The sequence below is a fragment of the Eriocheir sinensis genome, chromosome 62 (assembly GCF_024679095.1).
Source record: "Eriocheir sinensis breed Jianghai 21 chromosome 62, ASM2467909v1, whole genome shotgun sequence".
NCBI lineage: Eukaryota > Metazoa > Arthropoda > Malacostraca > Decapoda > Varunidae > Eriocheir > Eriocheir sinensis.
In genome coordinates this window covers 7,837,285-7,909,373 of record NC_066570.1, presented here as the reverse complement: position 1 = coordinate 7,909,373, position 72,089 = coordinate 7,837,285, and the positions used below count along the sequence as shown (strand labels likewise).

General features: G+C 41.1%; 1 protein-coding gene across 1 annotated transcript; it reads left to right on the top strand.

The window, feature by feature from the left end:
• Nucleotides 1-26,064: 26,064 nt before the first annotated feature.
• On the top strand, nt 26,065-61,923 carry LOC126986560 (ras-related protein Rab-34-like). The gene is made up of 8 exons (XM_050842827.1): nt 26,065-26,539; nt 40,548-40,648; nt 45,580-45,722; nt 47,146-47,247; nt 50,384-50,448; nt 51,759-51,895; nt 58,518-58,539; nt 60,066-61,923. Exons 2-8 carry the CDS (start codon nt 40,553-40,555, stop codon nt 60,134-60,136), a joined length of 636 nt encoding a protein of 211 aa, XP_050698784.1. The 5' UTR covers nt 26,065-26,539; nt 40,548-40,552; the 3' UTR covers nt 60,137-61,923.
• Nucleotides 61,924-72,089: the final 10,166 nt, after the last annotated feature.

Genomic DNA, 72,089 nt, shown 5'->3' with positions numbered 1-72,089 from the left:
TGCCGGGGCTATGGGCCATATTTTAAAACATTTCTGCGCCCAAGAACACGTAATTCACTGGTCTTTCGTGGGAGTTTAGGGCATTTCCAGGAGTACTTTTATGACCCTGGTGGTAGTCTGAGCCTTCTTCTGTACCGCGAACCTAAAAGAACACTCATTAGAACTCGATTAACCTCCTTTTTGGCCTTTGGAAATTGTTGATGTGAGAGGCAGGGTCGTCTAAGAATACCAACCTATAGACCAGACATAAAAAAAAGGTCTTGTTAGTTCAACTGGTGGGAATAAGTAACTCTACTAACTAATTAAGGCTGGCAGGTCGGGCGTCAGATGGGCGTATCATCGGACGACAGAGCGTGAAGAATGTCGTCACAGGAGTGTTTGCCTGTCACGCGCACCCTGATGTTGGCTGATAAAACGCTGACTATGACCTTATACATTTCCAAATAATTTGTTTAAAGACTTAAAAATTATAACAAGGAAAAAAAAACTGATCCATTCCATTTTTCCTCATTACAAACTTTAATTGTATTTACAAAATCAAAAGAAATTTAGTTCAAAATGTCAAACAAATAAAATTAGGCTATGTTCCACTAATCAAACTTTTGTCCTCGTTCCAAAAGTATTTTTCTAAATAATCAAAATTACAATATTGGCATAGTAAATATTTAATTGTCTTATTTTATTTCTCTTATTTTAGTTTTTTTTTTCATATTAACTTACTATTATTCTATTTTTACTATTCATGGATTGTGTGGATCATGAGCGTTAAAATGCAAAACAGCCTGAAGTCATGCAGACCAGCCCGCAGCGGCGCCCCAGTTGTCGGAAGACGCTCAAAACAGATCAACCCCGGATGGTTTAGAGGTAGGTAATCTGTCGCACGATTGGGTAGGTCACACGACCACCACGTGAAGGGTTCCAGTGAATACCATTGGTTTTTGAACGGCACAACAAAACAGCAGGACACAAGACCATTCGTGTTTTGCCATGCTGTTTTGTGTGCTGTTTTATTGTAATAATTCAGGATTTTTTTAAAGATAATTTTACTGGAATGGGTGTAAATGCTTCGTGGGACAGCGACAGACAAACTGCACCATAAAAAAAGAAAACGGTCACGTGAATTATCCGCTCGTGTGACGCGCCATGATTCAATTTAGATGTCAAACCGGGAAGATTTGGTTCAGGCTTAGAGCGTTCATCAAGCTCAACCTAAGTCACCTTTAGCTAAGCTGGTAGAATGATCAACGTTGTGAACATCATCATTAACATCATCAATCCTATCACTATTTATAGCGTCCACTTGACGACACCGTACTTGTGTTTGCACCAGTTAATGACTTTCTTTTTTTTTTTTTTTATTATTGGCATGATTTTCACTGAGATAGTTTACGTCGCGGACCGGTCAGACCAGGTGGTGGACGTGGCAAGACCTGCCTGACAAGCGACCCGAGATCTAAGATGTCATGGCGCTCTCATTTCCCTTTCTACCGTCGGGTGTAGAAAGAAAGGCGAAATTACTCAAGTTTCTTATTGCCTTCTTTGCATCTAAGGTCGGTCTTCAGACGCTTCCGCTTCTCACACCAATTATTTCCAAGGGTCGAAAAGGAGATTAACCGAGTTTTCAGGAGTGTTTTATTTATGTTCATGGTACAGAAACTTTCGGGGGCCTGTGAACACTACTATTAGCCTACTAATTATAATGATTATAATAATAACAATATTATTGCTACTACTACTACTACTACTACTACTACTAATAATAATAATAATAATAATAATAATAACAATAATAATAATAATAATAATAATAATAATAATAATAATAATATTAATAATAATAAAAGTAATAATAAACAACAAAACAAATAAAATAAATTGCGAACATTATCGTATGTGCATTTGAAAAAGAGAAAAAAAGCGCGCCAAGCGGCGACAGATGGATTTGGCTACTGTACTGTACTGTATATATATATATATATATATATATATACATATATATATATATAAAAATATATATAATATATATATATATATATATATATATATATATAGATAGATAGATAGATAGATAGATAGATACATAGATAGATAGATAGATAGATAGATAGATAGATAGATATAGGTAGATAGATAGATAGATAGATAGATACATGGATAGATGTAATATATATATATATATATATATATATATATATATATATATATATATATATATAATATGGTATGGTATGGCGCCCGTCTTGTATATTAGCCCCCTCCCCCCACCCCCCCCTCCACCTGGAGCTGGATCCGCCACTGTGTGCTTTCATACCCCATCTCAGTTATTCTAAGGCAGCTATATTTTCCTGATGTGATTAACTGCCAATCGGAATGATGTGTACAAACTGGCAAACATGCCCTTTTTGTTATCATAGATATTTTTATAAATGTTCATCTTGTTATCAAGCTAAGTCTGTAGATGTGTGAGACAAGTATTTGATGCGCAGTTACAATACTTCAATGCTCTTTTTATCATTATTACTATTCATTACTTTTCAATATGATTACATCATTAAGGAGGAGATTTAATCAAAGTTTTTTCGTGGTACAAATATAATTATAATGAGAAGTAATGGTTCCGAAGGCGGCTTGCTAACGTGGGAACATAATACAAGGAGGTCCGTTGGTCTACAAGGCAGTTCCTGTACACCTAACACCACGTCTCCTCCCTATCCTAGAATTATTAATTTAACATTTTCCTGCAGATTTCTATCGTATTTCCACTCGCAACATGATTGCCAGGTCTGATCCATCATACATTATTTCTGTTTTTTTTTTTTTTTTCGTTGGGGATATACCCCAAGGGAGGAAGGCGGTGCATGCCGCGCAACCCCCCAGACAGCTGATAGAGAGATGCCCAATTCTTTCAAGTGGAGGCGGCCCAACAACGGGGCTGGGGGTGTCGGAAAGAGCCCAGCTTTCCACTCCCAATGGCACCGGGCAGGACTCGTACCTATACGCTGTATTTGTAAACATATTCTTGCCAATCCCTTCCATTATTTGAATTTATATAATTTGCATTCATTTTTACAAATATTTTTTTAGAGTATATATTGCCGTAGTGATAGTTCGGCGGTACGAGAAGTAAAGGTAAAAAATGTTCTCATTGAGTCACTCTTCCAAATCCGCCAACTCATATTGAACTTTTCCTTTCTTCGTCTTCAGGCAGCCACCTTTTTGCCACATCGTATACCCATGCCCGAAGAAAAAACAAATACCGAGCAGGGAGTGGCGTGTGTGTGTGTGTGTGTGTGTGTGTAATTCCCCATGCTGTGATTACGCGCTGGACTCGCGATTGCCAGGCAATACTCTCCGAAAGAGCTTGGAGCGCACGGATCATTGGGTATGGCTAGAATCTCTCTCTCTCTCTCTCTCTCTCTCTCTCTCTCTCTCTCTCTCTCTCTCGTGCGCGCGCGCGAGTGTGTGTGTGTGTGTGTGTGTGTGTGTGTGTGTGTGTAGAAAGAGAGAAAAAAGGGTCGTGGCGTGGGGTGGGGGCAGGTTGCATAACCGGGCGGTGGCCGCGGTGAACAGAGGGAGGCAAGCAGAAAACACTGTATCGAGGAAAAACTGAACCAGCATCAAGCGGCCACACTCAACTTTCACTCTTTTTTAGAATAAATACTCGCTCTATCCACTCTCTCTCTCTCTCTCTCTCTCTCTCTCTCTCTCTCTCTCTCTCTCTCTCTCTCTCTCTCTCTCTCTCTCTTAAGGATAATGCTGGACTGTCGTGACGACAGTCTTCGTCTAATGAAGGACGTTTGTGACGACTGTCGGCTCAGAAATATTGGCTAACACGTTGTCAGGATGTTGGCAGGATACTGACTGCCGACTAGTTTGCAGCTTAATTGTCCCAAGACTAAATATTATTAGACGGCGACCGTCTGCCACTCGCTGCATGTGGAGTCCTTTTGCTCAATTTCGGCCATTAATTTATCAAAAACGCCATACTGCTAGGGTTGATACCTATTCCTTGTAATACGAAATGTTGTGTTCAGTTTAGAACCAATACGGAACGCCATTTCTTCCGTATTTGGCTTTCTGAATGGTCAGGCAGATGAAATTCAGTTTTAAAGAAGTTCAGTTTTCTATCTATGCATGGAAAGGACTTATCAAAGACATAATTGAAGCAGGCAGTGTCCATAAAATGAAGGAAATGCTGGACAAATATAGATTGAAAGACAGGACTGACCGAGCTTGAGCTCAGGCCCTGTATACTACAAACAGGCTAATAGGTAAAATACACACACACACACACACACACACACACACACACACACACACACACACACACACACACACACACACTCAACGTAACAGATAAAGTTACAGACATGAAACAAAAAAAAAATTGCCGAAGCTGAACCGACATTAAAAGCATTTCGCTTTCGGTTTTGTTTCTCTCTCCGAGCATAAAAACGAGAGATTTTCCTTTTTTTTTTTTCCAATACATGTAGTAAATTGGTAGAATACAGCATGTCTTCCCATACATGTTTGGTGTTACGTTGTAGTAGTAAATGGAAACACACACACACACACACACACACACACACACACACACACACACACACACATATATATATATATATATATATATATATATATATATATATATATATATATATATATATATATATATATATATATATATACTGCAGTACACCGCGTACCGCACTGGGAACGAAGAAAATGGGACCGCACTAGACACTATTGCAACTGCACTACTCCTGTATACTATATATATATATATATATATATATATATATATCTATCTCTCTATCTATATATATATATATATATATATATATATATATATATATATATATATATATATATATATATATATATATATATATATATACAGTACCCTCCCGAGTTTAGCGCTCGCTTCGTTCCGCAGGTATAGCGCTGAACTCACGGATCGCGAAACTCGGGGTATTGAAAACACTGAAAAAGCGCTTATTGGTTCCGGTGTGGTATTGTCAGACATCCCAATATCGTGAGACATCCCATCCTGTTTACATACATGAATTTCGACACGGTAACGTGTCTTTTGTCGACTGATTGTCGGGATGTGTCCTACTCAAGTTTATTTATATTATTATGAAAGCAAATGATGACGTATGTATGTATATAACTAGGATATCAACAATCACTCTTCTTCTTCTTGTGACCTGTTCCACTTTGCATCGCTTTTTAGGTCCTCCTTGGTACTTTTTTACACTTAGATGCTTCACTTAGTTACTCTGTGATAGGAAAGATTGGGTTCCGCGATGCGCAGATCAGGATGGGATGTGTCACGTTACGGGATGCTGGACGACACCACACCGGCCCATGGAGAAGCTGACTTTTTTTCTCGCTTTACTCCCTTGTTATCTCAAAATACGTACTGTGTAAAAGGTAGAAAATGTGAAGAGAGAACGGGTCGTTTTGAAGCCGCAGCTGAAGGCGACTGGCTGCCTAACGATTGGCTGACAGTTCTGAAAACATGCTTGTGATTGGACGAGTCCGATGACGTCATCGATGGCGCTCATCCAATCAGCAGCCTCTAACTATGACGAAACGAAAGCTTTGTGAATCTGTAGTCAACGTTGATAGTTAAATCATTAGTTCGTAGCTTTTACCGCGGGCCGTTAGCGCGCACCTCTGTGAATCTCGCCCCAGCACGTGTGAACACGTCATCCAACCACTAGTTTCTCGAGAATTTTGTTCAGAGATTCAAAGTCGGCTGCATTTCACGGGAAACTCATCGAAATTCTAGTCAGAAACAAGGTCACCAGCATGTCGGTTATTTTCTCGTGAGGTCGGTAAGTAGTGGTCACAAGAAGAAGAAGAGCGTATCAGCTGATCGGTTCAGTAGCTATCCGCGTGTTTATTCTAGTACCACAATGAGTTCCACGAAGCTAGATAGACTTAGAGTAACCAGGCTGAGCAGGTCTTGGACTTGAGTCTTGTCCAAGCGTAGCCTCATCGTGTCTGGGTCCTCGCTGCTAAGTTCTCGTGGCGCTTAACAGTAGCAAGCTGTAGCACACTCCACACTCTGTTATGATGTGCTGGTCCGCCAAATTGCTTTACTAGTGATTTTTTTATTTTGTTCATGATTTAAGAAAATAATAATCTGTCAAAGCATTTGTTTTTCTCAAATAAGTAGTTATAATGAAATAAAAATTAATTGAAATGTTTAGAGTATGGTGTAACACCCGACGGACAGACGAGGAAGAAAGAAAAAAAAGAAAAAGAAAGAAGAGAGAGAACGAGAGAAAAGAAGAAAGATAGAAGAAAGAAAGAGATGAGGAGCTAAAGCTAGCGAGAGGGAGATCGGATTTCTAATTTCATTTGTAAAATTTGAGATATTACGTTTTGGTGTATTGATAGACCTTGCAATAGATACATGAATCTATCACCATGATAGTCTTTTCCATGTCTACTGTATTACTAAATGCTGTAGTTAGTAGTATTTTTCCCTCATGGCGTCCATTTGAATAATTGAGCCTTTGTAATCACTTTACTTTGTATAATGTGAAACATTACATTACATGGTATTGTCCCACTGAATTTTAAATTGCTAAAAAAATAAAATATGTCAGTGTATGCTTGGATCTATGCCTATGGTACTGGTACGCAGATTTTTTTTCACTTGCTCGACTGGTCCGTGGCTTTGAAAAAGTTGGAAACCAGTGCAGTGCAGACTGTAGAGGATAACGTCTACAAAAACGAAATCCTGTATGCGTGGTGGAGACGTACGTATAGTGGATATTTCAGTGTGGCGGAGAGGATAGCGGTTATGTGGATGGAAGCTTGAATATAGTGGAGACGTGGATATGTGTGCTGCTATAATGTATAAAGAACATTCATGTGGACTGAAGTTCGTAAATCATGAGGCACGCCAGTCCTCGTCGACAGACCGACTTGGTCGGCGTCAGTCGACAGAGTCGGTCTGACCGAGATATTGGGTCTGACTTCTCCCTCTGACAAAAGTTCATGGTCCCTCCAAGGAGGAACAAAATCTTTAAACAACAACAAAAATCGTAAATAAGGCACGTGGAGGAGGCGGGGTGCAGCGATACACCAGACTGCATGCTGGCAGGCGTTCGTCAGCGGACGACTCCAGCTGCATCAGCTGCTGTACCGGGCCCACTCTGTTTGAATAATGACAGAGCTCGCCAGGGCTACCCCAGGATATCTAGGTAATGTGCGGGTAGAGAGCCCGAGAATAAGACCACCAACAAGGGGCTGAACGTGTCAGCCTTTGCAAGGGTCTTTCATAGCCAGTCAGTCCAGAGCTCTGATAAACTTAAACAACAAGGCGGGTTTGTGATGTGTGATGCAGAGAGATTAGGGAATATGTGGATATAAACTAATTGATTGTATGCATAGTCGAAACAATGTGGAGGTATAGATGGCGCTAAGGATATCAACTATGTGCACGGAAGTGAAGCAATGGTGTGATGCAAGTGAAGAGTAGTGGAGACGACAGCACCTACCTTTCCCATGGTGGTGGCGGAGGTTATGAACGCAAAAAGTAAAAGAACCCGCTTTATATGTGCGAGGTGACCAGCCTTGCAAAGCCCCTCCCTCCTGCTCACAGACTGGTTACTCCTGCTAGGCTTCTTCCTCCTTCTTCCTCTCTGCCTTCATCTTTCTCCTCCTCATCTTCGTATTATCTTCTTGGTGTCTCTCTCATCTCATCCAACGCCTCCTCCTCCTCCTTATCACCAGCATATCGTCGTGACTTTCATATCTACCATCACATCATGGTTTCCTCTTCATCCTCGACCCTCCTCCTCCTCCTCCTACTGTTTATCATGTTTCCATGCTTTTCATGATTCTCATTTTTCCTCCTCATCATCATCCACACCATCATTATCATCATCATCATCATCATCTGGATCCATCATCTTCACACCTCGTACGTGTACACATCACACGTTCCTCGTCCTCCTTCATCATCGTCATTTTCTTTGTCTTCTTCTTCTTCTTCTTCTTCTTCTTCTTCTTCTTCCTCTTCTTCTTCTTCTTCTTCTTCTTCTTCTTCTTCTTCTTCTTCTTCTTCTTCTTCTTCTTCTTCTTCTTCTTCTTCTTCTTCTTTTTCTTCTTCTTCTTCTTCCTCTTGTCGTTGTTGTTGTTGTTGTTGTTGTTGTTGTTGTTGTTGTAGTATTTACGCCTCCGTGGTCCAGTGGTTAGCGTGCCTAGCTACGAATCCGCGGGCCCGGGTTTTAATCCCAGGCCGGACAGTCGGCGTGCAGCTCACCCAGCTGTTCATCCTCCCCTTCAGCTGGATGATAAATGGGTACCTGGGGAAACCTGGGGAAGGTAAACTGTGGTAACCCGGATGCCACACTGGCTCAAGGACCAATGTGACTGAGATGAGCACCGTGGCCATGCGCACCTATATCGTAAGCCACGAGTTTTACCCCACCAATTGTTATTATTATTATTATTATTATTATTATTATTATTATTATTATTATTATTATTATGAATGTTACTATTAACATTATTATTACCATCGTCATTCTTATCCTCCTCCTCTTCCATCTCCTCCATTTAATTCTCCACATCTTTTCTTCTCCTCCTCTTCCGACCACCACTTCTACTACTACTACTACTACTTCAACTACTACTACTACTACTACTACTACTATACTTTTGCTACTATTACTATATACAACAACTACTACTACTACTACTACTACTACTACTACTACTATACTTTTGCTACTATTACTATATACAACTACTACTACTACTACTACTACTACTATTCCAGCTAGTCCTCCTTTTCCTTTTGAGTTGTCCTTTTTTTCTGGGCTGTGGTTCGAAAGTGCTTGGAAACTCGTTGCTTGTTTAGTTTATTTAGGCGAGTGTTTATAGTGACCTTTTTTTGTCTGAATTATATCAAAATTGCGTATTTCGGCTGCCGCTCCTTTTATTAATTTACCTATTTCGCCTATTGCTGCTGCTAGTGTTGTTGTTGTTGTTGTTGTTGTTGTGGTGGTGGTGGTGGTAAAAGAAGATCAACGACAAATTCCTCCTCCTCCTCCTCCTTCTTCTCCCTATTATCATCATCATCATCATCATCATCATCTATGAAATCTTAAACCGCTAAAGTATATCAGAAGGTCCAGGGTATTTTCGAGTGATCGTCATAAAAAGATGAGGCATGCATATTGTATTAGGGACGTGTGGACCCAGTGCCCTTGCACGCCAAACGGAACTGTTAAAGGGCGAACGAGTCAGTGACCCAGTGTTGCGCCCTGAGAGTGGGAGCGGCCTAGAACTGTTGATTGTTAAAGGGCACCAGTGTTACCAGAAGAGAAATTCATATCGATACGTGGGAAATGTCTGTAATTGGCACAGTACGTTTGTCCAGTTTATTTTAAGTCTTTTTCTTGAATTTCTATATAATTCTTATGGGAAAAACTGCGAATGAAAACAATGGAAGCCTGCCATTCCTCGAATATCAATGCGAGGTAGTAACTCTGAGTCCTCTGGGCGTCGACACACTGTTACCACATCCTCCCAAACGCCACAACCTCGTATCCTCGCACAGTGTCCCAATAAGTTTACTCTAGTTCTTGATTGATTGATAGTTTATTGTTGCAGGTAAACAACAAGGGAGAAGGGAGGAGCATGCCATCCCAACCCCCATGCAGGGCAGAATGTGATTATACAACTAGTAATACATGTGTAGATCTTTGTTTATTTATATTATCGTAATACCTTATTTTTTTACAAACAGCCTCGTTTAGCTTTTTATGTCCTTAGCTATGCATAATTTCGTTGTGCATTCACAATTCTGAACTGTCCAGCTGACCACGTTTATACCCTAATAGAATCCAATCCCAGTTATATTCTACATATTAGCAAGCTTATTCACTTAAAAGACAGTTTTGATGGGGTAACTTATCATCAACTTGATACTGACCGTTACGTGTGGCCTTATATACTCTTCTCTGCATTTGTATGTCGCCCGTCTTATGTTTAGAGGTAATGAGGTAATACCTGATGAAATACAAGTACTCTTTGCACAACACGAATTTCTCCTCAGGCCCCATGGCGTGTGTACAGACTCCTGATGTGAGATGTCATAGGGGACACGAGGAACCGCTCAGCTGAAGATGACAGACACCTGCGTGATGATCACTGATCATGTTGTCGCTTACAGTATTATCTCAGTAGGTTTCCATTAATCACTTCCTTTTTTAGGGGCTTCGTGGTGCAGTGGTTAGCACACTTGGCTCACAACCGAGAGGGCACGGGTTCGATTCCCGGGCGGAGTGAAAAAAATTGGGCGGCTTTTCCGATACCCTACGCCCCTGTCCACCCAGCAGTGAATGGGTACCAGGTATTAATCGGGGGTTGTGCCCCGTCTCCTGGGATCTGTTCCCTTCTCCTATAATTCCTTCCCCTTCTATCTCTCTCCGGCATTTGACCACAGATGTTGCGCCGACTAAACGAAACTTTCCTTTTCCTCCTTATTTATCTATCGATATGAATATCCCTTTTGGTACACTGGTGGACTTCAATTATCAACACTTCTGTACTGCCCCCTCTCTCAGGGCGCAACACCGGCAAGTAGGTTACTGTGCTCCCCGGAACACGCAATATATGTTACTTCGAGAAAATAACTCTTACATGTGACTAAAATAAACGTCCAAAAGGTCAGGGGAGCTCTTGATTCTTTCCGTAAAATGAACTCTGAAATGTTCAAAACTTTGTTGGGAAATTGCCAGACAACAAATAAAAAGTGTTCTGGTTAACGTTTGGGTTAACATATACTCAAGAAACTGTATAAGAAGTGATGACAGTTGAAATTAAGTAATAAGGGGAAACGGAAAATAATCTGGCAATATCGACATTTATTTGCAGAGATGGAAGGATACATAGATAGATATATATAGATAGGCAGACAGGTATATAGATAGATAGGTAAGTAGATAGAGAGGTAGATAGATAGATAGTAAATAAATATATAGAGACGTGGCTGATAAGAGAGACTAGTGATATGTCGCTATACACAAGAATTTAAACATGACAATCAAAGGAACTGTATAATGACATAATAAATAAAATGTTAGCAACTAATCAACAACAGAAAATAACATTGCCACCAATAATAATAATAATAATAATAATAATAATAATGATAAAAATAATAATAATAATAATAATAATAATAATAATAATAATAATAATAATAATAATAATAATAATAATAATAAAGATGACGAAGAAGAAGAGGATTACAAAGAAGTTTACAAAGAAGAAAAAGAAAATGACGTAGAAGAAGAAGAAGAAGAAGAAGAAGAAGAAGAAGAAGAAGATGATGACGAAGAAGATGACGAAGAAGATGATGACAAAGAAGATAACAAAGAAGATGACAAAGAAAAAGATGACGAAGAAGAAGATGGCAGAGAAGAAGATGACAGAGAAGATGACAGAGAAGAAGATGACAGAGAAGATGACAGAGAGGAAGATGAGAGAGAAGAAGATGATCGAGAAGAAGATGACAGAGAAGTATATGACAGAGAAGAAGATGATCGAGAAGAAGATGACAGAGAAGAAGATGATCGAGAAGAAGATGACAGAGAGGAAGATGACAAAAAAAGATGACAAAGAAGAAGATGACGAAAAAGATGACAGAGAGGAAGATGACAGAAAAAGAAGATGACAAAGAAGAAGATGACGAAGAAGAAGATGACAGAGAGGAAGATGACCGAGAAGAAGATGACAGAGAAGAAGATGACAGAGAAGAAGATGACAAAAAAGAAGATGACAAAGAAGAAGATGACAGAGAAGATGATCGAGAAGAAGATGACAGAGAAGAAGATGACAAAGAAGAAGATGACAGAGAAGAAGATGACAAAGAAGATGATGACAGAGAAGAAGATGACAAAGAAGAAAATGACAGAGAAGAAGATGATCGAGAAGAAGATGACAGAGAAGAAGATGACAAAGAAGAAGATGACAAAGAAGAAGATGACAGAGAAGAAGATGATCGAGAAGAAGATGACAGAGAAGAAGATGACAAAGAAGAAGATGACAGAGAAGAAGATGACAAAGAAGAAGATGACAGAGAAGAAGATGACAAAGAAGATGACAGATAAAAGATGACAGAGAAGAAGATGACAAAGAAGAAGATGACAGAGAAGAAGATGACAAAGAAGAAAATGACAGAGAAGAAGATGACAAAGAAGAAGATGACAGAGAAGAAGATGATAGAGAAGAAGATGACAAAGAAGAAGATGACAGAGAAGAAGATGACAAAGAAGAAGATGACAAAGAAGAAGATGACAAAGAAGAAGATGACAGAGAAGAAGATGACAGGGAAGAAGATGACAAAGAAGAAAATGACAGAGAAGAAGATGACAAAGAAGAAGACGACAAAGAAGAAGATGACAGAGAAGAAGATGACAGAGAAGAAGATGACAGAGAAGAAAATGACAGAGAAGAAGATGATCAAGAAGAAGATGACAGAGAAGAAAATGACAGAGAAGAAGATGATCGAAAAGAAGATGACAGAGAAGTAAATGACAGAGAAGAAGATGATCGAGAAGAAGATGACAGAGAAGAAAATGACAGAGAAGAAGATGACAAAAAAGAAGATGACAGAGAGGAAGATGACAAAAAAAGAAGATGACAAAGAAGGAGATGACGAAGAAGAAGATGACAGAGAGGAAGATGACCGAGAAGAAGATGACAGAGAAGAAGATGACAGAGAGGAAGATGATCGAGAAAAAGATGACAGAGAAGAAGATGACAAAGAAGAAGATGACAGAGAAGAAGATGACAAAGAAGAAGATGACAGAGAAGAAGATGACAAAGAAGAAAATGACAGAGAAGAAGATGACAAAAAAGAAGATGACAAAGAAGAAGATGACAGAGAAGAAGATGACAGAGAGGAAGATGATCGAGAAAAATATGACAGAGAAGAAGATGACAAAGAAGAAGATGATAGAGAAGAAGATGACAAAGTAGAAGATGACAGAGAAGAAGATGACAAAGAAGAAAATGACAGAGAAGAAGATGACAAAGAAAAAGATGACAGAGAAGAAGATGACAAAGAAGAAAATGACAGAGAAGAAGATGACAAAGAAGAAGATGACAAAGAAGAAGATGACAGAGAAGAAAATGACCGAGAAGAAGATGACCGAGAAGAAGATGACCGAGAAGAAGATGACCGAGAAGAAGATGACAGAGAAGAAGATAACCGAGAAGAAGAAGATGATAGAGAAGAAGATGGCAAAGAAGAAGATGACAGAGAGGAAGATGACAGAGAAGAAATTGACAGAGAAGAAGATGACCGAGAAGATGACCGAGAAGAAGATGACCGAGAAGAAGATGACCGAGAAGAAGATGACCGAGAAGAAGATGATAGAGAAGAAGATGATCGAGAAGAAGATGACCGAGAAGAAGATGACAGAGAAGAAGATGACCGAGAAGAAGATGACCGAGAAGAAGATGACAGAGAAGAAGATGACCGAGAAGAAGATGATAGAGAAGAAGATGGCAAAGAAGAATATGACAGAGAAGAAGATGATAGAGAAGATGAAAAAGAAGAAGACTACGAAGAAGAGGATGACAAAGAAGAAGACGACAAAATGAGACGAAGAAGAAAAAGAAAAAGATAGCAACAACGACGACGCCAAAGAAGAAGAATGACAGTTTCCTTCTTCATGTCTTTCTTACTACTGTTACCTCGGACGACCTTTCCTTGAATTTTACCGGTCCTCCTCTTCGTTACCTCTCCCACGTTCCCCTCCGTCATCCCTTTCACCTTCCTCTTGTAGTGCCCGAACCAGCTCGTCCTATCAGGGAACATTCTCTCTGTTTTTCCTCTGCTTTTTGTTCCTCTCATGTATTCTTGGCGGTTATAATTAATTCTGTAGGCTGCGAGAGTAGATGCTTAAACTTTCTCCTCAAATACAAGTCTAGTTGCGCTTATAAAATGAACACATTGATTCAAATACATTGTAATTAAATGAAAGTGAGAGTGTGTGTGTGGGGGTGTAATGTCACAGTTTTTTTTTTTTTTTGTGTGTGTGTGTGAACGTGTGTGTGTGTGTGTGTGTGTGTGTGTGTGTGTGTGTGTGTGTGAGAGAGAGAGAGAGAGAGAGAGAGAGAGAGAGAGAGAGAGAGAGAGAGAGAGAGAGAGATTCCCACTTTGATGCAAGCAAAATAAATTCAATTTTACTTTCCCTTCAATAGACATCAACACCGCCCCACTTTGTTACTTTTTACCCCACTTTTTTTACTCTTATCACCCGGTTCTCACTTAGCTGAGTCAGAGAGAGAGAGAGAGAGAGAGAGAGAGAGAGAGAGAGAGAGAGAGAGAGTTGCAGGATTACCAACGGTTCAATTTACTAATGAGGAGGCTAGAGGACAGGCCATGCCCTAGCTACCACCACAATAGTTTAATTATTAAATATATATATATATATATATATATATATATATATATATATATATATATATATATATATATATATATATATATATATATATATATATATATATATATATATATATATAGCTATGTAGAGAATTAAGACATCATGAGGATATTTTAGCCTTTATTTATCTGTTACTTTATTCATCTTAATTCCTTTTTTTGTATGATTTTTTTTCTTGACTTTCTTTGGCCCCCCCACTCTCTCTCTCTCTCTCTCTCTCTCTCTCTCTCTCTCTCTCTCTCTCTCTCTCTCTCTCTCTCAAAACTACCTCCCGCCTAATTTTTTGCTGCCTTTTCTTTCTTTTTTCGTCGAGAATGAGTGAAAGTTGTAAATGGAGTGCATTACAAAGGGCAGGAGAAGCAGGAAAGGAATTAAGAGAGAAAGTAAAGTTATAAATTGCTGATAATAAACACGTAACCTTGTCCCGTCCCCCCAGATCGAGAGCAACTTTCAAACTCGATCTGTCAGAATAAGTCATAAGTGACTTTCCAGTTTAGTTTACAAAATTCATACGATTCAATAGTATACCTAGGTTAAAATAGTTTACCATATTATTTTGTTCGTGTGCGTCGGGAGATAAAGGAAGATGAAGCTAAAATTTAGTGCATTCAGCAAGAACAAGGCATGTGTGTGTGTGTGTGTGTGTGTGTGTGTGTGTGTGTGTGTGTGTGTCATTCACCATGGTCTGATCACGCATTCGACGGGCAATCGAAAGCCAGTTTACTCTCACCGAATCAAGTCTCCACGGGCCTTGCCCCGAATGAGCTCGGCAGGTGACGGAGCTTATAGATAACGGGTGGAGCCTCACGCCCACACCCACCCGGGAGGCGGGGCAACCCATGACTGACACCTGGCACCCATTCACACTTGGGTGGACAGGGGGCACGGATTAAAGGAGACTCACCATCCATCACCACTCACACCCGGAAATCGAGCCCGCGGTGTGGCGTCGAGTCTCGTACCCTATAGTTTATTTTAGTCCGTCCGCTTTGTAATTAACATACACACAGGGTGGATGAATTTCGGCACGATGCTATGTCTAGTTTCGACTGCTCGTCATACAAGGCGTGCAGGTTGTCTCATTTATCACGTTTACCGACTTACAAGGCGTGCAGGTTGTCTCATTTATCACGTTTACCGACTTACAAGGCGTGCAGGTTGTCTCATTTATCACGTTTACCGACATACAAGGCGTGCAGGTTGTCTCATTTATCACGTTTACCGACATACAGGGCGTGCAGGTTGTCTCATTTATCACGTTTACCGACATATAAGGCGTGCAGGTTGTCTCATTTATCACGTTTACCGACATACAGGGCGTGCAGGTTGTCTCATCACGTTTACCGACATACAGGGCGTGCAGGTTGTCTCATCACGTTTACCGACATACAGGGCGTGCAGGTTGTCTCATCACGTTTACCGACATACAGGGCGTGCAGGTTGTCTCATTTATCACGTTTACCGACATACAAGGCGTGCAGGTTGTCTCATCACGTTTACCGACATACAAGGCGTGCAGGTTGTCTCATTTATCACGTTTACCGACATACAAGGGGTGCAGGTTGTCTCATTTATCACGTTTACCGACATACAAGGCGTGCAGGTTGTCTCATTTATCACGTTTACCGACATACAGGGCGTGCAGGTTGTCTCATTTATCACGTTTACCGACATACAAGGGGTGCAGGTTGTCTCATTTATCACGTTTACCGACATACAAGGCGTGCAGGTTGTCTCATTTATCACGTTTACCGACTTACAAGGCGTGCAGGTTGTCTCATTTATCACGTTTACCGACTTACAAGGCGTGCAGGTTGTCTCATTTATCACGTTTACCGACATACAGGGCGTGCAGGTTGTCTCATTTATCACGTTTACCGACATACAGGGCGTGCAGGTTGTCTCATTTATCACGTTTACCGACATACAGGGTGTGCAGGTTGTCTCATTTATCACGTTTACCGACATACATGGCGTGCAGGTTGTCTCATTTATCACGTTTACCGACATATAAGGGTGCAGGTTGTCTCATTTATCACGTTTACCGACATACAAGGCGTGCAGGTTGTCTCATTTATCACGTTTACCGACATACAAGGCGTGCAGGTTGTCTCATTTATCACGTTTACCGACATATAAGGGGTGCAGGTTGTCTCATTTATCACGTTTACCGACATATAAGGCGTGCAGGTTGTCTCATTTATCACGTTTACCGACATACAAGGCGTGCAGGTTGTCTCATTTATCACGTTTACCGACATATAGGGTGTGCAGGTTGTCTCATTTATCACGTTTACCGACATACAAGGCGTGCAGGTTGTCTCATTTATCACGTTTACCGACATATAAGGGGTGCAGGTTGTCTCATTTATCACGTTTACCGACATATAAGGGGTGCAGGTTGTCTCATTTATCACGTTTACCGACATACAAGGCGTGCAGGTTGTCTCATTTATCACGTTTACCGACATACAAGGCGTGCAGGTTGTCTCATCACGTTTACCGACATACAGGGCGTGCAGGTTGTCTCATTTATCACGTTTACCGACATATAGGGTGTGCAGGTTGTCTCATTTATCACGTTTACCGACATATAGGGTGTGCAGGTTGTCTCATTTATCACGTTTACCGACATACAAGGCGTGCAGGTTGTCTCATTTATCACGTTTACCGACATATAAGGCGTGCAGGTTGTCTCATTTATCACGTTTACCGACATATAAGGGGTGCAGGTTGTATCATTTATCACGTTTACCGACATACAAGGCGTGCAGGTTGTCTCATTTATCACGTTTACCGACATACAGGGCGTGCAGGTTGTCTCATTTATCACGTTTACCGACATACAGGGCGTGCAGGTTGTCTCATTTATCACGTTTACCGACATACACGGGGTGCAGGTTGTCTCATCACGTTTACCGACATACAAGACGTGCAGGTTGTCTCATTTATCACGTTTACCGACATACAAGGCGTGCAGGTTGTCTCATCACGTTTACCGACATACAAGACGTGCAGGTTGTCTCATTTATCACGTTTACCGACATACACGGGGTGCAGGTTGTCTCATCACGTTTACCGACATACAAGACGTGCAGGTTGTCTCATTTATCACGTTCACCGACATACACGGGGTGCAGGTTGTCTCATCACGTTTACCGACATACAAGACGTGCAGGTTGTCTCATTTATCACGTTTACCGACATACTATCGACTGCATTGGACTCAAGAACACCAAACTCGAGCTGTCACTCACGGAGGCAAGATATGGCAGGGTCGCTCTTTTCCCCCGGGTCCCCTGGGGGCGCTGACTGTCAAGCGTCTTTAGATAGTTCAGGTGTGTGTGTGTGTGTGTGTGTGTGTGTGTGTGTGTGTGTGTGTGTGTGTGTGTGTGTGTGTGTGTGTGTGTGTGAGAGAGAGAGAGAGAGAGAGAGAGAGAGAGAGAGAGAGAGAGAGAGAGAGAGAGAGAGAGAGAGAGAGAGAGAGAGAGAGAGAGAGAGAGAGAGAATCAATCGTACTTATCATATTGACAATCATTAGTACAGCTGTATATTATTATTATCTTACTATTATTATTATCTTATTATTATTATTATTATTATTATTATTATTATTATTATTATTATTATTATTATTATTATTATTGTTATTATCATCATCATCATCATCATCATCATCATCATCATCATCATTATTATTATTATTATTATTATTATTATTATTATTATTATTATTATTATTATTATTATTATTATTATTATTATTATTATTAGTAGTAGTAGTAGTAGTAGTAGTAGTAGTAGTAGTAGTAGTAGTAGTAGTAGTAGTAGGAGGAGGAGGAGGAGGAGGAGTCTTAGTATTAGTAGTAGTAGTCTTAGTAATCGTAGTAGTAGTAGTAGTAGTAGTAGTAGTAGAAGAACGGCATCATTATCATTATCATTACCATCATTAACATCATTATTCTTATCATCATCATAATCATTAGTCAAAGTATTAAGCACTTATTTTACACATCAAGGAAATGAACTTCAAACCATGACCACTTTTATGTTTATTCTTAACAATAATTTCTCAATAATGAGACCACCCCCCTTGTCGGGCTTTGGAAATAGATGATGTGAGTGGCGGAAGCGCATGAGCATACCGAAAAAGGGGAATAGAAAGTAAGGAGGAGAAAGAGCTGCATAACACACACACACACACACACACACACACACACACACACAGACACGCTGCCTGGTCAAACTCTTTCGCCTCTGCCTGTCAACATCTACCTTTCCTTCCTGCTGGAAGTACGCCTTCATATAGCCTGTGCCTAAGAAGGGTGATCGTTCCAATCCCTCAAACTACCGCCCTATATAGCTTTACTTTCCTGTCTATCTAAAGCTCTTGAATCAATCATTAATCGGAAGATTCAAAAGCACCTTTCCACTTCTAACCTTCTATCTGATCGCCAGTATAAGGGTTCCGCAAGGGGCGTTCTACTGGCGATCTTCTTGCTCTCTTAACTTACTCTTGGTCATCCTCTCTTTGCCGTTTCGGTGAAACTTTCTCAGTTGCGCTAGACATATCGAAAGCCTTCGATAGAGTCTGGCACAAGTCTTTGCTTTCTAAACTGCCCTCTTTCGGATTCTATCCTTTTCTCTGTTCCTTTATCTCCAATTTCCTTTCCGGCCGTTATATCTCTGCTGTGGTAGACAGTCACTGTTCTTCCCTTAAACCTATTAAGAGTAGTGTTCCACAGGGTTCTATTCTATCACCCACTTTCTTCCTGTTATTCATCAATGATCTTCTTTCCATAACAAACTGTCCTGTCCATTCATACACTGATGACTCCACTCTGCATTATTCAACTTCTATCAACAGAAGACCCTCTCAACAAGAATAACATGACTCCAGGCTGGAGGCTGCAGAACGCCTAACCTCAGACCTTACTATCATTTCCGATTGGGGTAAAAGGAACCTTGTGTCCTTCAATGCCTCAAAAACCCAATTTCTCCACCTATCAACTCGACACAATCTTCCAAACACCTATCCCCTTTTCTTCGACAACACTCAGCTGTCACCATCTTCAACAATAAACACCCTCGGTCTATCCTTAACTCAAAATCTTAACTGGAAACTTCACATCTCCTCTCTCACTAAATCAGCTTCCTCGAGGTTGGGCGTTCTGTATCGTCGCCGCCAGTTCTTCTCCCCCGCACAGTTGCTATCCATATACAGGGGCCTTGTCCGCCCTCGTATGGAGTATGCATCTCACGTGTGGGGGTGCTCCACTCACACAGCTCTCTTGGACAAAGTGGAGTCTAAGGCTCTTCGTCTCATCAGCTCTCCTCCTCTTACTGATAGTCTTCTACCTCTTAATTTCCGCGGCCATGTTGCCTCTCTTTCCATCTTCTATCGATATTTTCACGCTGACTGCTCTTCTGAACTTGCTAACTGCATGGCTCCCCCCCCTCCCGCGGCCCCGCTGCACACGACTTTCTACTCATGCTCAACCCTATACTGTCCAAACCCCTTATGCATGAGTTAACCAGCATCTTCACTCTTTCATCCCTCACGCTGGTAAACTCTGGAACAATCTTCCTTCATCTGTATTTCCTCCTGCCTGCTACTTGAACTCCTTCAAGAGGAGGGTATCTAGACACCTCTCCTCCCGAAATTGACCTCTCTTTCGGCCACCTCTTTGGATTCTTTTTAGGAGCAGCGAGTAGCGGGCTTTTTTATTTATTTATTATTGTTTCCTTTTTTTGTGCCCTTGAGCTGTCTCCTTTGTTGTAAAAAAAAAAACTCTCTCTCTCTCTCTCTCTCTATTATTATTATTATTATTATTATTATTATTATTATTATTATTATTATTATTATTATTATTATTATTATTATTATTATTATTATTATTATTATTATTATTATTATTATTATTTTGATTGTTATTATTACCATATTATTATTATTATTATTATTATTATTATTATTATTATTATTATTATTATTATTATGATTATTATTAATAGTGTGTGTGTGTGTGTGTGTGTGTGTGTGTGTGTGTGTGTGTGTGTGTGTGTGTGTGTGTGTGTGTGTGTGTGTGTGTGTGTGTGTTGAGAAATCTCTTTTTTTCTCTTTATTATTACATCTTACATAGTGCAATTTAATACAAATATGTCGATGAGTGTCAGGGCCACCTAGGGCCGCTTTCACAGTCGTTTATGTTTTGTTTTTGTTTTGATCGTTACCAATGGCGACGATCGCCGCTTTAGAATTTCCACTTAAAACTGGGCGATGGGGTAGTGGCGGCTGCGGGCTTAGCCTAGCCCCGCACTTTACCACACACTCTTAACACCTCTCGCTTCCTCTGCAGCCACCACTACTCCATAGACCAGTTTCACGTGAAAAACTATAGCGTCGATCGGCGCCATTGGTAACGATCAAAACAAACAAAACGACTGTGAAAGCGGCCGCTAGTGGCTGGTCGGATCCACAGAGTTATATACTAGACTAGAGGGTTCAACTCCAATCTCTCGCCACGGTGAGAAGTGAAGCCACTGCTCCTGGCTGTAACTCTATGGTCGGCCGCCATAGGGTGACGGATTGGCGACCTTTCCATGCTTCCACATGTTTACACTTAACCGCTATTAGCTAGCCACCATCATGATATTTTGGAAAACTGAGCCGATCACCGTGTTGATGAGACATTACTGCATATCATGATCACAAATTTATTGCACTTAGGTATACCTACTGTTGGGTATTCCCCTGTTGAAAGGATAGAATACGCTTGCTGCATCTCTTTTGTCTGATCTTGGCGCCTGTTGTCGTGTTTCGAGCCAGAATAAACAAGGACGCCGGCCTGTCTCCTGAGTATCTCTGACCTCCTTCCTGTTAGTATGCAACAAATGGCGACGAGGATGGGATCGTCAGGAACAGGAAGAGATGGAGGTACCGGCCTGCTGCTAAGCTGTTAGAGCCACGGAGTGTAGCCTGGACGTGGACGGCCGATGCGGTGCTCCCCCAACTAGTGGACTGGTGCCTGTTGCTGTGCATGCTGCCTGTAGCCTTGGCGGTGGATGCTACCTGCCGATGGCCACTTGCTGTGCTGGTGATCCTGTTGTTCCTGCCACACGGATTGGAGGACGTGGGATCCTTGGAGGTGGGATCGACCTACTGCCTGCAGCCTGAAGTGCTACGTAGACAGCGGCAGTCCTAGGGTGAGGCTGTTTCCTGGTGATTGTTTCTACAGCATTCCTCAGCATGGCGTCGACACCACTTCAAATAGACGCTTTTGATCCATTCAAGATTTCTCTGGAGCTGTGGCTGAACTTGTTGGAGGCGCATTTTGCTCATTTAGGGATTACAGAGGAAAGCAAGAAAAAGAATGGATTGCTGGTATCGGTTGGTACAGAGACCTACAGCTTGCTCGGTAATCTTTGTGCACCTGATTTACCACACACAAGGTCGTATGATGCCCTAGTAATGGCTCTTAAAGCCCATTATGCTGTAAAACCTTCGTAGCATCGCAGTTTGCTTGCTTTCCAGCAGCGGACAAAGAAACCAGGTGAAACCTTAAATGTTCTGTTTGCAGATTTGAAGGCATTAGCTAAAGATTGTAACTTTGGAGAACAGTTTGATCCTAGGGTTAGAGATCCAGTTGTTTATGGCAGTGGAGCATGAGATATACTTCCCTAATTTAGTGGCTGAAAATCTAGATTTGCAAAAGATGACATCCTCAAAGATTTCTGAAAGGATTTTGAATTTAGAAAAAGCTTTTGTCAGTGAGAGGAGTGAGCCATCGCTGGGGAAGGCCATGAGTGTTAAGCCGCAGAAATACTGCTGCAGGCATTGTGGTTTCCCTCACGACAGCAGTCAGTGCAGATTTAAAGACCTCACCTGTGATCGTTGCCAAAAGAAGGGACATTTGAAACGTGTTTGTACTGCTGTGAAGAAGGGAGGTTCAGGTGAGGACAAAGGTAAAGGTCAAGCAGGGAGTGACAGTAGCAAAGGTAGAAGTGGATCCTACAGATCAAGGCCACAGCCACGTTGTGTAAAGGTTTGGATGACCCAGATGGGTCGGCCAGCTCTGAGGAAGGAGATGGTAATTTAGCATCAGTGAGGGAGCACATACGTGTTGTGAAGGCTGAGGAGTATTTTTTTAGAATTAATGGAAGACAAGTACCATTTGAGATTGATTCTGGTGCATCTCTTTCTACTTTATTCAGCCATTGGGCCAAGTTGTTGGAACTTAAGGTTGAGCCTTCCAGTAAAAGATTAAATGCTTATGATAACTCTACCATTCAAGTGCTGGGCAAAACAGATGCACCAGTCAGTTATAATGGCTGTGAGAGTAGTCAGTCCTTCTATGTGGTTGATTCCTTAAATAACAATCTATGTGGCAAGGACCTTATGGGCAAAGTTGGCATCTACCTGGCTGGGCTAGATGAAGATTCCAGAGTCAGCCAAGTTGTAGACGCTGAGGGGATTTTGACTAAGTATTCTGTTGATCATAGTAAGCCAGTCCTTGGGGTAATGGCAAAAATTCATGTCAGGCAGGATGTTTCAACAAAAGTTGTTAAAGCTCGTTCAGTGCCATTTTATTATAAGGAGATGGTTGAAGAAGCTTTAGATAAGCTAGTCAAAGAAGAAGTACTGGAACCAGTTTCCTAGAGTGAGTGGGCAGCCCCCATTGTACCAGTACTCAAGGCTGACAAAAAGTCTATGAGGATTTGTGGAGATTTTAAGGACCTTAACAAGCAAATTCAGTGTGATAGGTATCCACTACCCAAAATTGAAGAATTGCTGTCATTCATTGGTAAAAGTAAGATTTTCTCTAAAATTGATCTCCAAAATGCTTACTTGCAAGTGCCTGTGGATGAGAAAAGTCAGGACTTTTTACTGATTAACACACCTATAGGACTTTTCAAGTACCGCAGATTGCCTTTTGGGCTTTCCTCATCACCAGGAATTTTTCAAAAATTAATTTCACAATTACTAACTCAAATAGAGGGTGTGGCAGCCTACTTAGATGATATAATTATTTGTGGTGAAAATAAGGCTGAGCATGATGAAAGACTCCTAAAGGTACTCCAGGTCCTGCGAGACCATAATGTCAGAATTAACAAAAGAAAATCTATGTTTCCTGTTAACTCCATGGAGTACCTAGGTTACCATGTTTCGGGTGAAGGCATTTCTCCTTCCCCAAGGAAAATTAAAGCTATTTTGGATGCTCCTGCACCTACCTCTGTGGCTGAGGTTCAGTCCTGGTTGGGAATGATTACTTATTAATGTAAATTTGTTAGAAATTTTTCTTCTAAACTGGCACCCCTATATGATCTCTTAAAGAAAGGAGTAAAATTCAAATGGACTGCAGTAGAGGAGGGTTTTTTCAGGACATAAAAGATGATTTGAGAAACTCAACACTGTTAACAAGCTTTGATGGAGAATCTCCCTTAATTATAGAAGTGGATGCATCCCCTGCAGGTGTGGGCTGTGTTCTTCTGCAAAACAAGCAGGGCATTGAAAGACCAGTGTATTTTGCTAGCAAAAGATTGTCACCAGCTGAAAAGAATTATTCCCAGATTGACAGAGAAGGGTTAACTCTAGTGTTTGCACTTAAAAGGTTTAGGTATTTCTTGCTTGGGAGACCTTTTCTAGCCAGGACAGACCATAAGCCCTTAATAGGACTGTTTGGTAAGGGAAGGCCTGTTCCCCACAATGCAAATTCAAGAATACAGAGGTGGGCTTTGTTGCTATCCCAATATGATTATGATCTTGTTCGCAAGGCAGGGAAGGACAATGTTGTGGCTGACGCCCTGAGCAGGCTACCCATTAGGGATGATTTTGAGTCAGCCAACCCTGCTGAATATGTAAAATTAGTAGTCACTGAATTTTGAAGACATCTCTTTCCATACTGTTAGAAAACTGACCAAGAGGGACCCAGTACTTAGTCAGCTGAGTAGCTGTCTGAAATTTGGGTGGACTAATGAGGTTAAGAACCTGTTAGTAGATTATGCATCTGTGAAAGCGGATCTGAGCCTGCACAATGATGTCATTCTTTACCGGAATAGGGTGCTGGTGCCAATGGATCTGCGTTGCAAGGTACTTGAACATTTGCACATTGGACATAATGGCATAAATGCTATGAAAGCTGAGGCAAGGAACTGGGTATGGTGGCCAAAGATGGATCAAGATATTGAAGAGGTTAATAAATGTTGTGACATTTGTTTCAAGAATTATAGTACATCAGCCAATCCAGTCCTTGCCTGGCCCAGTGCAGGTATGCCATGGTCAAGGTTACATTTAGAATATGCAGGTCCCATTGAGAAAAGTAGTTTCTTGTGATTGTAGATGCCTTTTCAAAATTTCTGGTTGTTCATGTGACAAACAGTATAACCTCTGCTGCTACCACTGAATTGCTCAGGAAGTCCTTCTGTAACTACGGTTTGCCTGATATAGTTGTCTCAGACAATGCTTCTTGTTTTGTATCACAAGAAATGCAGCAGTTTCTTCAGAAAAATGGTGTTAAACATGTAACTCCGGCCCCATATAGTCCTGCATCTAATGGACTGGCAGAGAGATCAGTAAGGTCCTTGAAAGAAGGGTTGAAGAAGTTCCAAAACGGTAGTCTAAGCACTAGACTCTGTAGATTTTTATATAATCAGAGGAAAACAGTTCACTCTGCAACTGGCAGGTCGCCAGCAGAAGTGATGTTTAACAGAAACTTTAAGACAACTATTGAGTCAGTCAAGACTAATACATCTAAAGACTAGGTTTTAGTTCAACTGAGCCATCAAGTTTTTCATGATGAAAGTAAACTTTTTAGAATAGGTGATGCAGTTTTTGTAAGAAACTATGGTAAAGGAGATGCATGGGTGAAAGGGGAAGTTGTGGAAGTGTTAGGATTAAGAAATTACAAGGTTCGGGTTCAGGATTTTGGTAACATGTTATGGAAGAGGCATGCAGACCAAATCATGCATAGATACCTGATTACAGCCGGTCAAGAGAAGTCAGAGGGTGCTGGCAGTACTAATTTACCACCAAGAAACAGTAGTGTTCCTGTACAGGGGGTTGATTCAAGTTCACCAGTGGGTTCTGGAGATAGTTATGACCGTGGATCAAGGGAAGTAATCGAGTTCCAGGACCACAATGTAACAGGGCAGACCGTGACAATTCCAGAAGCCCATGAAAAGGTACCAATATCTCAGACTCCTGTACCGAAACGATCCGGAAGAGTGCTGAAACCTCCGGACCGACTCAATCTCTAAAGGTGTCTTACTGTAGTTCTTGTAATCTTAAGTTTATATCAGGATGTCATAGTTATGTTTTTTTTATTATTTTCTCTGCTTTATGTAGAAAAAATAGGGGAAGGAATGTTGGGTATTCCCCTGTTGAAAGGATAGAATACGCTTGCTGCATCTCTTTTGTCTGAGCTTGGCGCCTGTTGTCGTGTTTCGAGCCAGAATAAACAAGGACGCCGGCCTGTCTCCTGAGTATCTCTGACCTTCCTGTTTGTATGCAACACCTACAATAAAATAATGAGAAAAAAATATGGTAGTGTATAAACATTTTTGTTCACCCCTTTTGCTTCAACTCCTTGTCATTCATGTACTTTTTATTGTATTAAATTTTCGTCTACAGTTTCAAATTCAGCACATTTTTTCCGATTCAGATGGTATATGACATGTACCAATGTAACAATAATCAGTGGGTAAAAAATGGACAAGAAAATAACAAGTCTATCTGACAGAGGATCGCCGAGGCGCTGGTAACTTGATAATAGCAGTAGCAGACATAACTATGTGATATTCTCTGTCTCGCCATCCGTCACCCTAAGATGGCCGCCAGTTGCTTCAAAATCCAGGTTCTGGGAACCGTCTATGTATATAACTCGGTGGTCGGGTCACACCACACACTGCGCTCCTTGCAGAGAGGAGCGTAGTAGTGGCGTGCGGTCAGCGTGGAGAAGGAGCAGTCTGCACCAGGATCAAAGGACAGGGTCTACCGGATAGTGCGTCAAATTTCTAATCAACTGGCCTATGACGTCATCAGGCGGAAGGTTGGTGGGTTCAGCCAGTTCAGCTATGGTTTACGCCTCCTCAGTAGTCAGAACTCAGTAGCCAGCCGGAAGCGGTGCCCTGCGGTGGTGTATGGGTTGCTTGTTTTTGTCAAATCACAATGCCTTGCAGTTATTCAGTATCTGGCTGCAATTTTTTTTTTTTTTTTTTTTTTTAATATTTACCCCTAGTTTCACTAGGGGAACGGGCCCTTGTCCGAAGACGGCCCGTTAAGAGGGTAAAAATGCTCCCTCCCTGCGCGGGGGAGCACGGGCTTAGCCTAATGGCGGCCCGTAGCAGGATGCCGACAGACCGACTCTATCGGCGATCGAAATCTAGCCGACCGAGTCGGTCTGCCGACGAGGACTGGCGTGTCTCTGTGGCTGCAAGTCTGTAAGTAGGCTATTTAACGCTCTAGAGAAAGCACCTTTGTCTGTCTAGGTCAGGGGTGTCCAACCTTTTTTTAACAGCGGGCCACATGCGGAAAATATACGAAGGGTCGGGCCACTCAGTATATTTATGGATGGAGATGGATTTTAGAGTTTATAATTTTACAGGAACTACCACGTGTAGGTCAACTGGCCTCTTGCAGATTCCTTATTTTCTTATGTATTTATTAATTAAGTAGATATAAGCAAGTGTACCTTTAAAGGAATCTATTTTCTATAATGTCTTATTTTATTTATGTATACAGGATAAAGTATTGAATCCTATTGTAAGAGGATCGAGTAGCATCATGCTCGTTAGAGAGGATTTGAATGTAAGCTTAGTTTTTTCATTGTACTTATTATTATTACACAGCAAGATGTGAGCCGTTACAAAGGCAATCCCACGCTTACTACTGTGAGCCATAACAAAGGGACGGGCAGTCATTATTCTTAGATTTAAGGTTTAGGCTCTCCCATTGCGGCCAAAAAGGTATTTAGCATGTTTTGTATTTTTATACTGTGTCTAGAATATGCATATACAGACAGTCAAGGGAATTATAGTGTGTATAAGCAAGAAACATTACCTAAAGATGTGTGTTCGTAATTTCTTTGTATGTTAAATTCGCCACAGAAACCTATAGAAGATACGATATTTGTCAAAGACAAAGACAATGAAAGCCTGTTTAGATTCTATTTGAGTTACCGCTCGACGTATAAATACTTTCGATTTTATTTGCGTTACTGTTCGACGTGAATACTTTCGTTTTCTATTTCATCTCTCCTCGCTCCACATGCTGACGTCATTTTCCATGAACTCAAGGGGGGCGACTACGGGGTATTTTTTACGAATATATTTAAAATCGGACGAGTATATTTTTTTTTCGCTCAGCATGGCCGGGAAAGCCTAAACTACCAGTTGGTGAGGTTTGTTTTTGTAAAATTAAAACCACTCCCCATCATGGAGGCCATTTTTAAATGTCCCGCGCTGTTTTGTCATAGCCCCACACACGCGTCAACATATGCGGTATCATTCAATGCTTGTATATACGTAAAAGTTGCATTAGAATATTTTTTCCACCTTTTTCCACTCCCACCTGCTTCGTCACCACTTACTCCACCACCACCTACATCACCACCAACTGCAGAATCAGCTATATTGCCTCATGCGACATTACTGCAGATCCGACAACAGATTATTCACAAATTTGTGAACATTGAGCCTGATTACAAGCAAAACTTTCATCACCGTGTCGCTTTCTTAGCTACAAACACTGTTCGAGAGACAAAATTGCCCAGTACGGTCGTGGTGGTACACCTTGACCTTCTGACACCCTCACCTTAGATTAAAACTTTTTTTTATAAAGGAGGACCAGATGCCTTATTCTCCAGTAAGTCAACAAGGTATACACAATAATGTGTGAAAGTTTCATGCTAATCAAATAAATACAATTGGCAAGACAGGGAGAAATGTTTAAAAAAATCTTTAGGAGCCAAAATTTCGAAAAGTAGTTTTTTACACCAAAAAAAATTCACAAAATCGGTAAAAAGTTTGACCGACTCTTATTAGGTATCATTAAAACTACAACTAAAGGGCAAATTTTTGTTGGGAATGAATTTCAAAAAATGTCAAAAGAAAACGGGACACAGTGGAGAAAATAATATGTGAGAAAAATAGTATTTTTTTCTTCGAAGGCAAAACAAAAAATAAAAAATTCACTTCCAACAAAATGTAGATAGGTAAACAAACACACATACACGGTTCACCGATACGGTTCATTGCGGATAGCTATCCGCAATGAACCGTATATCCATCCGCCATAATCCGCCACTATCCGTAACAGTCCGCACGGAACCGTGGAAGAACTGCGGTTGGTTTGAAATGTTCAAAAATACCGCAGCGTGCCGCCACGGCTGAGCATCCGCAATCGAAACGCAGTGGCGCCGCAAGAGATACGCAATAAATCCGTATTGTGCGCAATCGATCCGTATTGAACGTAGTCGATCCGTATTGAACGTATTTGATCCGCAATGATCCACAATGAACCGCAATTAATTTAAGCTGGGGTAACATATATATATATATATATATATATATATATATATATATATATATATATATATATATATATATATATATATATATATATATATATATATATATATATATATATATATATATATATATATATATATATATATATATATATATATATATATATATATATATACAGTTCATCGATACGGTTCATCGCGGATAGCTATCCGCAATGAAACGTATATCCATCCGCCATAATCCCCCACTATCCGTAACAGTCCGCACGGAACCGCCAAAATTCAATCCGCAATGATCCGTATCGCTGAACCGCGTATGTGAGACTCGGCCCTAAGGCAGGGGTCACACATACGTGGTTCAGCGATACGTTGCACTGCGGATTGAAATTTGGCGGTTCCGTGCGGAATGTCACGGATAGTGGCGGATTATGGCGGATGGATATATGTTTCATTGGGGATAGCTATCGGCAATGAACCGTATCGCTGAACCGGGTATGTGTGACTCTGCCCTAATAGACGAATGTATAGCCAATATGCGGTCTACGCAGTCTCTTGAGCCTCTCTTGTGGCCACTCAATTTCGTTTTCTTTAGCAGAAGCAGCGTTTAGTGAGCTTTTTTGTGTGCCTTGTTTATTTTGCCAATGATCTGTGCTGCCGTTACATTAAAAAAAATAATCAAGAACAAGACCAAGAGTTTCACCCATTCCAGCCCATTGTAAACACGGACCCGCCGCCCGCACCCCGCCGCTGCCCGCCGCCCGCACACTCCAGGGAGACACAGCACGGCATGTTCCAGTAGTCTCGTAAGTGGCACAGGAGCAATGAACTATGTAACCAGGTGACTGTGCAAGGCCATCCATTCCTGGGGCAAGGGTCAGCCACAAGCTTGTCACACCGGGGAACGCTGGGGATAAAAAAAACACGCCGGAGAGTTGACAGAAAATGAGGCAAACACTGAAATATTTCGGTGTATGCACAACTTAGCCCCCAAAGTATTGCATCTGTGTTTTGAGGGCCCGTGTTATTTTATGTATCGTACACCATCCTCAAGCTAGATATTTAGGTATTTATTTCATTTATTGCTGCTTCCTGTTTTTGGTATTTTTTCTTCCGGTTGATAGTTTTTTTGGTTCATTTGCATTTTTGGTAAATCTTAGGAATAGCAGCTCCTAGCGGGTGCGCGTTTAGGGCACGGTGTGATGGTAATTACAACATTTCTAGCACGTACGACGGGATTTTGACAAGCGGACAGGCGTGTTTATGTCACAAGGGGTGTATTTTTCCGCGTGGGCTCTTCCCCTTCTTCACCCCGGAGCTTGCAGTTTCATCGCCCATTGACTTTGAAGAAATCGTGAGGCCAGCGTGGAAAAATACACCCCTTGTGACATAAACACGTCTGTCCGCTTGTCAAAACCACGTCGTACGTGCTAGAAATGTTGTAATTACCACCACACCGTGCCCTAAATGCGCACCCGCTTGGAGCCGCTATTCCTAAGATTTATTGCATTTTTTAATGCACTATATGTGGTACAAATGAATATATAACCATAAAATTATTAAGTCAATCTTGATCCCCCATGCATTGACTACGACCATACTGTTTACCATTTTCCGTTGATGAGGTTTCAGGCCTTGCTGCACTGCCAGCGCAACGCTCTGCAGGGCCATCAACAATTATGATATTAGCCTAAAAAAATAATCCTCGATGTACATATTCGCAATGTTATAGTGAGTGAGTGAGTCTTGACTGCTGTCATGAATAGCCTACTGATGTCATTTTAATGAACTGGTAAAAATGCAGCAGGAGTAGGCATATTATTTTTGAGACACAGATTGTGTTTTCTTGGGAAAAATATGACTACTTTTTTGTGGAGATAATTTTTTTCTGCACAAACCAGTATAAAACTTACTTTTTTGGGGGTACTTCTATCAGGAATAATAGAGCTCCCCGTAGCACACTCCGCCCCGCTCTGCTGTCCACACCTGTTTTCTATGCGAGTGAGTGAGTTAGGGTTATTTCTTACCTAGATTTCTTACCTAGATGGGGAGAACCCCATCTAGAATCAGGTGACGCCTCCAACCAAGACAGCAAGTAGATTGCCTCTGATGGTTGGCTAATGTGGCATCTCTCTCTCTCAATAGTAACAAGTTAGGTAAATCTTAAGAATAGCGGCTCCACCCCAGCCCCCCTACCCCCCAACACAAGCTTGGGGACCGGTGGGGAACTGGGGTTTTGGGAGGGGAAGGCAATATCACTGAAAAATAGGCTTCCAAAATTTCCCTAGAAAAGTCCCTAAATTAGGGAAAATTCCCTAGTCTTGAAAGTAAGGAAAGTCCCTAACACATACTCTTGTAATCTATTCCAATATAACCTAGCAGCCACCGCAGGTGGTCTGTTGACGAATGTCAGGCGTGTCATTAGATATTAAGTGTAGTGGCCGCCGCCACCCCACTCCTTCCTGCGTTGCATACCTGCGTAATTTTCGACACCCCACACCGCTTGTCAAATATATTCAAACTACTCTAACCGAACTTTATAACCTAACAGCTAACAGGGGGGCTTTGCCCCCCTCGACCCCCTCCTAACAAGGGGGGCTGTGCCCCCCCTGGACCCCCCTCTGTAAATTTTTTTTTTTTTTTTTTTTGTTTGGGGGGGGGGGGGGGGGGGGGGGGAGCATATTTAAACTACTGTAACTGAACTTTACATAACCTAACCTTGACCGTCCACGTGTATGATGCACCGTATTTTTTTTTTTTTTTTTTGGTGGGGGAGCATATTTAATTTACTATAACCGAACTGTACATAACCTAACCTCTAATGTGGGGGCTTTGCCCCCCCTCGACCCCCACTGCTAACCAGGGGGGGCAACACCCCCACATGTGTGATGCACCGGTTAAACTAGAGAAGTGCAACAGTATGTGAGACCTTGGAAAGGTCTCGTGGGGGCAATATTGGAGGCGCGTGCTTGTCACAACTTGATGCGCCCACGAAGCACCAAAGAAGCGCACCACATGTGACACGCCCGTGTCACTGTTCGAATCTGGTGGATTGAAAGACAATACGTTTAGGAAACTTTTACTCAAAGTTTCGGGACTAGGGATTTTTCCCGATTTTAGGGAAATTTTTGAGGCCCATGTTTCAGTCAGTTTGCCTTCTCACACCCAAAACCCACATTCCCCATAGGTTCCCAGGCTCTCAATACAATGCTGTCTAGGCTGTTGAATGTTAAGTGTACAGCGCTGACCATGTGACACGCCCGTGTCACTGTTCGCATATGGTGGTATTGAAGGGACTCGGTTTTGGGTTATATGACGGCACAATATGTGCCTCCTGAGGGATACTACCAATAAAGGGGCTAAATAGTCAGTTAACACTTACCGAGAGGTGAAGAAACACCTCCCCACACTTCACAGCACCCTCAGTCACTGAGGTCAATAATCCTTGCAGGAATCCCACAGGCCTGCAGAATGTCTGAGAGTGTCTCATGATGCACTTAGTCTATAGCCTTGAGGTCAACATAGGCTGTGAATAGCCCCTGTCGAAACTCATGTTGGCATTTCACAACAACACAGAGTGCTAGGATCTGGTCAACTGTTGACTTCCGGGTCATGAACCCGGATTGCTCAGGTCTGAAACTTTAGCAGATGAGATCGAATTCGCATCAGCAGCAGATGATGGAGCACCTTCCCTGGCACACTAAGCAGTGTAATACCATGGTAATTGTTGCAGTCCTATCAGTCCCCTTTCCCTTTATAGATAGGGACAACCTATCCCAGTTTCCAGTCGGGAGGAATGGCACCAGACAGCACGGCATGCAACCCATGGATCATGGCTTCACCCCCGACTTTCAGCATCTCTGCACTGATGTTACAGGCCCCGGCTGCCTTTCCACTTCAACTTTCTCACAGCTTCTCTCATCTCTGCAAGAGAGGATGGAGTTTCATCAATAGGTCAATCAGCAGCCACAATCTGCACCCCAACCTGATGGAACAGTCCACTTAGGCGGTCTGCCATGTACAACTGCCCAAAGTACTCGGCCAAACAAGCCCAGTACCCATCTGCATTTGATACTATCTGCCCACCAGCCACTCAGATGGTACTCATCTAAGATGTAGATTTGGAGCAGGGTTTCTTTAGAGCTCATAAGGCAGATCTAAGGTTGTGTGCATTTAGACAACCCCCAACATCTTCAGTGAGACCTCTAACCTACCTCTCCTTATCCCTCCTCAGAAGGGTTCTGGTCCTCTGTGACAGTCCTGTATTAGTCTTGAGTCCCCAACCAGCCTGGCAACATGACTTTCCTCTGTTTTCTCCAGTGTTATTCTCCAGGCAACTCCACTTCTAGACCTTTGACACTTTTGACACTTAAAGGTATCCCACAACTCTCCAGGGTCCTACAGATTACCAAGCACTTCAAACTGATTTTATATAGACACCACATACTCCTGAGCACACACTTGGTCCCTCAGTTTCTCATGATGGAACCCCAGAGGATTGCATCTTGAAAATTTTTGGACCTGATGCATATCCTCAGTTTTTCAACAAGTCTCCAGAAAACCTTACAGTTGTGGAGGATCCTCCAACAAGTTCTAACAAGGATGTGGTGAATCTCCTTTGCCACACAGCTAACATTATTATACCAAGTCCAGTAGCCAGGCTTGCTTCTCTGGAACCAGGAACCAGCAATCCTCAGCCTTCTGGACTTTGGAAAGTTCAAAAGGAGTGAACTGTTTACGTTTCTGGTGCCAGAGCCATGAGGACCAACAGCTCTCTGTGTGCCAATAGATGCATTGAAGTCACCCAAACAATGAGTGTGTCATGCAGGGGTCACTGGTTGACTATAGCAGTGCTGTCCAAACTTTTTCGCCTATTGTACCCTTTATTACATTCTCCCACTGTTACGAACCCCCTATGGCTGACTAAAGTCAATTATATATATCATATTTGCATTACATTACATTATATTTACGTACACGTACAATACGCGTCCTTCTTAGGTAACCAACCGTCCCTCCCTCTCTCTTTTCCTTCATAGAACATGGGAAGTTTCTGCTGTGTGTGTGTGTGTGTGTGTGTGTGTGTGTGTGTTCATCGTCTTTTCACGTACCCCTTTGATCTATGCTGCGTACCCCGAGGGGTACGCGGACCCCAGTTTGGACAACACTGGACTATAGAGTTGAACTTGGTATTGAACATCTCTTCTCAAATTCATGTCTTGTTAGGGGTGTACACTGCAATAAGAGATGTGAAGCCCAAGGTGTGCTCCAAACTCACCAGCATCATATGCTCAGAAACCAGGGTAACCCCAACGACAGAGGACTGCAGTTGGCCAGACACACATTATAACTACCATATTTGACAGCTTATAAGACACTTTTATTCCAAAAAATGTCCCTGGAAATCGCCCTGTATCATATGAGGTCAAGGTTCAGCTTTGGGTCACTGGCTAGTGAAGTTTTAGTGCAGCAATGGTACTTGGATTAAACTGCAAACCTCTCCACAAATGTAAACAAGGCGGCGATCGCTTCTACAGCAACAACGGCAACTTTTTTCTAAAGTAATAATATATAATTGTAGTACTTACCACTACTTCATATAAAATGACACCAGTCAGGAAGAAAATTAGGTAACTTAACATGTTACCTGCGATGTGACCCACCGGTGGGTCATCAGTTTCTTTAATATGTTGCGATATGACCCACCGGTGGGTCGCAAATCAATTTTCATATGCGTCATGTTTTCTTCATATTACTGAAAAGAATTGGATTATATAGTTAAATTGCAGTAGTCAGAAGATGTAGGAACCCATAATAAAAAATGATAGGTAAATGATAATGGATTTATTTTATTATTTCATTTATGAAAAAATAATATAAAAAAGAAGTAATTTTGTTTGACATTTTCCTGATACATATAAAAATACATATTTTCTTCCATTTTTCTCCTTCCTTTAATAAATAATGCAAATTGCTCTCATAAATGGAATTTCCTGGCTAGAATTCAATGATTTTCTTAAATCAAATATCCTTTATTCTGTTTTTTATATGAAATTCTGTATATAGTCTGTTGAACAAACTGTGACAACAAATCAGCCAATGGTGACCTTCATAAATTGCGTATCATATTGATAAACATGAATAATGAAAATTAAAAAAAGAACAAACTGTTAGTAGGCTACATGTTTACATGATTTACTCTGAATGCTTAGTTTCAGAGCATGACAGACAAAGGAAAGGCTTACCATCACATGAGCTACAGAAAGTTGATACTTTCTTTGCTTTTTTTGATGCCACTTTAGATCCTTCATTTGTGGATATTATTGCATAGCACCCTACACATCTTTTTCGAGATTCTCTCTTTGACCCTTCAGCTTCTGATAAGAAGTGCTGTGCAGCTGAGGGAATGATATTATATGAAGATTTTTTGCCTGGTCTGTCTTTCATATGGACTATTACTTAGAAGTGAAAGGATCATTGACTCTTTGAAATTCAGTAGGGTCCATTTCTTATCTGAAAAATATTTGTTGAAAAGAATGAAGGCATTCACTACACAAGTTCCTGTGAGTAACTCCAATGCAACTTTTTTTATATCATTTTCTGCTTTTTCTCACAGATGTGTAATAAGATGACATTTGATCTGAAAGATCAACTCCTTTCTTTGCATTATTGTTGTAATCCATTACACACTGAGGTTTTTTTATTTCTTCTCCACCTCTTGATATTTTACCAGTTGCAGTTAGTTTGTCATCATGCCCTGGAATTGTTGATAGTGTGAACACATTTCTTTTATCTTTCCAATTCAATACATTTGATACCTTCATCACTTTCAAGAGAAGCTACTTCCCCTCTCATGATTTTGGCTTTTGTCACTTCCTTTGGAAGGCCTTTACAGGAGACATGCACTGTCCCACACAGATATGTCTTGTGTGAGAGAAGATACTGAGCAAGTGGAATGGATGTGTAAAAATTGTCAGTGTAGTGTAACCCCTCTCCCAAGTAAAGGTAACATCAATCTTGCAATGACTGATTCAGTTTTTCCTAAGGACTGACACTTTTCAGATGCACCACAAAACAACTCCAAATTTACAATTTCAATCCATATTTATGCCTTTTTCCTGGAATATACTGTCGAAAGAATATTCTACCTCTAAAGGGTATCATGGTTTCGTCAATAACAACTTCCTGACCTGGATTGTAAACTTCCTGAAATCTTTGCACAATCATATCAAACAGAGGCTTCAATTTGTAAAATCTATCTCTGTGAGGAAGACTATTGTCTGCAAAGTGGAACATCCTATGCAGTAGCTGCAACTTGTCTCTGTCCAGTGCCACTGGAACCAATTTATTATCATATAGCATACTCTTTGACCAGTAGAGGGCAGTATCTGGCAAGACATAGAGGATCAATCCTAAAAATTTCTTTATTTCTGCATTTGTAGTAGGAACCCAAGCTCTGAGTCTAGAATTCCTTGTCAGTACTCTAGAAGCAATGAGCTGATCCGCATAGTGGTTAGTTTCAGTGACAATCAGATCTATTATTTCATCAGTCAAAAACAGTAGATAGGCATCAATTTGCCAAATCTTCCCTTCTGATGATGATGAAGCTCTCACACAGAGTTCCTCCTTTCCTGTGAATGGAAAGGTACGCTGTGTGGCAGTCACGGCTTTCCAACTACAAATAGATGATCCAGCTACGTCATCAACAAAGTCCTCCTCCTCCTCAGTCATGTCATCATTTTCAGAACCTATATCAAGTGACTGGCTACCAGAGGAGCAAGAAGACTCTGTTTCATAAAGTGGATCATCAGAGTCCTCATTTAGGCTGTCTTCTCTCTCTTCTGTTGAACTGGGATGACCATAAAAGCTTGCAACAGTTATTTTCTCCATCTGTGAAACAAAGAGACAACAATATATAATCAAGCTACTAGGTATGAACAGTTCAGGTAGGTATAGGGACGCACAGAATATCGACAAAAGAAGTATGTCCACCGGTGGGTCATATCGCAGTAATGTCATCTATTTTTCTTGGTTTGCGATTCGACCCACCGGTGGGCAAACAGTTTGGTGTGGCCAATGCGGTCAGGGGTACCACCAAACGACACTCACCTCCTCTCGCTTCACTGGCTTGAGCCACATTGAAGTTAGGGCTAAGTATTTGAATCGCAGAACTGGAGAGTTCGCCGCGCTACCAGCCGCCGGCAACGTGTTAATGCTTGTACCTAAACAAACTAGTGAACGGTTGTGTACCAAACCTGACAACACGCGCAAGACAAGCTACGTTTCCTTAGTAGAGAGGGACCATTGAGGTAAGACAGACCTTCTTCATAAAACTGTTTAACTTTGTTTGATTGATAAACACAAACAATATATGGATAATATTGACGAGATATTGAGAAGATAGGTTATTATTTGATATTTGCAAGTTCCTGTTTCTCTATTTTGTGCTTATCTTTTAACATTCTTACTTTACATACATGTCCAACAAACATTGAAGCACATTCAAGTTTGAAATTTCACACTTCCTTGTTTTAAAAATGTACTAGAATACAGTCATCCCCCGCCATTCGCGGGTATTTCGTTCCCGGACTTCGGCGCGATGCGCGAAACCGCGAACGGCGGGACTATAACCCTATGGGAAAATATGCATTTGGGGAAGTCACCTCTGACACGTCATATAAAACATGTTTTTTTCGTTCTTTTTAATGACTGAAATAAGACAAGACCTTGTTAGACAACAATAAGTAGCCCAATAAGTAGCCCAATCTGGCAACACTGCAGTGTGGCGGCGCGTGAATTTTTTTTTTTTAGGATAATGTTGCTATGAGAAAATCTCGACCAATAGCAGTCGTCCCTGAGTGAGCTGCTGGCCAATAGGAAAGCATGACGTCACAGTCTAACCGTGACGTCACTCAGGAGCAACCTAACGTCCATTGCCCCGCCTCCCTCCTCTCTCCCTTCCCCCCTCCTCTCGGCCTCCCTCCCTCCCTCCTCGCTGCCTTCCGTCCTCCTCTCTCCTTCCCCTCCTCTCTGCCTCCCTCCTCCTCTGCCTTCCTATTTAGCGTCAATGCATCCGCCGTATCACAGCTGATAAGCGGGGGGTGGTCACAATTAGTTGACCGCGAATACACGAAACCGCGATGGGTGAGACCGCGAACGGCGGGGGGTGACTGTATTACAACAACTAGACTTATGATGATGAATAATAACAAAGAAATATGATGCACAAACTGTATACACATTACCCTTCTGAATGTCGCTGTCTCCGCCATATTTGTTTACACCTCAAAGCAGTACCCTCGAGTCTATAAGAAGGACCAATTCTGGTAGGTCCCAGCAAATATTGAGGGTTTTAAATGTAAAGTATTGGGATTTGATAAGGATTTAAATACATGTGAAACTTTAACAATGGCCTGATAGTGGGGAGGGCTACAAATGTCAGGCGAAAAATCCTCACTTGACACTTGTGGTTCAAACCCGTTTATTATATTTTTTTTCAAATGCCTGCTGAAACTGGGGTGTGTGTCTTATAAGCCCATGCGTCTCATAAGCCGTCAGATACGTTACTTCTTTGAGACAGGCACCATCACTCTGGCCTGACCAGTAGTAGGTAAAACCCCCACTACTGATCTCTCCATTGCAAGGTCTCCTTGTCTCAGCCCCACCATGTTCACTCTCGACCTCCTGACTTCAGCTGATCGATAGGATTGTCGCTGATCCTCCGAGAGGCTCAGGGTGTTCCAGGCACCCACATGGAAAGCTCGTCAGAGGGTAACCTCAGGCTTTGCTTGATGAGCTTGTGCCTTTTCTGCACCACCCTGGCAGTCCCCTAGAAAAGGGGGTGAATGTGATTAGTGAGGCAGGGGTGCTCTTCTACCTCCCCCCAGGCCTGTCATAGTACTGGATGCCATACACGTCTTGAAGAATTCACTCCTATCCCCCACAGCCCCAGGGGTAGCAGGAGAGTATACGCAGCCACCACCTGGCATAGTGCCAGCCACTTGGCTCATGGTCACAGAAACAAGCCGACTCACCACTCAGATTCAGGAGAGGCTGCCTGTCTTGAAATTGTTAGTTAGAAAAATGCTAGTTGCAAGGCCCCACTTATTTTGAATCATAGATTACATACTGTAGGCGCCGTACTGCTTTCCCGGGTATTAAGGTGGTTGAAACTCCCAGACTGACTGAATTCAATTTTAATCAGTATGTCTTCACATCAGTCTTGGTGTAATCGTTTCTGCAAATTAACAATAAGTCTTAGACGTACGAAACTTAAATAAATTAGACCATGAATTCCTGCGTAATTCTCTTCAATACAAACAACTTTACCATGTCTTGGTCAGTGTTACGAAAAATAACATATAACAGTTAACTCCGTCAGCCTTAACGATATATACATAGCGTTCCTAAGTAATCACTCTTCCTTACAAAGCACACATATGACATAAATTATCTCGTCAGCATACATAAAGCAACTAAACAGTACAACTATTAACATACCAAAACGTGTCCTTCTCCAAACTCAACAACAGTAGGCTCCTTCCACAGTTGGCTCGTCGCTGTCCAGCACACGGGTTCGATCCCCTTGGCTCTCGTGGCTCGTCTCCTTGCTTCTTGTGTCTCTAAGGGACGAGCACACGTCTCGTCTCTGTCGGGGCTGGGCCTGTTCTGCCCTTCCAGTGCCTTTTCCCGCTCATTCCCGGCCTAGGGGTGGCGTGGGTATTGTAACGAATCCCACATGTTTGTTTGTGCTCTGAGGGTGAGGTCACAGTGCCACCTGACAGATGCAGTCAAGATACCTCACTTATGGTAAACATTATCACAAACTTATGCTATTGCTACACCTCACGGACGAAGCCAACATACAACCTATACCTACCGCGATACATACTAAAGTTTGACGGCGATCGAGGTACAGAAGATACGAAAAAACGGGCGATCGTCTCTCTATCGAGGTTGGGGTGGCACTTGCTGGCTCAGGCCTATGGTCATAGGGAGGGTCGGCTTTGTGCTTTCTACTACCATCATCAGTGTTCTCTCTATTCCTCTCTTCGCCGTTATACAGTCAAACTGACTGCACTTACACATACCGCAAAGTTCTTGCAGGTGCAAAGGTATAAATATATTGTAAGACCCCCCTCACATATTCAGTGATTTGCATACTACAATGACACATGAAATACCCTACTGTGCTTTTGTCTGATATTGGAGTAAACTCTATTTCTCATACTCTAAAGAAAATAGGTTATTTTGGGAAAAGATTGTAGAACTAGAAAAAAATGTTCCCTATAGCCTTGAATATAAAGTTGTGTCTTATGCACTAAAAAATATGGTAAATTAAAACAGTTTACTCCTGTGACGTGGAGATAACCTGTATCGTTCATGTGCTCTATCTGGTGTATATTCATTCTCTTCACGCATGCTCTTTGATGTAACTTGCCACAACCACTATGATAACCACCCCTCCTCTTCTCACCCTTGCCCAGCCTGTATAGTGGCATTTGGTTCACTGCTCTTCCCTCTCCTGAAACAGGACAGATGAGGCTGAGCAGGTCTGCTGTCTACACAATGTTGCAGACTCGTGCCCAAAAGGATCGTGTTGTCACCTCCCTGCCACCACCCTTCATCAGACAGGTATGTACTGTGTCCTTGTGATATATATATGCACATGAAGCTTATGTCAAGTCCTTTAGAAAACTAATGCATGTGCTGTTAATGATTAGAAAGAAGTTTTTTTGCACCTCATGTTATGTAACCCTTGAAATACTCATTCTCTGTTTTGTAATTACATAAATAAATCATGCAACTCTCCCTAAACTTTGAAGTGTGAAAACACTAGGTACTACCAGCTATACCTTGGTCTGTATACCTTCACCAATGAAGAGCTCATAACAGCCATCACTGTACTGACTCCACTTGAATGGACTCTTCTGAGCAGATTTTCTTCCACACTGGAAGTTTCTCTCCAAAATATGAAATGAGAGAAGGAACTTGTTCTTCCACACTGGAAGTTTCCCTCCAAAATATGAAATGAGAGAAGGAACTTGTTCTTCCACACTGGAAGTTTCCCTCCAAAATATGAAATGAGACAAGGAACTTGTTCTTCCACACTGGAAGTTTCCCTCCAAAATATGAAATGAGACAAGGAACTTGTTCTTCCAAACTGGAAGTTTCCCTCCAAAATATGAAATAAGACAAGGAACTTGTTCTTCCAAACTGAATGTTTCTCCAAAAATATGAAATGAGACGAGGAGCTTGTTCTTCTAAACTGAATGTTTCTCTCCAAAAATATGAAATGAGACAAGGAACTTTTCTCTGAAATTACTCCTTTAAGAGTGAAGGTGCCTTCTGTAAATCCTTTAGGGTTGGTGATTTTTTTTTATTTAAAATTTTTTTTTAAAAAATCAGAATTTTTTTATTTAAATCAGATTTTTAATTTTTTTTTTACTAATCAGCATAAGAATATTTGGAAAGCTATATATATATATATATATATATATATATATATATATATATATATATATATATATATATATATATATATATATATGTATATATATATATATATATATATATATATATATATATATATATATATATATATATATATATATATATATATATATATATATATATATATATATTCTATACATTAGTTTAAAACACATTTAGGAGTGTTTTTACAGCATTTTGCATCATCTCTCACTTGGTTACAACGTGTTTGAACCGTCAAGCAGCCCAGTAGCCACAGACCAGGATTGCATCATCTCTCTCAGGCTGTGTTCTGTTCCTCTTACATCATGTTAGGACATAGCCGGACTTGTGCCACTGTGTAGTAGTTTGACTTTAGGTGTTACAGGCCAGCCACTCATTCCTGAGCTAATAGCAAGAGTGTAGAGATGTCACTGACCACAAGGATTAATGTATCTGGTAGGAAAAGTGATCCAGTGTGGGAACATTTTAACAGAATTCCTTCAAAGTCTGGGAAAGCATGGAGAGCTATATGCAAACAGTGTAAATTGGAGTTACAAGGAATAGTAGCAAGACTGAAAAGAACCAAATTTATTGTCATAAGAATTAAAAACCTTATTTTTTAAAGATTTTGAATTTCGATTTCAAAGAATTTTTATGAACTACTTTCAAAGAAGTGTATCATTATTTTTCAAAGACTGCTTTTACAGCATAAATTCAATGTGCTTTTGTTTTAAATACAGGCCATAATAATTTTTTTTTAAATTCATTACTTCAGGAAATAAGTACAGTTCATTATAAGTAAACCTCTTTGATTTCCTTTTTTTAATAGCATGTGGAATTTTTTGTTATACTGTATTGTAAAAGGAAGTGCTTTAATATTCTACTCCTCAGAAATAAGTACAGTTCATTACAAGTAAAACCCTTTGAGTGATTTTTTTAATGGAATGTGGAAATTTTTGTTGTACTGTAAAAGGAAGCTTTTAGTGTTCTATTCCTCAGGAATATATAAAGCAGGTGTAAGTATGTGTTTGTTTTTATATTTTTTCTTTACATTCCATGTTGGTTTGGGCAGAAGTAAATATTGATTTAAATCAGTGATTTAAAAAAAAAATCATTTGATTTAAATTTGATTTAAATCATCACGATTTAAATCAGCCAACCCTGAAATCCTTCAATCCAAAAGTGAGGTAATTGACTGATTAGTCAGAGGGCAGTTGTCAAAATATGATCACTACTTCAGTAATTTTGCCAACTTTGATTTTTCACTTTTATTTGTTCAAGAACATCACAATGAATGACTTTCAACTTGTCTTCCAATTTTTAGGGTCATATTTCACCACCTGGGGGCGCTTTTTCAAAATGGCCGCCAAAATCACAGAAAAATGTCAAAAACATGATATTAATCACACATATCAACTGATATGATAGTATTCTTTGGAATATTTCATACTAGGGATCTCATAAAATGTCTCAGTACCCAAAAGAGTGTTGTTAGTTGATTCCCGAAGGGAAGAAGACTACTGTTTTACTTGTGTCTGTCTCTGTGTGTGTGTCTGTCTGTGTGTGTGTGTGTGTTGGATTTTGGGATCCGCAAAAGAAGAACAACATTGCCTACTTTAGAGATGTTGGACCTGTGGTGAAGACGAAGGTTAAGGGTCAGTTGGTGTCCATCAAACAGGAGAGAAAGCTGCTTTCTAGACTATTGGTTGTCGCTAAAAGTCGACCTGAGTTCCAAGTGAAAGATGCAATAGGAGATTATGAATTTGACAGTACTCCACCATCCAACTTTCAGCCAGATGGAAGTATGATAATGCTCTCTGGGAAATCACAAGTAGTGCAATCTATAATGGATCTACCTTTACCAGAAGATGCAAATCAGCATTCAGAAGAAGATGCAAATGGAGACCAAGCAACACCAGTTCTAATAGTTGACGCAATGTGCATTGTAAACATGGTGAAGAAGACGGATGAGAGGTTTACTGCTGCTAATTTTGCAGCCACATTTGTTGAAATTATTGATAGCATGAGTACACCATATAAGGAAGTTCGAGTAGTCTTTGACCAGTATCTAGCTGGATCTCTTAAAGAAACAACACGAGACAAGAGGACCAAGAAGAACACATGCATTCATTACCATGTTAATGATTCTACAGAAATCAAGAATGTGAAGTCATTTCTATCACACATTGATACCAAAGCTGAACTTACAGAATATCTGGGTGATAAATTGTTAGCTCATTACAGTGGATCACCAAAGAATGTTCTGGTGATGCATCACACACTCATGAAATCTAATAGAAAATTATCTAACATAGTGTCAATGCCAGAAATGATTGAAGGACATCATAATCTAGAAGAAGGCAGTTGGTCTTGTTAAATGCCATTGATGTCATGAACAAAGACAAGAATGCCAAATTGGACATATTTTCTGTAGATACAGATGTGCTTGTCTTGCTCATCGGGGCCTATCCTTTGCTTCCACCATTGACTTGCTTACTAAGGAAAAAGAAAGAACGGATATCTATCTGGCAATGCTACAACAAACTTGGAAAAGAGAGAGCAGATGCCTTGGTAGGTTGGTACGCCTTCAAAGGAACAGATAACACAGGCACGTTTGCTGGTAAGGGAGTGACAAGTCATTTCAAGGCATTTATGAGTAGTGATGGTCCCATTTTAAAAGCATTTGCTGCTTTCGGGAGAAGTGCCGAAGTACCAGAGTTTGTTTTTAGGCAGATGGAACGATACATATGTATTTTGTACCAACCATCTGGAGATGTGGAGAATGTAAGCCAGCTGCGGTGGTCCCTGTTTGCAAAGAATGGAAAGGAGGGCCGACAACTCCCTCCAACACTCGGAACATTAAAACCGCACACAAAACGGGCATTCTATATGGCGTTGGTTTGGAAATCGTCCTGCAAGCCGTGCCCCTCTGTTCCACCACCAACCAACTATGCCTGGCAACTTCAAGATGGAAATTTAGTACCAGTATTATGTGAAAATCCGCCAGCACCGAAAGCTCTTTTGGAGTTTCAAAGATGCTCCTGTAGCAGTTCCTGCATGCCAAATAGGTGTGGATGCCGAAAGAATGCACTCGTGTGCACTGATACTTGCGGATGTGGTGATGGATGTGAAAATTCAGAGGACTTTGGTGAAGAAATAGAAGATGAGGAGGAGCTCTTTTAAAACAGTTTTCGATTGGACCTATTATTAATCTGCTATAGACAAAGCATAATGCATGCAAGATATTCATTATACTTCGCAAGTATGGGCCCCATATACATTCACACGTATAAACATGCTCTTCGAACTTCTCTTCTTCTCTAGTTTTCATTGACCTTATTGTTAGTTGCAAGTGCTCTTCTATTTTAATTGGCCTTATTGTTAGTTGCAAGAACTCGTCTAATTCTAATTGACTTTATTGTTAGTTGCAAGAGCTTCTTGTTTTAGTTGATCTTATTGTTAGTTGCAAGAACTCCCCTAGTTATAGTTGACATTATTCAAACTTGCAAGAACTCCTCTAGTTTTACTATCCCTTATTTAGTACAAAAATTGCTCTTTCGAACAAATATTACAAAAAAAAAGTAACAGGTAACAAAAAAAAAAATGGTTAGTTTTAAACAAAAACTTGTTTTTTATTTTGACTGATTTTGGCAGCCATCTTGGAAAAGGCACCTTTTGTGTAGTTAAATGCATGTTTTCGATACTTCAGCATACTGTGAAACTTATTTGAAGACTATTTGGCTAAAATAATAGAAAGTGTCTTTCTAAATTGCTGATATTGTTTGTGAAAATTACCTTTTTAATACCTTATATATGATTTTGGCGGCCATTTTGAAAAGGCGCCCTCTTGTGGTGAAATACGTAGCAGAAAATTGGAAGACAAGTTGGAAGTGATTCATTGGGATGTCCTCGAACAAATAAAAGTAAAAAATCAGAGTTGGCAAAATTTCTGAAGTAGATGACAACTGCCCTCTGATTAGATGTGATTTCCTCACTTGTTAATGGATGTGAGGAAAACTTCGACGTAATAACTTCTTACTTTTCCTGCTTGCATTTAACTGATTGTTTAAACTAAGCACTGTTATCCGTAGGCAAGTCCCCACACCCATGATGACTTCCATGAGGAGGTGAGGAATGCAGCAAATGGGGACCACATGCTGCAAGCTGGCCTCAAGATCTCCAAGATGATTGTGTTGGGGGATGTGGCCACCGGAAAGACTTGCCTCGTCAACAGGTGGGTGGGTCGCTACTTCTCGGATTTTTGCCTATCGCGGGGGGTTCTGGAACCTAACCCCCGCGACATATATATATATACATATATATATATATATATATATATATATATATGTATATATATATATATATATATATATATATATATATATATATATATATATATATATTGGAATGACTAGCGACAAGGTGTGAGGATGAGGTTGTGGCAGTGAGGTGGTGAGGTTTCGTGGCTGGTGAACAAAGGAAATTGTGTGGTACGCCATGTCCCTTTCACAGTGCCCTACGCATGTTATTGTGCTTGCATTTTCATTGCTTGTTTCTTTATTTTCTGTTTTGTTTTGTCTGAATGATTAGAGTGTCGGTGTAGGGTGATGGTGCCGGCAGCACTGCTCGTAAACAAAGAAAAGTATGAGGTGCGCCATGCACAGCGTCCTTCCACATGGTATTGTGTTTCTTTTAGATTTTCATACATTGTATTTGTTTCTTTCTGTTTTGTTTTGTCTGATTGACTGGAGTGTTGACTTGGTGTGGTTGTGGCGGTGAGGTGGCGGGTGTGGCAAAGCTTGTAAACTAAGAAAAGTATGTGGTGTGCCATGTGCATTCCACAGTGCCCTTCCACATGTTATTGTGTTTGCAGTCCATTTTTATAGCTTATTTCTGTTTCCTTTTGCTTTGTTTTGTCTGACTGACTGGAGTATTGGCATGGTGTGGTGCTGCCGGTGAAATTGCTCGGGCAGCACCATTTGTAAACAAACAAAAGTATGAGGTGTGCCATGTGCATTCCACAGTGCCTTTTTTCCTTCAGTTGATACTAATTGGAATGTTATGTATGAATTGGTGAACATATCCAAGCTTAGATAGATCCTGGAGTATTTGCCGTATGTCTGACATGAGTTGGGTTAACCTGGTACCAGCGACGGGCCAAATTAGTGGCTTTACCGTGTACCAGCAACGGGCCAAATTTTTGCCATGATATAAACCCCCCAAAATAGATGATACATAAACTGATCACAAATGCATTGATACATATTATGAAATGGTTTGCGTGAGTGATGATTTTTTCTCATTATTCTCACTTAGAGGGGCCGTCAAGAAACATGAACCCCGCAGCTACCGAGTCAAGTCGGGTCGGGTCATGACACGAAGAGCTGTTGAGTGGTCATATTAAGGAATCAGTCATGTGAGCCTGTCATTTTGTCAGCCACCTTCCTCTCTTTGCTGGTGCTTCATCTCACTTATTTTTAGAATATATGTGAAAAAATTGTGCTTAGGTTTCTTCACATAGTAATCTTAAAATTTATGTGAGGTTATGTAGTGGTTGTCAAAACTGCCCCTTATTACTTGATGTCCTCCAAAATATTTCATGTTGTTTCTTGTTACATCAACTATGATCACACTGATGGAGTATTGTTCCCTTGCAGGTTTTGTCACCAAGTTTTTGATGCCAACTACAAAGCAACAATAGGCGTAGACTTTGAGGTGGAGAGGTTTGACATCCTGGGCATCCCCTTCAATCTGCAAATGTGAGTGTGGACATTTATCTTGTGTGGTAAAAGTTGCGGTTTCCAGGAATACTTAACCTTTTCCCTTACCCATTCAGTTTTTCTTACCTCCATTGCTCCCATTGTCCTTTAAACTATTTGTTCTTATAGTAATTATATTCTTTTCATGGATACTGTCCCTTAAAATTTTAATGCTGCTCTTAGTTTCCTCTTCCCTACAGTGACCATACTCTGACAGGTAACATTCATGACCTTTTAAATTATAATACCTTTTGACTGAGTTGTTTTGCTGCTGACATATTTCTTGGTGAAGATGGGACAAGGCTTGCACAGAAAGCTCAGATTAAATAGCTAAATCTGAGTTAAGTTAATTAACAGTCCTGAGATGTGAATGAGGAAGAATGTTGAAATGCCATAAAGGTAAGAATAAAGAGTGGGGGTTAACCTCCAGGGTGCCAAGCATTTTTCACAAAAACTTTCCCCTGGTGCCAAGCAAATTTGGATTTTTTTTGGGGGGGGGCAGAAAAGTATTTATAATGATTAGACAACACATAATTGATACATTTTGCTACTTACCTCTTATCATTTTCATGATTTTAGGCGCCGAAAGTTTCCAATATTTGGTGTTACATCCAGCAGACTTACTCGCTCCAGAGAACTCGCCGAGCATACTTCAAAGATCCGTAGAAGGTTGTTATATGGCACTAAGGAGGCTGAGGGCATGAGTTACAGGAGATTTGAGTGCATAGAGGTCCAACACAAGATATGAGGGGTTCTGTGAGCCTACGATCCGAGCTACGTTTTGACGCACAAAAATATTTTGTTGTAAACGTGCATAAGTTGTTGTTTTCCAACAGATATAAAAATAATAAGTAACTAGAAGTAGATAACACATATATACAACAATTTATAATTATTTCTTATATGATAAAACACTTATGCTATTGAGGCTTTTTTCATCTGTGAAGTCATTAGGGGCCTCATGAAGGACACGAGCAAACTCGGGTGTTTGCAAAATTTTCTTTGCTCTGCAAGACATCCTCCCTGTACTGTGGTCAGGTCAGAAAAGGGACCCGTACCCTTGGGATCCCTAGAGGCTTGGTGGGGGGTGAAGGTCAGTGACTAGGAGGGGTAAAGGTATAAAAAGTGTCCTGACAAAGTATGAAAAGCCTCCCAGTCAAAATATGGCCCCAGCGATTTTTTTTAAATCGCCACCGTAAATATACAGCGCTGGCACACAGCATGCGCCTACTCGCCACCGTAAATATATGCCGCTGGTAATCTGGGGGTTAAAGTTAGTTTTCGGATTTTGAGATTAGTGCCAAAAATTCTAAAATACCTCGAAGGCAAGAATATAGTGTCATGCAGTGAAAAATCATCACAGGAAAAAGTAAAGAGGGTAAGGAGTTCAGGCATCTTTGTATTTTGGCTCAGTGTACTCCATATATGTGAAGGGTGAAAAGAGTGATTTGGATAAATGCAGTACGTAGTCAAAGAATTTTACAATGAAGTCTCAGCCAGATGGTGGAAAATTCTGAAGTGTCAAGGTCGTGGGCACGAGAACAAGTGATGTCTTTGCACACGTAGGCGCAACATCCAGCTTTGGATTGAAATTTAGGATAGAGATAGTAGGAGGGAACAGAGTAGAGATTGTTGTCAGTAGCCTAAGAAACCTGTGTTTCGGTAAGGAAGAGAAGGTGAGGTTTAGAGGAGGAGAGATGGTGTTCCACAGAATGAAAATTAGAACGAAGACCGCGAATGTTGCAGAAATTGATAAGAAAGAGGTTCGAGGAGTTATCAAGACACCTTTCAAGTTGGCAGCCAGAAGGGGAGTCCAACCTGGGGGAATTTGTGGTCCCCCCCCCAGGCGTGGACTCCGAGGCATTTATGTTGTGCGCCATTTTGAATTTTGAATTATGGGAAAAAGTGTGTATGTTGTGTGAATGTAGTGTGGTGTGGATAGAGAGAGGATCTGTCTTTAGAGAGCATGCTGAACTACTCTGGTGTTAACCCCTTCAACACGAGGACCCATATACTGCATCCTTGCATGCCCCGTACCATATCCGAGGACGCGCATTTTTTTTTTTTTTTTTTTTTTTTTTTTTTTTTTTTACGTTGATTGCCTATTGCGCCGGTAGGCATCTTCCCGTTGGGGCCTGATGGTCGGCCCAAGGCTTCTTCCAGGTGGGGCCTGATGGTCGGCCCAGCCCGTTCTGGCGCAGGCGAGTGTTTATAGTGGCGCCATCTTGCATTGGCTCATGCTGCCCCCCGGAACTCGTTCTTGATTCGCTTGGACAGCTTCCTCTAGAGTCCGGGTTGATGGGTGGTCTTCAGGACAGCATGTGGGTAGTTTTAAGCCACTCGGCGGTGACTGAAAAATCCGAGTGGTAGCGTGGGGATTCGAACCCGCGTCGTCCATCACGCGGTGAATGTGGGCCCAGTACGCTACCACCTACGCCACCGCATACTGCGTCCTGGCGCGCTTTAGCCAATATACGAGTAATTTTATCTTTATATTCATGCTTACATCTCAAAACTATCAATTAATTTATGCTTCTTTATGTGCACCATTTAATTCTGCATGTTTTCATATATAATACATGATGATTATGTTGAGTTTATGGCTGAAAACTTGTTATATTCCATAGCGAAATTTGAAATTTGGCGCGTGCGGCAATCTCGGATACGGCGCGGGGTGCTGTTTTGGCCCGGCCGTAGTAAGTTTCTTTATGTGCACCATTTAATTCTGCATGTTTTCATATATGATACATGATGATTATGTTGAGTTTATGGCTGAAAGCTTGTTATATTCAATTGCGACATTTGAAATTTGGCGCGCGCGGCGATCCCGGATACGGCGCAGGGCGCTGTTTTGGCCCAGCCGTAGTGAAGGGGTTAATGAGACAATAGGGAAACGGCTAGTGAGGACATGGGAAGAGTCTTTGGAGGACTTCACACCCTCCTCACTTCCCACATATACCTCAACGGGAGTGGCTTGCGCGCGTTTCGGTAGGTGCCCTACTACCTCCTCCAGCCATATATATATATATATATATATATATATATATATATATATATATATATATATATATATATATATACAACACACACACAAACACACAAACATTATTAATAGTATGCTTTTTTCCTGTATCAGCTGGGACACTGCTGGGCAAGAGAGATTCAAATGCATTGCTGCTTCCTACTACAGGGGTGCAAGTGGTGAGTTCTCTAGTGATAACATAGATAACTTGCCTCAGGTAAAGTGCTGTGGGATCTTAATGTGAATTACAAAAGAGCAGCTCTAGTCTATCCATCTGAAGCATGGACCTGGAGCATAAGGTGCTTAGAAAAAAAAAATGTGGCTGATAGGACTGCAGCTTCAGGCAGGCAATCTTTTGCACATTCTAGAAAGTGTCCTCCCCACACCAGAGTCAATAGAACACAAGGTCTACTCATTTGGCAGTGGCAGGCTGAGCTGTGACATCACGTGTCCCTCACTGACTCAAGAGTCCTCTTCCGCATACTATTTACTCTCACCTGAGATTATAAAATAACCACAGAATGTTTTATAAAATGCCCCAACCCTCATCATCATGACACATTTTTGCTTGTCATAAGAACAAAATGATGAAAGCTTTGTGTGATTTTTAAAAAGGAAAAGTGAAAAGAAATATAATTTACAAATGTTTTCCTCACTTTTTTGTCTTCAGTTTGCTGCAATTCCTTGAGTATTGGTAAGTTAGAAAGCAAGGAAGGTAAGCAAGTTTTTTATACAAAGTTGCAGGCGATGGACACATGGCTTCATAGCGTAACAGCACAGATAGCCTAATATTACAATTTATTAAGTTCATATAAAAACGTGCTTACCTCCCTTCCTTACTAACATATCGATAATCTGTTTACACCATCGTCTTCAGGAGAATTTTCTTTATCAGATGGCATTGTTTGTATTTACAGTAGCCTAAAAATTCCATGAGAAAATCAGCATGGAATAAAAAGCGGTATAAACATCTATAACCCCGTCTTTGACTTCAACTTGCATTATTTCCTTTATTTTTAGTCAATTTAAGTTTTTTTTAACACAGTCATAATCAGCAATCTTTCTACTGTCAAGTGATGAAGAAACCAAGTATTTATTATGCAACAGGAGTGGACTATAGAGCATAAAAGTAAAACTTGTAGTGTGGTGAGGCCTGTTTCCATGATGTGTGGGGGAAGGCTGCCATGAATCAGCCATGAGCTTACAAAAGAAGCCTAGGTTTCAGTTGCAAGCTACAAATAGACAGCGTATAGTACCATAACAATTTAAGCTTTTATTCTGACATTTCTCTTGCCACTTTTGTTGGAATCACTGATAAAGTTGTTTCATGACCCCTAAGCCTTCCACTGTCTCTTAGTTTGTAGAGGTGTTGCTGTTTTAGTTCCTTTGACATTCATTGCTCAGGAGTCCCAGCATCATTTCTGGTATTGGTTTAGGTTTTTAGCCTCATGTCTGTAAGTCGTAAATTCATTCTTCTTCTTGTTTTCAGCTGTGATGATCGTGTTTGATGTGACCAACATTGTGACACTGGCCCACACTTCCCAATGGCTGGAGGAAGCCCGGCAGGCCAATGCAGACCGCCTCACCCCCTTGGTATTCTTGGTGGCAACCAAACGAGACCTCATGGTGAGACCCTTCTTGTGTCTATAGAGGCGTTTTCAGTAGTGTCACTGAGAAGTCAAACGAAGGCAGACAGATGGGAACGGGGTCAAACGTGCTCCGGGATATGTTTGTCCAAAAGTCTCTCGCCAGCACACGCGAGCAGATATTTTTCATCGGCCAATCAGCGAGTAGGTATAACCACAGCACACAGCGATGAAGTTCCCGCAGGAATGTTTTGAAGAATAAAATTTAGAATATAATGCTCATTGAGACCCAGAAAGCTGGTGTTGTATAAAGAATTTTTTTTGTCATTTCACATTAAAAAGAACCTGAAAATGACATAAGGCAAGGGAAAGAAAGGAAGATGCTGGGTTTTCTGATGACATTTCGCATCTTTTTCTTCCGATAGGCAGCGTTGTCCGACTCTGTTTCGTGGCTATGACTTTAATCCCGGGGCAGAGCTGTTTTTTCGTATGTTGGTGCATTTCTTGCATCATCTCTTTACATAATCATCATGTGCGGGCAAGGAAATATATATTATTGCAATATTATAGTTGACAGCAAGCTAAAACGAGGAGAAAATTAGAGTTGGCTCAGAACTCATACATGCGAACTGTAAACATGACCTCGGTCACCCGCCGCCCGCCACACACAAGTTCTCTCCCAGATCTCTCTCTTCTTTAACTTCTTTTTTTTTAATATTTCTCCATGTCCCATTAAATATGTCCATTTTGGTCATCCTCAAGGAACAAATTGTCAAACTCCTCCATCTTCCTACTTCCGAAAGTGTGCACTCTGTACTTGTCTGCAGAAGAGTGATGTACACAACAGTTTCTCTGGGCGGGGGCGCCTGTCGTCTGGCAGCGGGGCTGAAATTCGTGTTCAGTAAAATTGCTGTGTTTGTATGCTCTCGTTTGAGTGTGGCGGGACACTTCTGAAAACGCCTTAGCTGGAGTAGCTGCTACATCCTTAGCCTTTAAACTCTGAACTGAGCTGAGCTGTCAGTAGATTGTGATCCCTCATACTTGTAGACTTGATTTATTCTGCATCAGGTAGCTGTAAGCACAAAAGGTTCATTTAGTGCATTTATCAATCAATCAATAGGGACATATGCCGGGGGGGGGTCGCCTTGCCTACCCTACAGCACCAATTCTGGGGGGTCCCTCCGGGTGAGAATCCATGCAGGCCCCCTTCTCATCCTGAGTACCTCCCTAGGCCTCCTCCACTCAGGATTGTGTCTTACAGAGACAACCTGATCAGCAAGATCAGCTTCAGGGTAAAGTGCCACGTGACTGTACTGCTGGAGTTGGTGTTGACGGTCTATGTAGGTAATATATGTTGAATCAGTCTCACAGAGTAGTCGCTGGTTTGACACAAAGTCATTTCAGCGATGCCCCATGATTTTGCTTAGACATTTATTACTAAAGGCATCAATCTGCCTCTCCAAGTCCCTATTTAGTTTCCATGTCTCACAACCATAGAATAAGACAGGGAGCACAAGGGACTTGAAGATCCGGATCTTTGTCCTTCTACACAGGTATCGACAATGCCATATACTCGTGCTAAGCAAGTCCATAACACTGGGGGCCAAGCCAATCCGCTGTAAGACTTCCTGGTGAGGCTCACCGTTATTCTGAGCTATGCTTCCAAAGTATGTGAAATTTTCCGAGATCTCAATGTCCTCGCCATATGCATCTACAGACTGTACCGTTTCATATAGCAAGCCTCAAAACATTTAGTGGATTTAGTAGGTACAGAACTAACTAACTAACAGGGGGCATACCCCAGGGGATGCATCACTTTCCTCACCCACTGCCTCCACCCCTGACAGTCCCTCCAAGCAAGCCTCCATGTAGTTACCTTTCCCATTTGAAACTACTTCTGGCAGGTTCAGTCAGTGTGCCCCAGCCATGAGTCACATGGGCGATCTCTTAGTCTCCACCCATGGTTTCACCATACAGAAACAGCCTTATAAACAGGATTGATGTCCACGAAGTGTGCCGTGTCTATGTAGCCGGAGTTGGCGTTCACATACTAAGCTGGTAGCAGACCTTGATTCAAAAATTAGTCATTTGTTTGGCATGATGTCATGCCAGCAATACCCCATGATCCTGTGGAGGCATTTGGTAATAAAGGCATTGACATGCCTCTTCAAGTCACTATTTACTGTCCATGTCTCACAGCCATACAGTAAGACAGGGATCACAAGTGTCTTAAAAATTTGAATCTTTGTCTGCCAGCATAGATATCGACATATATGCATGTTTGAGTGATTCCATAACACCATGAGTCATGCCAGTCCATTAAGTTACTTCTTGGCAAGACCCACCACTGTTATCAAGTGTTATCAAGGTATGTCAAACTTATGGTGACCTCAATATCCTCATCACATGCATGAACAGACTGAACTGTGTCATTTAGTAGGCCTCAAAACAACTGGACCTTGGTTTTGTGCCAAGAGACCTTCAGTGCCATTGGCTTTGCCTCCTCATGCAGCACTTTGAGAGCCATCATTAGGACTTACAGCAATTCGGCAAGAAGTACAGCGTTATCAGCAAAAAAAAAAAGGTTAGTGACCTTGATGTTGCTAACATATGCTCTACAGTGACTGATCAGCAACCTTGCTTAATACCCAGTTGCTTAATACCTCAGCGCCTTTGGAATATTGGAGCGCATAGGACAGTGAAAACCAAAACATTCTAAACCTATTTGTATGGCTTTGGCAGCGGTCAATAAATGGGATTTGGCTGAGCGCTGGCAACCCCTGGGACGTGCAAGGGGGAACTACGTGCGATGAGGTAAGACGAGGGACGTGAGCGTAAGTGACACGTAGCACGTACACATATTTGTAACTACTAATATACGCCTCATCTATATCTTAATTTTTTTAGTTTATCAATAATTTATAAATAAGACGTGCTACGAGACGAGGCAAGACGATTGACTGAGGCGAAATGAATGACGTGGGGATAGTGGGTAGTCCTACTGAGTGTTGCCATATATTACATTATCCAGTCCAATTTTCAGCCATCTAGACCTACTGGCGCGGTTTCTGTACGCATTCAAAAATCACGCTCAATTGAGGCTTGTCGCCTCTCCTCAGGCAAGCCTCAATTGAGGTCTGTCGCCGTTCTCGGGTTAATGAAAGAATTTTTGGTGAGTTGAAGAATAGATTTGTCACTGTTCTGGGCAGAAATGTAAAGATCATGATTAGTAGTAGCACAAAGGCTCAGGTACATTTTGTGAGGTGCCTTTCTAACTCTGATAGTGCAAGAACAAGCATGATTGAAATAGGGGCATTTTGCATCAGTAGAGAAAGTGGGTGGAATGTGTGCCTCCATTTCAGAGACAATCACTTCCACAATGCGTTGGGCACACACAGAGGCGTCTCTGACCTAGAAGTGGTAATCATTCCACGAGAAATTAGAAAAGTACATCTTTGGGTTAACCCGCTGAGCTGAAGTGTATTGCTAAAAGCACCACCTCTGTCAGATTCGGAGGCTGTACAGAAGTGGTGGGACAAAACGCAGAAATCAGGTTGTGATCGGAGGAGCCCAATTGAGAGAACAGTTTGACAGAATAAGCAGAAGGATTAGAGGATAGAAAGAGGTCTAGAGTGTTGGATGTGTCTTCAAGGCAGTCAGGGATATGTGCTGAACCAGCTGCTCCAGATCACTGAGGAAAGCAAAGTTTTAGGCTTGTTCACCTGGCTGGTCAGTGAAAGAGGAAGAAAGCCAAAGCTGGTGGTGAACATTGAAATCTTATAAGAAGGAGGTTTCAGTTAAGGGAGAGTCAAGATGTATTCCACTTTGGAATTCAAGTAGTCAAAGAATTTTACATAGTTGGTGAAGGTAGGTGGGAAATGAAAAGCACAGATGTATTTAGTAATAGAACTGTTGGCACGAGAGCAAGTAATGTCATAGTTTACATAGATTCAGCATCCAGGTGCATTAAGAGGTTACAGAGTAGAGATTTTGTCAGTTGCCTCAAAGACCTGTGCTTTGGTTAGAAAGAGAAGGTGAGGTTTGGTGGAGGAGAGATGGTGTTCCACAGAATGGATATTAGAGTGAAGATGGCAAATGTAGAAGTTGATGTAGAAAAAGTTGGAAGAGCTATAAAGACCTCTCTGGTCTGTTACCAAAAGTGGAGTCTGATCTTGAGATATTTGTAGTCCCAGACTTCAAAGCTTTAATTTGATTAACCTTCATAAATTTAGATAAATTTATATATATGTGTAGTATGTATAAGTTTGGTGTGGAAAGTATAAAAGTTTGTCTTTAGGGATTATGCTAAACCACTCTGGTGTTGATGAGACAATAGGGAAATGGAAAGTGATGACACAGGAGGGTCTTTGATAGGCTTGCAGCACCCCCCTCATCTCCTGTATATACTTCACCGGGAATGGCTTACACCCGTTTCAGCAGGTGTCTTTTTTTTTTTTTTTTTTTATTTTTTTTTTTTTACAGCAAAGGAGACAGTTCAAGGGCACAAAAAAGTAAACATTAATAAAAAAAGGCCCGCTACTCGCTGCTCCTAAAAAGAATCCAAAGAGGTGGCCGAAAGATAAGTCAGTTTCGGGAGGAGAGGTGTCCTGATACCCTCCTCTTGAAAGAGTTCAAGTCGTAGGCAGGAGGAAATACAGATGAAGGAAGATTGTTCCAGAGTTTACCAGCGTGAGGGATGAAAGAGTGAAGATGCTGGTTAACTCTTGCATAAGGGCTTTGGACAGTATAGGGATGAGCATGAGTAGAAAGTCGAGTGCAGCGGGGCCGCGGGAGGGGGGGAGGCATGCAGTTAGCAAGTTCAGAAGAGCAGTCAGCGTGGAAATATCGATAGAAGATAGAAAGAGAGGCAACATTGCGGCGGAATTTAAGAGGTAGAAGACTATCAGTATGAGGAGGAGAGCTGATGAGACGAAGAGCCTTTGCCTCCACTCTGTCCAGAAGAGCTGTGTGAGTGGAGCCCCACACATGAGATGCATACTCCATACGAGGCGGACAAGGCCCCTGTATATGGACAGCAACTGTGCAGGGAGAAGAACTGGCGGAGACGGTACAGAATGCCCAGCCTCGAGGAAGCTGATTTAGTAAGAGATGAGATATGAAGTTTCCAGTTGAGATTTTGAGTTAAGGATAGACCGAGGATGTTTAGTGTTGAGGAAGGTGATAGCTGGGTGTTGTCAAAGAATAGGGATAGTTGTTTGGAAGATTGTGTCGAGTGGATAGGTGGAGAAACTGTGTTTTGAGGCGTTGAAGGACACCAGGTTCTTCTTGCCCCAATCGGAAATAATAGTAAGGTCTGAGGCTAAGCGTTCTGCAGCCTCCAGCCTTGAGTCGTTAAGTTCCTGAAGGTGGGTCTTCTATTAAAAGAAGTTGAATAATACAGAGTGGAATCATCGGCGAGGAATGGATAGGACAGTTCGTTTTGGAAAGAAGATCATCAATGAACAACAGAAAAGAGTGGGAGATAGGACAGAACCCTGTGGGACACCACTGTTAATAGATTTAGGGAAGAACAGTGACTGTCTCTGACGGCAGAAATAGAACGGTCAGAAAGGAAACTGGAGATAAAGGTACAGAGAGAAGGATAGAAACCGTAGGAGGGTAGTTTAGAAAGCAAAGATTTGTGCCAGACCCTATCAAAAGCTTTTGATATGTCCAGCGCAATAGCAAAAGTTTCACCGAAACGGCTAAGAGAGGATGACCAAGAGTCAGTTAAGAAGGCTAGGAGATCACCAGTAGAACGCCCCTTGCGGAACCCATACTGGCGATCAGATAGAAGGTCAGAAGTGGAAAGGTGCTTTTGAATCTTACGGTTAAGGATTGATTCAAAAGCTTTAGATAGACAAGAAAGTAAAGCAATAGGACGGTAGTTTGAGGGATTGGAGCGGTCACCCTTCTTAGGTACAGGCTGTGTGAAGGCATACTTCCAGCAAGAAGGAAAGGTAGATGTCTACCCCAAATATCCAGCCCCTGGTTTCAGGAAACCCCAAGTGTCTGGCAAAAAATCTGGCCAACCAAAATTTTTTAAAACATTACATAAAAGTTCATAAAAAAATTACAAATATCTGACCAATGTAAGATTTGAAATACCCATGCACTGCTTCCAACACTAATTTTTTTATATACCATTGCCATATATGGTAATTAATGAATCCGTATACTAAAATAAAGCATTCCACCCTTTATAAATAAATTTTCTGGATATAGTGGTTTATATGATTATAGATACACTGCAATACTTAGTTATTTCTCTTAGAATCTGTCACATCGTCTTTTATTGAGGCACTGATGAGTATTTTTTGTTCTCTCTTAAGAAATCATCATTACCACCAGTGGAAACAGTATTGAAGCCCCAAGGAAGGGGAGGATATAAAAGGATCAGTTCTTGTTTCATACCTTGCCTTCCATACGCTGTCCTAATCATACATGTACTGCTCCCCCACCTCTCATTCACACATCATCTGTTGGTAGAGTGAAGGGGCTTCGACCAGATCGAGAAGGAGGCCCGCGAGTAGCACAAGGCCTTGGCGCAGAGTACTGGGCAGTGTCCTCCAAGACAGGTGACAACGTGGAGTCTTTGTTCCTACGAGCAGCACTCACCTTTGACCGCTCAGTGGTGCAGGAGCTAAGCGGTGGTGGGTCAGACAGGCAAGCAGTCCACAGTCAGTGAGTACATAAATCTTCTACTGAAGGAGGAAAAGGCTTAGGATACCTCTGTTCTGCCTTCTCATTGAAAAGTCATCATTGATTTTGTTTATATTTCCATTCCCTTTTGTTTGTGGTGCCTGCTGCTAGGACATTCATCCTGAAGGTGGCTATGAACTTTTTTGTCACCCATTTTTTTACTGACAAGTGTAAATCTATCCGTCTATGTCCAACACCCTCTCCCTTCATGGTAACTTACCTCAAGAAGGTGAACATGGCAGAAGTCTCCAATTTTCACTGTTCCAACACTTCTCATAATTTTCACTCCCTTGCCAGCCAACTTTCTCTTGTACCCATCCACTCTATTAATTAATTTCAATGGTGTGTGTGACACCCCCCCACACCCTGATACTTTTCCTCAATCCTGCCCTCGTACTTTTCCTTCACGAGGTTATCCTCATTCATTCATATCACATGTCCAAATCATACCATGTTTCACCCATTCAGCTACTCCACAATCCACTCACCATACCCAAACTCTCATACACATCATTGTTATTTTCTCCATCCCATTTTAACACACCATATTCACCTCTTCAGTGACTCATTTTCACTGTGCATATTCATGATTGGTTACAACATTCCACTCCTATGTCTGTGATGCTTAAGACAATTGAGAGGGTAATGCTTTCTTAAAATTCTTAAGAGCTATGTCTTTTATGCCGTCTCTGGCCTCAACCCTCAGAAGGCTTATGGACCCGATGGAGTGCCTCATATTGTCCTTAAAAACTGTGCTTCCATGCTGACACCCTGCCTGGTCAAACTCTTTCATTTCTGCCTGTCAACTTAACTGCTGGAAGTATGCTTACATACAGCCTGTGCCATGAAGGGTGACTGTTCCAATTCCTCAAACTACCGTCCTATAGCTTTACTCTTCCCACAGCCCTGCTGTACACATCTCTCTACTCTTCCTCATTCCTATTCTATCCAAATCCTTTATGCAAGAATTAACCAGCATCTTCATTCTTTCATCCCTTTTACTGGTAAACTCTGGAACAGCCTTCCTTTGTTCGTATTTCCTCCTGCCTACGACAATCTCATTCAAGAGGAGAGTACCAAGACACCTCTCCACCCAAATTGACCTCTTGTTCTTTCTGCTTTTATTTGGAGCAGCATCTAGCGGGCTTTTTTTGTTGTTTTTGTTTTTGCCCTTGAGCTGCCTCCCTTGCTGTAAAAAAAAGGAGAAAAAAAATAGATGCCTTCCCACACCTCAGGACATTTAGTTGAGGCCACAGACTGAGGTGATTAGATGGTGTGTGAAGTTGATATTTTATCCATTTTAGTGATCGATTTTTGTCTGCCTTGAAATATTCGCTTTCTTGGGTCATTTTTAGGCTGCCTATTATATGCAAAAAGCAAGTTTATGACTAACCACTTTACAACATTGTAGTACTTGTATAGTTTTTAGGTAAAACTATATTCATATTAAATTTTCAAACAGATATGTACTGTCATGTTTCATCTCTCATCCCTTGCATCTCACTCAGGGATTGGCCATAGGTTGGAGGACACCTTTGAAGGCCACAAAAAAGCCAAGTGTGCAACATGCAACAAGTAGCACTTTGGGCCCTGATGAGTGTGGCTCCAGAGTCCTTTCCTACTGCCCTCGGTAGCAGATATCTCAGTAATGGTAATTATAGACAAAGCACTTAACTCTTCACGCAATGGTAGTGTGAAGATTTACTCAAGTTATGAACAATGAAGCTATTAGTATAGGAAGGTTGCTTTTAAACCAGTGATAGTCAGAGTGGTTTTTCAATACCTTGATGATTACTTTTGAATGTTAACCTTTTCCATTCATGACGCAGACGTCGGCGACACAGTATGGAAAGGGTCAAGAGGAAATGGAAGAGGATTAATTCTCTTCTAAACCTCTCAATCCTCCTCTAAATTCCTCTTAATCCTCTTCCATTTCCTCTTAAGAGGTTTAGAAGAGGATTAAGAGGAAATAGAAGAGGATTAAGAGGTTTAGAAGAGGACTAACCCTTTCCATACGGTGACGCTGTCGGCCGCCGATGTCGCGTCGCTGGAGTGAAGGGGTTAAAGAAGGAATGCTTCTCCAAAAGCTCTAATTTTTTTGTCCAAAGAAATAGCATCATCATGTGGACCTTTTTTTTTAACATTAAATGTTGACGGGAAGAGGAGACCTTATTTTAGTCCATGATAGTCAGGATACACTTTTGCTCCAGTATTGTGTTAAGGTGCTCACCTGTGTTTGTCATAAAAGCTTGACATGGTGGGAGCACAAGCAATTCTTTCCCACCATAGTGACAGCCATGATGCTGATAGAAGTTAGTGTAAATAATTCTGCATTTCTGTGGTTAGTCACACTAAAGACAGCATTGCTAGAGGAAAATGCTTTGAGACAACACATATTGCTTCCTAATGTTGGTGCTGCTACCTTATATTGCACAATGAATGATACACAACGGCCTCCCTCCCCCTGACCGTCACCGCCATGAGGCTGCTGCTTCAGGGACCTTGTGCCTTGTCCAGCCAAGAGGCCCCTCTGGTGCAGTTTCCAGCCTCTTTTTAATGTAGGAATGCATGGATTCTGCTTACCAGCAGTTTATGTTAGTCTATTGCTGTGTTCTCAGCCAAGTGACCTGATGTTTGCCAGCCTCCTTAAGTGACTTGTTACCGTTGAGATGACTCACTGTTGTGTATAGAGGTGATGTTTGGCATATCACTCTGGGTAAATTTTTTGTGCTTACAGGTGCTTATTGTATGTTACTCCTGTAAAGCACAACTTTATAGCATAAGATGAACAAGTGTTGCTGCTCATGCTGTGATAAAGGCTTATATGGCAGCTCAACTTAGTTTTCTGAGTTAATATGAAAAGTGACTGATGGTTTTCCCTTTTCTACCTGGAACTAGTCAACTTCATCAGTAGAATGCTTTGTTGTGGATGAGAACTAAACCAAAGGAACATTAAGGCATTTATTTGTGTTAGGATGTTTAGGGAAGGGATGCACATGTTTGCAGGTACATGTTCACAAGATGCATGGGTGTATTTGGGTTTGCATGCATGTCCGAATTGGGTGTGTATATGCGGAAGCACATGTGCCTGCAACAGGGCTTCAATAACAGAGGACAGAATTTTGCTTCCACATTATTATTTTGTTTATTTTTGCATTTGCAAAATACGTTTCATTCCCTCACTTTCTAAACATTCACATTGAAGTTTTAGTTTTATGCTATTGATATAATAAAGGTATTTAATTCTACCATTGTGTAAGTTTTTGACAAGAGGTTTTCTGTACTTTTTTTTGCATAGAATTGTTGCAGTGACAAGATTTCCTGTTATCATTTGTTTACTTGATGAAAGATGTTTGTCATGAACCAGACTACATATATTATTACTTGCATATTACTTTTAAAGGAAGTGTAGGAAGACTAAGATTTTGAAGGAAATGGTTTATTTTTATTTATTTTTTTATTCTTTGTGACAAGGTGTTATGCTCATGGAACACATGCACACTGACTTTGGTTGTGAGAAGTTTGAAATTTATTGCCACAATAAAACCTTTGATGATGGCACATAAATGTATGCCTCTTATGTCCAGCCTCCATTGAGTGAGTACTTGAGCTCAGAGGTTAGAGGACAATGTTGAAGACTTGCTGTTACTCATCAAAGTTAAAAATGCACAGGAAAATGTGCTTTGGAAATTTTGCTGGATTTTTTACAAATTTTCTGAATGTTTCATGTAATTATAACTCATTATGATGGTGTAGATTTCATGTCAAGTGATCACTGTCACGTCTTGTATGCTTCAGTGAGATATAGAGTGCTGTTTTGTTGTGCCCTTTGCATTGTGAAATGTTGTGAATATTAGCACATTTCAATTCTTCAGATTGTGGGTAACTCAGCCTTTACAAGTGTTGTTGTTAGTAAGACACTTTCTTAGTAAGAGACTTGATTGAAATGTCTACTGAAGAATTATTGATTAATTATTGTAATTTCAGAGATACTTTTGTATTATTGAAGTGAAAGTATAGTCTAGAATTTTGTAGGTGCTTACATTTTACAGAGGTTTTCTAATTACTTTATTTATTCTATGCCTATATGATATTTAGTATTTTATAGTGGAACTAGTGTTATAATCTTAGTATGAGAGAAACTCAGCACTATGTGCAGTCTCCAAGAAACACGGCCTCAAAGTGCATTACTTAATGATATGTCAGGACCTGATTATGTTTTTTTTTTAAATAGTTTATAACATAAGGTGATTCAGTGCTCTAAGTTGTACTTTGCTAGTGCTGCATCAGGGATGAGGAAATTTGAGTTGAGAAATTTTCATCTTGTACAGACAGACAACTGTTTAGCTCTCTAGACTTTAAAGATATTCTGAATTCATGGGGCACCAAATTCAAGGGGAAGTGGTTCTGCATGTTGCCCTTTGCAAGCTTTAACAGAAATTAGACCAATAATTGAGAGCAAATCCAGAAACTCCAGACAAGGGAATCTGTACACTATAGTCTCCGCACGCTGAACTGACCCAGAAGCCCCTATGCCTTTTGCCCCAAGGAGGCTTTGCCCCCTTTCACCTGATTGGCTGAAGGTTACCATTTAAAACAGGTGAATGTTATATTAAATATCATATGATGGGGGATCATGCAGTGTGGTAGGTATGAAAATAAGTAGGAATTACTATACAGTCATCCCTCAAATAGTACGGTTTCCAATAGTACAGTTTCGGTTTTTACGGATTGTCATAGAATTTTTTTTAGGATTTTTAAATTTCCCACTCGTCGCACCAAGTAGCCATGACGTGAGTGGCAACACTTTTCTACCCATGGAGGTAGAATTGGTGGAGTTGACATCAGCCCAATTAAGTGAATCCACCGAACTGTCATTTTTAGGGCCGCAAGGTTGTGGAAACCTGCCAGGTGTCAGGTGTCGTCAGGTCAGGCTCCCCCTTAATGGGCTCGGCCAGGCTGCTCTCACCCATGTATCAATCATCTTCCGGGCCTAAAAATGACAGTTTGGCGGCTTCACCTCAATGAATGGAATTATCGGCCCGTGTCAACTCCACCAATTCTATGTCCATGGTTCTACCAGACTGCCACCCATGCGCATCTCCTCAGTCCATGTGTGTGCACATCAGGAACACTTTTGCCAGTTTGAAACCTATGCACTTTCCTTAAGTCCGTGTGTGTGCACAACCTCAGATACGCTTCTCCATTACCACATAAAATGAACATTGGACCCAAGAGACAAACCAAAACACTTGCTGTAAGCACCCCAAAGTGTTCGAGAAAGCTGTTCACCTTGCAGAAGAATTCAGATTTAGGAGGTTACGTTTTTGTATGAGTTAAGTTGTGGTAGGAAGAGCATACCACTTGAATACGAGTCACGCCTGGCTCAGCTTCTACTTGCCGGCCAAAGTTGCCAGTTATGTATGCATTTTCTTCCGTAGTGTTACCACGCTTGGCAACAGAGCCATCCTGGCAGCGCTCCCTTCCACATTGTCAGCGAGCGGACCTTGTCATACACTCACACTCTCTCTTACCCTTTACCATAGTCTCTAATTCTTTCTAAATCATACTTGAAATAAGATACGAAATGGTAATTGTGGAGATTGACTTCGCGCCTCCAAAATACGGCATTACGCCTCCCTATTATATACGTAGTTAAGGGACACATATTTAAACTACTCCAACCGAACTTTATATAACCTGACCTCTAATGGGGGGGGTCTTCGCCCCCCTCGATGCCCCCAGCGTGGTAACACTGCACTGTGACTGCAGCAGAAAATGCAAAACTGGTAACTGAGCCAGATTCCGTAGGAATGCCCAGGAGTGTTTTTTTGGGGGGGGCCACTAATTTTATACGGATTTTCGAATAGTACGGGGGTCCTGGGTCCCTAACCCCCGTACTATTTGAGGGACGACTGTAATCAAGTAATTGACAATACTGCACCTACCATTAAGTAATATACACTAAGAAAGTGCAGAAGAGATAAATGCACTCTTTTCCCTCACCTAGCATTTACGAATATATAATATTTATATACTTACTTGATATAGGAATATGTTCAATGTAAATTAAAAGGGGTTTTAGTTATTGTCTTTGTATCTTGAGTAAGATCCTGTACTCGATGGAGCAGCATGTGGAGGGAGGTGAAGCAGACGGCACTGCAACTGATGCCTGCAAACTACAATAACAATGGCTAAAATCCCTTTAACCCCTAAAGGACCGGGGGTGGCTGTATTTTCGTTACCGCTGGGACCGGCCTACCCGCACTAAACCCCGAAAATTGCCTGTGTTCACACACTCTCTGCGCTTAACCTATATTGCACGAGTGAATAAGATAGATTTTGTACTAACCATCAAGTCTTCCTCTTTCTAATGACGCCATCCAGAAGTCTCTACGTGCCGTTGTTACAGAGAAGTGGCGAGTTGAATAGGATTGACTTTTGGGGTGAGTGCTCCATGTGTCCGATTTGCCTCCATGGCTATGTCTAGGAAGTAAAGAAAATGGGTGCCCCACGCTCTCTTTACACAAGATATACTATAATATACACTCCTTCCACACTATACAGCCCCTCTTGTGTGTGGCTAGCAGACCTTTCCATCTTGTTTATGTCCTACAGTGAAGTGTGAGAGCCATTATAGCCTAGGTGTGCAGTAGATATGGTAAAAATAATAATCACACTTATTACAATTTAGTACTTTATTTTATTTTTCTCTATTTATAATCAAGAACAAGACCAAAAATAAGAAATAATAAGAACAAGAACAAAAACATGTCAGTGTCATGTCACTCATGGCGTTGAGGTGACCGGGCGGTGGGGAGCAGTCAGGGAATCGGACACGTCCAAATCACTGTCGCTGCTTTCTTCCATGATGAGAGTGTGGGAGAGACTGAAAGAGCAGCGATAAGTGCTGTGAGTGGCTCACGGGCATTGTTGCCATCGAGTGTACCAAAAAAAGGCGAAAAGCAGCTAAATTTAGCGTAAAAATAGGAAATCAGTTATAACCGCCTCCGGCCCTTCCCCAGTAAAGCGGCTATAGCCGCCTCCGGTCCTTTAGGGGTTAAAGTTACAGCGAACATATCCCCATGTCAAGTAACTATGAATATTCGCGTGCGGTGTCCATAGTAAGCTCTTATTGGCTAATCTATATAAGGAGCCTGCAAGCAGTAAACCACAATGTCTCCCTTTCCATTTCTCTCTTACACTCTGCGTCAATTAATTGACTTTTCGTCACATATAAATACACGTTTATTGCAGGTAAACCTTCTTATAACAACCAAACAAAAAGTAAATAACATTTTATTTTGTACAAAAATACACACCAAGTTTCCCTTTTATACAGTACCCATAAAAATTATCCGAACGCCAGGACGATCAACAAAGTCTTTTATACATACATTGATAAAAGGATAGAAAAAAATGTGTTAAAGACATAATGTATATATTCATGTGTTACATCAGTATTTAGTGTTTTCTCCTTTTGCATTCAAGACAGCCTGGATCATCTTGGGCATATAAAAAACGAGCAGCATTCTTCATCTATTTCCCTCACCCACACTCTCTTGACTTCTTCGATGAGGGTAGGAATGCTTGATGTATCCCTCCTTTGGAGCTTCATTTTTGCAATGTTCCATAAGGTTTCAATTGGATTGAGGTCAGGGGAATTCCCTGGCCAGTCCAGAAGTTTCGTGTCCTTGGAAGCAATCCATTCCTTTGTTCTCTGGGCCCTGTAGCACGGGGCGTTGTCTTGCATGAAGACCGTGCAGCCAGTGATCTCCATGTGTGGCATCAAATGGTGTTCAAGCATCTCGATGTATTTGTCTGCGTTCATTTTATCACCTGGCTTAAAAAAATGTAGGCCACCACGCCCCTTGGCACTGAAGCATCCCCATGCCAACACTCCGGAAGGATGCTTCAAGGTCTTGTGGGTAAACCTAGCATCGAACCTGTCACTCCTTCGCTGTCGGCACACAGTCATTCAGCGGCTGGAGAAAGTCTTAAATTCTGATTAGTCGCAAAACATCACCTTTGACCACTGCTCAGCAGTCCAGTGTGCATAGCATTTGCAAAAAGCAAGCCTTTTCACCTTCATAGGCTGAGTAAGAAGAGGTTTCGCCACAGGACGTCGAGCAGGCAAACCAAGGTCCTTCTGGAGCCTGTGTTGGATAGTGCGGATAGACACATCAGTGGTCCTCGTGTCTCATTCTCAATTCTCGGGCTGAGATGGAAGAGTTTTCTCTTACTTTCCTCCTCAAAAAATGATCAGTGGTCCTCGTGGTCTTAGGATCTCTCTCAGAGGACTTAAATGTAGGGGGAACACGTCCTTCCTTACAGCCTTCGCCCCGCTTCACCCACATCACAGTCAACTGGGAGAGCTCCAACTGACGCCCAATTTCAGCATATCTCTTCCCCGCCTTCCTCATATGAAGAATAAGCTTTTCAACATCAGTAATGTTTTTCCCCATGCTGTGAGTCTGAAAGAAATTCTTGGGTTCAAAGGTAAAATGATGCTAAAGGGGGTAAATGTCTAGAGTGAATAGCTAGGACACCCCTCTCCTTCAGATACCCGGAGGGAACTGCTATGCATGGGAACGATGTGCTTGAAAGGGGGCAGAAATATGGAATGGAAAACATATCATACCAGCATTAAGACTACGACATGGCGGATGAAGGACAATACACTCAAGCGTATGAGAATGAAATCACACTCGTGTACGGATTATTTTTGCATGTACTGTACTTGGTTGGATTGCCCTTCCTCTTGAGAACTTCCCTGAGGCATTTTCGAGGAGAATCTGTGAGTTTCCTCAAAGTATCGGGGTCAAGTGACTCCCAGGTGCTGCGCAGTTTCACCTCCAACTTGGGTGAAGATGATGTGTTTTTTTCCCCTCAACTTAGCTTTGATTATAGCCCAAAGGTTTTCTTTGGGTGAGAGATTGGATGAGTTCGCTGTCCAGTTTGTGATATGATTTATACAACGGTCAGAGAACCAGTTTTTTTTATCAATTTTGCCGTGTGGTGGTGCTCCGTCCTGCTGGAAAATGTCTGTGCCACTCTTCTCAAAAGATGACTCCATGTACTCATTGAGAGTAATTTACTAAGTTTCTTTTTTCATGGTCTCATTATGGGGTAGTGTTACCAAGTCACCCATACCACCCAAACCATTAAATGCTGATGGTGGTGGCTGAGTGGTTAGCATGTCGGCACTGTGTCCAGGAGGATGGGGATAACCTTCCCATCTGCTGCCACAAGCTAGTATTTTTCAGTTACTGCTGAGTGGCCTAAGACTACCCACATGCTGTCCTGAAGGCCACCTATCAACCCAGACTCTAGATTCTCTCTAATAGAGAGGATCAAATATGAGCTCTGGGGGGCAGCATGTGCCAAGCAAGATGGCACCACTATAAACACTTGCCTACGCCATAATGGGTCGGGGCTGACAATCCAACCCCACCAAGAAAGCTTGCTGCATAAAAAATTAAAAAATAAAAATAAATAAAAAGTGCGATGTAGCAAGGGGGTCTGAGTTGCACGCCCTCCACACTTTCTTCCCTGACATGTTACTCACATAGAATGTGGCTTCAACCGACTGCATTACCCTCCTTCATTTATACAAGTCCTAGTCCTTATGTTCCTTGGTGAATAAAACTCTTCTCTTCCTCTATGCTTCAGTAATCAGGGACTTTTTTTGCACTGTCACCTTACGGTACCCAAGGTCTTTGTATAACACACGCTGCACAGTTCTGCATCACTGAGGAGGTCTGGATTTTGTTCCTTAAGTTTCCTGGTCGTAAGAGTGGGATTACGTTCGATCTCCCACCTCAGCACTCACGTATCCGGGATCACCGCACGTGCCAAATTTCAAATGTCGCTATTGAATATAACAAGTTTTCAACCATAAACTCAACATAATCATCATGTATTATATATGAAAACATGCAGAATTAAATGGTGCACATAAAGAAACATAAATTAATTGATAATTTTGAGATGCAAGCATAAATATAGATAAAATAACTCGTATATTGGCTAAAGCGAGCCAGGATGCAGTATGCGCATCCTCAGACATGGTACAGGGCATGCAAGGACGCAGTGTACAAGTCCTCGTGTTGAAGGGGTTAAAGAACGTGGTGCAGTAGTATGAGGCCTGCCTTCCCCGTGTCCATGTGTCGGTATTCTCACACTGCCTCCTTCCTTAAATTTTTTCACAATGTTCTAGATGGTTCTCAGCTACACACCAGAAATATTACTTATTTCAGATGTTTGCAAGCGTAGTTTATGGTACTCAGTCACTCACTCAATATCATTATGAGACGTGTATTTTCTAGACATAGCGATAAAGCTACAATGAACAGAAATGTCTCAAGTTCAAACAAAAAAGTGGCAGCAAAAGAAAATGTTGACACCACCCACAACCGTTACATAAGTAACTGCTTGATATGATAATTATCTCCCCATATGATGGAGACGTTGATCTGTGTCACCAGCTAGTCAATTTCTCTGTCTCTTTTCCCCGAGCATGTAGGATGGTATGTCCAATTTGCGACAATTGGAGTTTCACAAGTGTTAACACGAAAAGTCATTTGAAGCAGATAGTAATCCTCATCCTAATCAGTCTATCTGAGAAGTTCTTCCAGCTACCCCCCATGTCATTTTGATTGTCATGCACTCATCTCTTTCAGTTTCCCTATTCTGGATCCTTGCTGCAGGACCAAAGTACTCAAAGTATTGCATATGACCACTTCCATTGGATATGACCACTTCAATCACTGCATTCAACACCTCTCAGTCACACATGTCCCACCCCCTATACACGCCTAGTTGGTCCATATGCTCTACTTGTGTGTCATCTCCAGTGTACCTTTGTCTGGTGTTGGTCAAATTTAGTAGAATTGCTACTCCTGAAGTCTCTTCATCTCCATGCTGAGACTTCCACATCTCTTATTATCTGAGGGAAAACCTTTTATCCTCCCACCTCCTTTTTATCTCAGTGAGTCTGTTCCTAGATACTCTGAAGGTGATATATTTCTCTTAAGTTGCCTCAACTAATATATCTGAAATTTAATAATTTTGTACTATAGGACATTTAAAACTTATTACCCTTCAATATTATTTCCTTCATAATTCTATAATCACAGCTCCACATCCTAGTAAGACCTTGAGAAAGTCAGGTAGGAGCTACAGGACTTGGAAATTACTTTTTTTTATGTGGACCACATATTTCAATTTCAAACAGTTGTTTTGTATAGCCACACATACGTAGCTGCTTGTATGGCATTGAAGCCTTTGTGCCTTTTTTTTGTTTTATCAATTCTTGCCACAACTCCCATCCAGTATTACAATGGCAGAGAAACCTACTCCCATCACACTTGATGAACTTTTATTTGTTAATTTGCATGATTTCTTTATACATTATGCCCTAGTTAGATGGCAAAGATAAAAAAAAGATTGCCTAGTGGGAATTTGATTTTATTTCAAGAGAAAACCATAAAACCATCCATTTGTTTTCATATTGTCCAGGGAGTATAGATAATATTGTAAATCACAAGATTTGGGTTATTACTTGTGGTTGCATAAGTAGAATTTAACGTTTTAGTTGATTTTATTCAATAAACTGATATATAGTATTGAAGGGAATAATTTGCTTCTAATATATGACATGTCATCTCTTGTAATAAGATGTCAGTCCCTTCTGAGGCTAAGACTTGCAGATAGCACAGCATTGAGGTGGCTTGGAGGTAAATAAGAACCATCATGAGTGATTTATCTGTGCCTATATAATGTCAATGATATATATATATATATATATATATATATATATATATATATATATATATATATATATATATATATATATATATATATATATATATATATATATATATATATATATATATATATATATATATATATATTAAGCTAGTTTTTGTGAATGGAATGGAAAATACTTTGTAGGTCCACCTATTTTCTTACCTTATGTTATGGTTGTTTAGCTCACCAGAACAATTACCTCTCCAGTCAAGGCACTTCGATTTTCAAACTAGTTTACCCTTTCATTCATCTTCATTTCATCATTTCGGCTTGAGTGTAAATATTTCCTTTCTTTTTTACTTTATACATTCGCTCTTCTCTGACTTGCCTCTCATGCCTCTTCATTCACACATTTTCATCAACAGTTTGTCTGTGCAAGACTCATTCATCATAATTTTAATTAAAAGTCAGGCAGGTTAGCCTTGGTTAATGTCTCAACTCTTCAACCAATACAGACCTGTGTAACTTTATAATCAAGGCCCTTACTTGTCTTGTCTTATCCACTCTTTAACTTAGCTGCCACTCAGTATATTCCCTTAGAATTGTCTACCTAGTAATTCTCATCCTCAATGGCCATACTAATACCAATGCAGATTTCCTGTCCTACTCACTCTGCTTATGTCCTCAACTTAACATTATTTGAAATTTCACATGAAATTTCTGCTTAAAACTTAGAAAATATGAATATTTTTGAAACCTGTATTACTGACCAAGCACTATTGTTATGAGAACAATGTTTTATGTAACATTAGTTTGCCTGCAGGGCAGAATGGTTAACATAATTACAGCAGTCACATACACTGTAACTAGGAGAATGTTTGAAACCTCAGAAGTGAATGGTAGAAAAATGATTAGAGACAAAGTCAAAATCTGATTATATGATGCCATAGATGTATGATGGGATACTTAGAATCTTGTAAGTCTTATAATGGGATACTAAGAATCTTGTGTCTTCTTGAAACTCAATTAATTTATTCTTTTCTTATCACAATACCTCATTTCAGCAGCTTTCCATTACTTAACTCACTTAAAACATTTTATATACTTTTGGAGAAATTTGAATGCCTAAGGTTCTCCATTCATTGTATCACTGGAGATGTGTTTCCTTGCTGACAGATTCTAGTCACACTGCTCTAGCAGCCTAAAGATATTGGACTTGTGCCACAGGCAACAAAGCATGTTTAAATTTGGGGCAGATTATTAGCGATCCAGAAGAGTGTGAGCACATGTTAAAATTGCAGGTTGTATGTGTAAACAGGCAGCTTCCTAAAATGCTTCTCCACATGTGCTCACACTCTGCTTGTTAAGGCAAGTGTCTAGTCTTTTACTATTTACTATATATGTATTATGATTATTATTATAGTTGTGTATTACATGCAGATAAGTATCCACTACTGGTGAGGCAATTATATTGTTAATGTACCTGACAAAGCTCTAGTTGTATTGTAATTCTTAGGAAGAAAATGATTACCGGTTCAAACAGCCAAGATTGTTTAGCTTGGCTAGGAAAACACTAAAACACTCTTTAGACACAAATAGACCACCTTCTGGCCATGAGCTGATCATGCAACCAAATTATTAAATGATAAGTGCTTAAATATCACGTCAATTATTTTAAGGTGATTCTGAGAGAAATTGACATCAGTAAGTTTAGGAGTTATACTAGTGAAATTACATTTTGATGAAGGAGCTTTCCTCCAGCATGGTCACATTACTGTACT

Excerpts from the sequence above, each read along its gene's own strand:
- LOC126986560 (XM_050842827.1), top strand. The coding sequence starts at position 40,553 with ATGAGGCTGAGCAGGTCTGCTGTCTACACAATGTTGCAGACTCGTGCC. Across the intron at positions 40,649-45,579 it reads CACCACCCTTCATCAGACAG|GCAAGTCCCCACACCCATGA; the intron begins GTATGTACTGTG and ends TGTTATCCGTAG. Across the intron at positions 47,248-50,383 it reads ATCCCCTTCAATCTGCAAAT|CTGGGACACTGCTGGGCAAG; the intron begins GTGAGTGTGGAC and ends TTCCTGTATCAG.